Genomic DNA, 72,089 nt, shown 5'->3' on the forward strand with positions numbered 1-72,089 from the left:
ATAAACTCAGTTACTATAACTTATATTTTTATACAATAAAGCTACTGTAATTAACACAGAATTAATACATGTAGAACATAATTATTTCATATAATTGATGACAAGCAAATTAACCAAACAAATAAAAAAATGTTTATATTCTTATGCACTACCTGTTCATAATATAAACAGAAATCCTACAACGCCTTCTTACTTCATCAGAGGCTAGAGATAATTCTGTTGTGGAAATCTGTTTAAATAGAAGCAAGCTGGCTTTAATAATGGCTAGTGGAATGGATCTGTGAATTGAAAAAAAAAATCACAGCGCAAGTGTTTGCTGGATAGCATTAATAGAAAATGGATAGGTTTCACTTGACTGCCTTAAAATGCTCCTTGAGAATTATACTTGTCCCATAGTGGATGACGTCCAGCTATTGCACTATTCCAGCAGATATCATTATTGAGAGGAAGTTTTTTTGGGGAAGATGTTTTTATTGTATTTTACATTTAGAGATTTGTGAGCATAAATACAATTTGGATTATTATTATTTGCTGCTAATGCAACCTGCATTTTTGGGAAACATTTTCTTTAGTTTAATACAATTGCCCTTCATCTACATTTTGGTTAAATTCGTTTTTTTTTTTTTAGAAATATTGCCTACAGATTGAATGCATTGGGGTCAATAATGAAGGTAAAGCTATTTTGTAAATATTGTTCTAAGTGGATTTTTTTTTTCTGAAGAATTCCTATTGATTTCATTTTCAAATTTTCCCATCTATAAAGTATGTAAAGGGAATTATATGTTTCTTAGTTCTAGGTCTATATCAAAGAAACACCTTCACACAACAGTGGGTGCAAAAATATTTCCAGTTCTTTTAGTTTCAAACAAATATTGTTCACTCTTCTTAAATACGGTTCAAATTGTTGTGTTTGCGAAAAGGTATAATCTTGCAATGCACCTTCAGCAGCTGTTTAATGCTTTGGTGACTTGATTTAAATTAAAACTGCAGTTTATAGTATGCAATACAATAACATTTTAGCATTTAAACTGTATAATCTTAAATTTAGCATTTAAACTGTATAATCTCTCTCAGTCTCTCATCTTTCTCTTTCCTTCTCTCTCTCTCTCTCTGGCACCTTTAACCTATATAAACACCCCAGAGTCCCAAGGATTTTTGAATGTGTTGGACATGTAATAGATTGTCTTACTATTGTTGTTTTGCAATCACTTAGTTAATCTTGACAATTTTGTCAATCTCTGAAATACCTGTTTAATTTGTCTGGAATTTAACATTATCAAATGTGCCTTTTTTCTAAGTTATGTGGAATATATATGGTGTAGAAATAATGGTGTATATATTAAGTTGTATGTGTTAGACTTTTTCTGACACTATGGCAAGACAACAAAGGCCCTAGCTTTGAAAATATATTAAAAGACTCCAAAAATTGCACCATTTGGACAGAAAACAGTCTTAAAGCGTGATTCCACCCTAAAGTGGAACCTCCGCTGATCGGATCCCTCCCCCCCTCCGGTGTCACAATTGACACCTTTCAGGGGGGAGGGGGGTGGAGATACCTGTCAAAGACAGGTATTTGTACCCACTTCCGGTCATAGACTCCCGCGGGAGTCTACGCCATTTCCTGCCCTGCCGCGCTGTCTGGTGGGACACACACGGGTCCCAGTGACAGCGCAGAGATTTCCTATTGCGCGGCGCAACTCGCGCATGCGCAGTAGGGAACCGGGAAGTGAAGCCGATTCGCTTCACTTCCTGATTCCCTCACCTAGAATGGTGGCGGCAGCAGCCGAGGGCCGAGCGATCGATCGGCCTCGGCTGCCGGCATCGCTGGAACTCGGGACAGGTGAGTGTCCATTTATTAAAAGTCAGCAGCTGTAGTATTTATAGCTGCTGGCTTTTAATATATTTTTTTTTTTGGTGGAATCCCTCTTTAACCACTACAGATCCGCGCTATTGCCAAATGACGGCATTAGCGCGGACCTACATTTCCGGGACTACGTCTATTGACGTCGTCCCGGATACGAGCGGCCTGCGCGCCCCCTGAGGGGCGCGCGCGGCGCGCTCTGTGATCGGCGAGTCCGTGAGACTCGCCTGATCACCGATCCGTGCAAGGGGTCGATCCCGACCCCTTATCACGTGATCAGCTGTCAGCCAATGACAGCTGATCATGTGATAGAACGGAGCCGGTAATCGGCTATTATTCCTCCTCGCGCTGACAGCGCGAGGAGAGAAAAAAAAAGCCGATCACCGGCGGCCGTGATCGGGACATCAGTCCCGATCACGGCCAGCAATACAGCTGACCACCTGCCCCCTGCCAGTGCCCACCTGCCCACCGCCGTGCCATCCTGAATAAAAGTAAGTGCCCCCCATCAGTGCCCCCCATCAGTGCCCATAGTGCCCACAGTGCCACCTACAGTGCCACCCACAATGCCACCCACAGTGCCATCCAGCAGTGCCACCAACAGTGCCACCCACAGTGCCCACAATCTGCCTCAAAGGTGCTGCGACCCAGTGCCGCCCATCAGTGCCCAGCAGTGCCGCCCATCAGTGCCCATCAGTGCCGCCCATCAGTGCCCAGCAGTGCCACCTATCAGAGCCACCTATCAGTGCCACCTATCAGTGCCCATCAGTCCCATCTATCAGTGGTACCTATCAGTGCCCATCCGTGCCACCCATCCGTGCCACTTATCCGTGTCACCCATCCATGCCATCTTATCTGTGCCCATCTTTGCCCATCAGTGCCGCCTTATCTGTGCCCATCGGTGCCGCCTTATCTGTGCCTATTAGTGCCGCCTTAACTATGCCTATCAGTGCCCACCAGTGCAGCCTATCAGTGCCCACCAATGCAGCCCATCAGTGCCCACCAATGCAGCCCATCAGTGCCCACCAATGCAGCCATCAGTGCCGCCTAATCAGCGCACTTCAATGAAGGAGAAAAATGACCCGTTTGCAAAATTTTATAACAAACTATTAAAACATGATTTATTTATTTTTTATTTTTTTGCATCTTTTTTTGTTCGTTTAGCAAAAAATAAAACTCCGAGCTGTAACTAAATACCACCAAAAGAAAGCTCTATTTGTGGGAAAAAAATGATAAAAATTTCATTTGGGTACAGTGTTGTATGCCCGCGCAATTGTCATTCAAAGTGCATCAGCGCTGAAAGCTGAAAATTGGTCTGGGACTGAGGGGGGTTTAAGTGCCCAGTAAGCAAGTGGTTAAGTATTAAATCATGAATGTTTTGAACAATTGTAATTAACAGTTTTATATTATGATTAGTTTACATTAAAAATAATAATAATTAATTAAAGGGAAAATGTTGTTTATAATTATTTCTTTAGTTTCTTAAGTATACCTGTATAGGTAGTTAATAATAGCATACAATACTTGTTACTACTGTTCCACTACATAAGAACACCACATAAAAATGTCCTAGTTACATAGTAGAGAGACAAGAGAGTGCATTCTGGCTGTCTAAAAAAAAACCTGAAAAATGGCATGTTAGATTTTTGTCACAAAACTGCATTCAAAGTGGCTACTGAGTGACAGGACCCAAGAAACTACCTGAAAATGACTCTATTTAGAAAACTAGACCTTTCAAGGTTTTTGGCAAGAACTATAACTTGCATTATGAATCCCAAGTTTTTGAAATGCGCTTGACAGCAAAATTAGGAAAAAATATAAAATTACAATTAAAATAGAAATACATAATTTTCAACAAGAGTATAAATTCAGTGAAAGGTATCGCAAACACAGTGCTGGCACGGTAAAATCTGCATCCAACAATATGTTTAACTACATCTTCTCTGCAAAAGCATACCATATACATATGTTTTAGTCACTTGGTGGGAACATGTCAGGGACCAGAAAGGGAGCATATTCTGGCTACCAATGGTGAAAAACTGCCATGTCAGATTTTTTGGCATTGTTTTGCATTTAGTGTGGCTCAGAAGTCAGAAGACCCTATTTTTCTGATGTTTTAGTACAGAAAATGATATCTTTTACGTTTTTGTACTCTACCATGAAGTATTATACATTGCTTTTTCAGGTCAAATAGGGCTTTCATTTGGTATTACCACTAGGGGCCTCTGGTGAACACTTGCTGGCTCTTAGCCCTTGTACACACGGTCGGACATTCCGACAACAAAATCCGGAAGTGGTCCGGAAGTGGTGTTGCATACACACGGTCGGACTAATGCCGCGTACACACAATCAAACAATCTGGTGGAAAAGTCCAGCGGACTCAAGCCCGCTGGACAATCCCCCCGTGTGTAGCCTCTGGTGGACTTTTTTTACCCAAAAGTACGGCGGACTTAGAAAGTAGTTTTGCACTCCAATCTTTCCGTCGGACTCGCATTTCGCCGGATATTCCAGCTGTGCGTATGCCAGTCCGCCGTACTTTTGAAATGAACGGACTTTTCCCGCCCTGAGAAAAGTCCGCTCATTTTGAGCGCGTCTCCAGGTAGCCGGGGCCAGCGAAGGAGGCGTCGCTGGCCCCGTCACCTGGTATGGACTTAAAGGGGAACCCCAAAAGCGAAAAAATCGGCGTGGAGGTCCCCCCCAGGTCCACATCAGACCCTTGTCTGAGCACGCTACCCGGCCGGCCAGGAAAGGGGGGGACGGGCGAGCGCCCCCCCCCTCCTGAGCCATACCAGGCTGTGTGCCCTCAACATGGGGGGGTGCCTTGGGGAAGGGGGGGCCGCTGGCCCACCCCAAAGCACCTTGTCCCCATGTTGATGAGGACAAGGGCCTCTTCCCGACAACCCTGGCCGTTGGTTGTCGGGGTCTGCTGGCGGGGGGCTTATCGCAATCCCGGAGCCCCCTTTAAAAAGGGGGCCCCGGATACCGGCCCCCCACCCTATGTGAATGAGTATGGGGTACAATGAGGTCCCAGAGGATGCTGGGACTGTGACATCATAATAGATGGGGACATCATCCGGTGATGTCCCTATATAAGTCGCCGCGCATCGCGTCCGTGCCATTGTGAGCGCAGGATGCGACGAGGCAGCATCTGAATAGAAGAAGAGAAGTTCAGAAGATGGTGAAAGCGGTGACAGCGGCGACAGAAGACCGGGCCACCGCCTGTAAAAGAGCTAGAAGAAGGCGCGGTGGCCCGGCAAGAAGAACCGAAGAGGGGGACAAGACCCCCGAAGAGGGGGACAAGACCCCCAAAGCCGGAAGAAGAGGGCATGGCGGCGAAGAAGAAAGCCGGGCTCCTCCGCTAGCAAAAGAGCTAGCAGAAGATAGCGGAGGAGTCCGGCGAGAAGACCCCCGAAGACGGAAGACCCCAGAGCTGTGCAATAAACTATTTTAACCCTTGTGTGTTGTGTTTTTTTTTTTACTTTTTTCCACAGGTGAATGGGTAGGGGTACATTGTACCCCATACTCATTCACATAGGGTGGGGGGCTGGGATCCAGGAGCCCCCTTATGAAAGGGGGCTCCCAGATTCCGATAAGCCCCCAGCCCGCAGACCCCGACAACCAACGGCCAGGGTTGTCGGGAAGAGGCCCTTGTCCACATCAACATGGGGCCGAGGTGCTTTGGGGTGGGGGGGGGCGCGGCCCCCCTTCCCCAAGACACCCCCCCATGTTTAGGGCATGCAGCCTGGTACGGCTCAGGAGGGGGGGCGCTCGCTCGTCCCCCCTTTCCTGGCCGGCCGGGTAGCATGCTCAGACAAGGGTCTGATGTGGACTTGGGGGGACCCCACGCCGATTTTTCGGCGTAGGGATTCCCCTTTAAGTTCCTACCAGGTGACGGGGCCAGTGACGCCTCCTTCGCTGGCCCCGGCTACCTGGAGACGTGCTCAAAATGAGCGGACTTTTCTCCGCGTGTGTGGGCAAGTCCGTTCATTTCAAAAGTCCGGCGGATAGTCCGGCGGACTTAGTATGCCGTATTAGTCGGCTGAAAAAGTGCCGTGTGTGGGCAAGTAGCCCGTTCGCAAAGTCCGGCAGACAGTCCGGCGGGAACTCCGCAGGACTAAATCCGACGGATAGTCCGCTACGTGTGTACGCGGCATAAGTTGTCGGAATTTCTGACCGCCTAGAACGCGGTGATGTAAGCCGCATACGACGGGACTAGAAAAGGGAAGTTCAGCACCACGTCCGGAACCCTTTGGGCTCCTTCTGCTGATCTCGTGTTTATCATGTGTTAGTTGAAATTTGGTTAGAAACGATTTGCGCTTTTCAGATTTGTGCTTCAGATCGTCACTGCTCTACAGTTTGTGCTTGTCGGTGCATATCTGCTTATCAGTGCGTGTAGTCAGTTAGCATTTGTTGGTCATTGTGGACTATATCTTGGTATATAGTGCGCTTTGATATTCAATGCTTATTGTCCGCTCGTTTCTGGTTTTCAGTTAGTTCTTTCAGGCCTTGCTGTTTATCAGTGCTTTCTGTTGTCCGTTCTGACCAGCTGACCGTTTTAAGCCATGTTTCGTGTACATACTCCTTGTAGAATTTGTGCTGAGAGGAGGAGTTTGTGGACCAAGAATTGGTTGCTCCAGTTTGACCAGTTCTTGCACATGCCTTTGCTTCGTGAGATCCGGGAGAATAATCCTGATGATTTCAGGAATTATATCGGGATGACGGACCCCATTTTTCACCATCTGCTGGCTTTGCTGTCTCCTTATATCAGCAGGCAGGGTACCTGCATGTGGCAAGCCATCACTCTGGAGCAGAGGCTCATCATTACATTGTGCTACTTGGCGACAGGGAGAAGTCTTCAGGACCTAAAGTTCTCGACAGGCATCTCCCCCCCAGGCTCTGGGAATCATTATTCCAGAGACCTGTTCTGCCATGATACAGGTCCTGCAGAAGGACTATATTAAGGTACGTTTTCTCCTTTCACATCACATTCTATGTATTTAATGTTTGCTAATGTATTGTATTTTTTTCCTCAATCCCTAATTACCATGATTGCAATATGCTCTAATTGATATGCTGTACCCCTTTGTCCTCATGCATGCTGGAAGCTTTTCAAGTTCCTTTTCTGTCCTTCATGCATATTTGCCTTTACTAACTTCCCCAGCATGCTCTTCTGGGGCCATAAACCTATAGCCTAGTCACTTAGCAATGTATTTTGTCAGCTCCATAGTATTGCTTCCCCTAAACACCCCCTAAAATGTGTACAAATGTTATGTGTGTGCTTAAATTCATGCAGAGTGGCAGAGTTTATTTATTTTTTGGTGGGCTAAACGCATTAGAAACCCCCCTCCCCCCAACTGCTAGGTCAGCTGATCGCAATCCTCTATCTGCTGACTTTGCCAAACCCAATACACACTATACCTACCTTTTTTGGGTCAGATTTATGGTTGAATTTACCAAAGCATGTAGTGCAAGGGCCTGCCTCAATACTTTCAAATGCTACAGTTTAAAGTTTTTTTTTCCTCCTATTATTATCTTGATAGGTAATAGCAGAATGTCAAAATGTGCTTCCATTTGTTCCTTTTTTTTTGTATTATGACACTTTTTACCTGTCCGGTGGGCTGCCGATAGTGTAAGTAAGGAGAAGCTGGCCAAAATATCACACATTATTTCTGCATTCAGCTCTCAATGAAGTGGAGATGGTTCTGTCCAAAACATGCCCCCTATTTTTTTGCAATGGGCCATCAGATGGGGGGTGAAGAATCTGATAAGGGGACTTTAAATACTCATTTCCAAAAATGTTATACTGATCTTGGCCAAAAATGTTTGTGTCTAATCTACTTGCAATGTTGATGTGCAAAATGACAATTTTTTTCTTCTTGTTTGACTCCACAGTTTTCTTCAATGCCAGGAATGGCAGACTGTGGCTTCCCACTTTGCCAGCCGTTGGGACTTTCCCAATTGTGGAGGTGCAATTGATGGGAAACACGTCTGCATCATCCCACCCCCCAACTCAGGGTCCTACTATTATAATTAAAAGGGGTATAATAGTATTGTGATGTTGGCGGTGGTGTCAGCGACGTATGACTTCCTGTATGTGGACATGGGGAAAAATGGCCATATGTCGGATGGTGTAGTGTTTGCGTGGACGGAGTTCTACTGGTGTCTCCAGAGTGGCAGTCTGGGCTTGCCACCTCCAGAGGAGAATGTGGAAGGACTCCCTTTTGTTTTTGTCACGGATGAGGCGTTTGCTCTGGCAAACCATCTGATGTAGCTTTTCCCGATGAGGTCCCTCACCCCGGATCAGAGGATCTTTAATGTGCTGCTGGCCAGAGCCAGAAGAGTAGTGGAGAACACTTTTGGGATAATGGCCAGCTGGTTCCACCTATTTTTGACGCCAATACACATGGCGGAATATAAACTAAATCATATTGTGCTTGCCTGCTGCGTTCTGCACAATTTTTTTTAAAAACAATCAGCAAACTATGTGGTCTCAGTTGGCCCTGATGCAGACTTCAAAAAGAAAATGTGAACCTCACGGCCCTTGAAGCTGCTCATCCTGGCCCTCCCACCACCCCCAAAGATCCTGTGAGGTCAGATCCAGATATGTGGAGTACTTTTGGGTAGGGGTGCCATTGATATGCCAGACAATGTCTGAGAGGCATTTTTTAAATAAATTTTTCTTTGAAACTCCAATAATCTTTGTTTTCATTTACTGCTTGGCTTTGTTTTAGGTGTCTCCTAGGTTTGATTTGATTTGTGTTTTTTGGGCCTTTTTCTACAACAGTGCAAACCCAATTTCAGAGCGAGATGAGGTCACAGTCTCTTCTTCAGATAATCTTATTATGCTTTGGGTCTGCTACACACACACCTTGTTTTTGTTGATAATGTATGTGGTGCATTACTGAGAAAAATATTGCTAATTTTCAGCACCATGGCAGAAATATGTAGGGTCATGAAAATGGCTTGATTGGGGAAATTTTAACATCACTGTGGGTGTTATTTACTAAAGGCAAATCCACTATGCACTACAAGTGCACTGCAAAAGTGCACCTGAAACTGCACTTGGAGTGCAAAGTGGATTTGCCTTTAGTAAATACCACCCATTGCTACAGAAAACCACAACTTTACTACAAATACTGATTTTGTACATTGAAAAAGGAAGCCACACATTGTTGATAATTTAACTTTTTACTCAAAGCACATTCACATGTGCATTTAGAAAAGGGTTTTACAACAAACCAACATATTTGGTGTATATAAAACATTATTTTGGGTAACATTTTTATAACTTGCCATTTTTGTGGAAACAAGCATGTATCAAAGCATAACATACAGAACACAGGAACTTACAAAGTTCAACTTTGAAAAGTGAAGACAATATCAGACATGAGTATGTACAAACTGTGCTGATATTGCCTTCATCACATGGGGTGTCACCCCTGGAAAAGCCAAATTTGGAAGGTGCACACAAATTGAGAATCATAAAGTGGCCAGTTTCCTCCTGATCCCATGCCTAATGTCAACATGTGCTATCTCCCATCATGGGGTATCAATGTATGTGTTTTGGGGGTGCAACCCCTTCATCTCAGCCACTTTAGTAGCAAGGAAGGGGTTGTACGCACAAAACGCATACATTGATCCCCTATGATGGGAGATAGCACAATTTAAAATGGATACTAGCTAGTTTGGGGTGTTTCAGACTCTCCCTAAAAGATCAATGATGTTCTTCATTTTTAGTTGAACATCATTGATGTTTTTCTGTATATTCTCTAAATCGCGATTGCACCCCATTATCTCCCCAATGAGGATCTAGGCACTTTCACTGGTAAAATGCGATTCTTCTTCCACAACATGAACATCACCTAAAAAGAAACCAAAAAAAAACACCATGTATTATAAATATGCAGGTATACATTGATTAGCTTACCTAAAGCTGTGGTCTCTGACACCTGTTGTGGTGCCAATTTCGCCAATTTCAACAATCTCTCCTTGCTCCTCCTCTTCTGCTTGTGCTTTTGGTATTTTTCCTTCTTTGGGATGTGTGGGGTCCCTGGTGTCCTCAGATGTCCGAGTCTTCTCTTCCCTATGAGAATCTAAAAAAGGAATACTTAGCATACAGATATTTGAGGGCAGAAATAGGAATATGAGACGTTGCTTGGAAGTCTCGTACAATTGTGTTTTTTGGCAGAGTTCAAAGGTGAAAACATTATTTTTGACACTTTCTAAAGCTGGAATACTTACCTGTTGTGTAAACAAATGTAGTCAAGTGCAAGTTGGCAAAACATAGTTTTTGGAGTCAGCCAAAGAACGATGTTTATTACGAACGATTGAACCCATGAACATGAAAGTGGCAATTTTAAACTGTACAACATTAAATCAAAGCATTTGATTTAACATATGAACACACGACGACTACTTTTACATTTGAAGAACTCGCTTGATCCTTCTGTACTGATTGTGTTCCCTCAGTTTCAGGTCTGACCAGCGTTTCCTCAGTTGATCCTTGGATCGTCGTACCCCAAAATTCTTCTGAAGATTCTTCACAAATTTAGTCATGATCTTGGCCTTTCTGATATTTGGGTTTGTGTAAGGTCCATATTTCCCATCATAGTCGTTCCTCTTCAATATGTCCACCATCTCCAACATCTCAACAAAAGACATATTTGAGGCCTTAAATTTTCTCCTCCGGGATCGGGACGTTTCAGGCTTTTCAGGCGTTTCAGGCTTTCCTTGTCCTCCTCCTCATTAGTGGAATTAGCATGCCCCTGCTGTGTCTCCGCCATGTGCTCTCCCCACTGCGCCAAAACAGAAGGGGCGGGGAATAGTCTAGAAAGGACTTCAGGGGCGGGCGAAGTTCCACGCACGCTGTATATAACGCGTGTGTCGTATGTACGATCTGTGAGCAGAGGGAGAAGCTGATGCGCCGATCATGCAAACAAAGGTACAATTTTTAACTTGGTACATCACTAGCCTATACTGCTTCTAGATTGAGGCCTGTATTGGGACAAGATTTAGGAGAGTTTAGCCTGACATTAGGGTTTGTCTTGTGTTGTGTCTTGCAGAGAATATGGATGGGTTTAACGACCATAGTTTCCTCCCTCTGTTCATCAATAAGTACAGGGAGCTGCCCTGTCTGTGGCAAGCTACACATCCACATTACAGTAACAAATTAAAGAGGTAGGCAGCGAGAAACTGGTGGAGTTTGTGAAGTCGGTGGTCCCCAGGGCAGACATCAACTATTTAAGGCCACGTACACACGCGGGGACTGTTCGCCCAACTTTGTTCGTCAAACAGTTTGAGTGGACAGTCCGCTCAAAATTAGCATGGATGGACTTGGCCACACACGACGAACGAACAGTCCGCTGAAACCGTGCGCGATGACGTGAACGGCACGTACGACGGGACTAGAAAACTACGTCCTATACACTGCAATGCAACCTTCGGCGTGTAAATTCTTTCTGAGTATGCGCGGAACTTAGTTTGACGAACAAGCCTACACACGCGCGGACTGTCCGCTCAAACAAAGTTTCAGCGGACAGTTTTACGGGATTTCCGAAAAACTTTGTTCGTCAGACTGTCCGCTGCAACTGTCCGCTGAAGCCCACACACGAGCGGACTGTCCGCTGAAACACTGTTCAGCGGACAAAGTTGAGCGAACAGTCCGCCCGTGTGTACGCAGCCTTAGAAGGAAGATTGGTGGCCTGAGGAGTACATATTTGAGGAAGTGCAAGAAGGTGCTGGAGTCCATGCAAACTGGAGCAGCAACAGATGAAGTTTATGTCCCCAGGCTGTGGTATTATGAGAGGATGCATTTTCTGTCAGACCAGGCTAAGGTCAGGGAATCCCTCTCTACCTTCCTTCCACGTGTCCTTCTACGCTTCATTCCACCCCTGCTGAGTCTTCTGACGCCCAACCTGGGCCTTCCAGACAGGAAGAACTGGAGTAGCCCAGCTTGAGCCAGGTATAGTATTGTTCTACATATTTTTGGAGTAAAAATAAATGATGTTAACTATATTGTTGCTCACTAATTGCTGATTTTAGAAAGTGTTTCACATATCAATAGACAGTAGTGGCCAAAATATTTGGGCCAAGAATGAAAAATGCTGGGCTCAGAATGATAGTCTTTTCTATTTGTTACCAATTTGCAACAGTCAAGAGCTGAAAATTGTGTGTGTTTGATGAACCAAAAACTAAAACTCTGTCCCTTTTTCATACACAGGAAGACATCCGCCAGGAGGAGGGTGTGGAATGCAGCAGCCAGGAGGTGGCTGTGGAATGTGGCAGCCAGAAGGAGGCAGGGGTAAGCAGCAGCCAAGAGGTGGGCAGGCGTAGGAGCCTGACTCAGTCACAGGTCCCTCCCCTCCGCCTTCCACCCAAAAGGGCCAGAAATGGGGGGGAATGGGGAGGAGTCGGCTCTGAAGCTCATCAGGGAGGCTTCAACAGCCCTCAAAGCCACCCCGACATATCAAGAGGCCTTTTCCCACCTTGGCTGCCTGCAAACTCCAGCAAATGGAGGAGGGGCAACACCTCTTGTGTGAGGAGCTCATCATCCACACACGCAATAAGGGGTTGTTGGGCCAAATCACACAAACAACATACTTTTGTGATTTGGACCATGCTCCTCCTCCTCCTCCTGCCACCCTTCCAGCACCACATCCACAGCCTGGAAGGAAGCATGGAAGGAAGACCAGAGAGTGATAAACTGGGTTCAGTCTGGTCTGACAGAAGATGCAGCCTCTTGTAGGACCACAGCCTGGGAACATAGATGTCATCTGCTGCTGTTCTGGGTTACTTGGACTTCAGGACCAGACTGTTCTCCCTCAAATATGTACTCCTCAGGCCACCAATTTTTGCGTTTAAATAGTTGATGTGTGCCCTGGTGGCCAAAGGCTTCGCTAATTCACCCAGTTTCTCCAGCACTGCCTCCCTCTTTATTTGTTACTGACACCTAAATAAAGGTTTTTTTTGGGTTCAAGAAATACTTGCCTATGTGTTTTACTTCAAAAAGGGCAGTTTATTTGTGAGTAGGCAGGTACATTTCAAAAATACAAAGTCAAATTAATAACAAGGGGCACCAACACCAAACAAACTCCTAGAGATTAAAAAAGAAAACAATAAAATAAAAAGATAATAATGGTGTTGTGGTAAGTTGACACACAAAACACACCAACAAAATTCTGAAGATGAGCAAACTGTCAAAAAAGGAGATCTTGATAAAAAAAACAACCACAAAATTTAAAAACAAAAAAATGATTGGGGAGATCTGACGAATTAAAATATTGTATTCATGAAATGAGGAAAAAGAATAAAGAAATACGATTTGGAGAAGTGTGTGTGAATATGAGCAGCAAAACAACTTTATTCTTGTAGCATTGTAAAGAAAAAGAGAATGCGCTGCATTAAAGAATTTTTAACATTGCAGCGTGACGAATGTGCTGTATCGATTACGCGCGATAGTTTTACCTGACCAAGCGCTTCCGTCTCAGAATTTATTCTGAGCATGCGTGGCACCTTGTCCGTCGGATTAGGCTACACACAGTTGGAACTGACGCGCATCGGATCATGTTGTCGAAAAATTTTATAGGCAGCTATCAAACTTTGTCCATCGGATATTCCAATGGAAACAATCTGATGGAGCCCACACACTGTCAGATTATCCGACAACACGGTCCGATTGGACATTTGCCGTCGGAATGTCCGACCGTGTGTACAAGGGCTTAGATTCCTTGCCCTGGTAAATCTCATGCTCTAGCTCCCAGTGTCACCTGTGTAGGTACTACAGAGTACCTGCTTTCCTGTATATCCTAGACCTCCATCCGCAGCAGTCAGCTGTAGGGTCCACTTCCTTGTGCTGCACTCCAGACCCCAATGGGGTGCATCTTTCAGCTGGACTCAGGTGACCTGACAATAACCCTTGAAATTTTCCACATTTTGTCATGTTACAACCAAAAGCATATATGTATTTTATTGGGATTTTATGTGATAGAACAACACAAAGTGGCACATAATTTTGAAGTGTAAGGAAAATGTTAAATGGTTTTCAAATTTTATTACAAATAAATGTGAGAAAAATGTGGCGTCCATTTGTATTCAGCCCCCCTGAGTCAATACTTTGCAGAACCACCTTTTGCTGCAATTACAGCTACAAGTCTTTTTGGGTATGTCTCTACCAGCTTTTCAAATTTAGAGAGTGACATTTTTGCTCATGTGAACAGCAATTTTCAAGTCTTGCCACAGGTTCTCAATTGGATTTAGGTCTGGACATTGACTGGGCCATTCTAACACATGAATATGCTTTGATCTAAACCATTCCATTGTAGCTTTGACTGTATGTATGTTTAGGGTAGTTGTCCTGATGGAAAGTGAACCTCTGCCGAATTCTCAAGTCTTTTGCAAACTCTAATGCCCTGCACACATGGTCAGACTTTCCAAAGGAAAATGTGCGATCAGATCTTGTTGTCAGAAAATCCGATGGTGTGTGGGCCCCATTGGACTTTTCTCATCTGAATTTCCGACACACAAAGTTTGAGAGCAGGATCTAAAATTTTCCAACAACAAAATCCAACCGTTTAAATTCTGATCATGTGTAGACAATTCCAACGGACAAAGTGCCACGCATGCCCAGAATAAATTACGAGACAAAGCTATTGGCTACTGGCCCGTTTATAGTCCCGTCATACGTGTTCTACGTCAGCTCGTGTTGAACGATCAGATTTTCCAACAACTTTGTGCGACCGTGTGTATGCAAGACAAGTTTGGGCCAAAATCAGAAAAAATCTAACGAATTTAGTTGTCGGAATGTCTGACCGTGTGTACAGGGCATTACAAGTTTTCTTCTAAGATTTCCCTGTATTTGGTTCCATCCATATTTTTCGGCAACTCTGACCAGATTTCCTGTCCCTGCTGAAGAAAAGCATCCCCATAACATGGTGCTGCCACCACTATGTTTCATGGTGGGGTACACGCTGGGAGGAGGAACTTTCCCTTTAAGATGCAAATTGGGAACAAATATCCCTAATTATGCATAAAGGTTCAATGAATGTTACCACACAATAAAATGGTTATAAAATAAAATCCAGTTGGTAGCGCTCACCAACCCTCCTAAACAAAATATAACCATCCATTTAGATACGTGTTGGAGATGTCAAAAAGAAAAGGGTACATTATTACACATCTAGTGGACATGCACCCCACTTCAAGCATTTTGGAGGGAAGTGTGCTGTATCACCTCCCAAGTAACTTCATTTGAACTAAACCTTTCTCCGGATCAATTCCTCCTACACAACTCCTCCACATCACACAGCTCCTACCACAGATCCCTCACAATGCATATGATAAACGCGGCAAAACAATGTATCCATCTACTCTGGGGTTCCTCCCAAATACCCACAATCAAAGATTGGTTTTGCAGATTAGGTAAAACTGCTGAAATGGAAAAGCTGATCCATATATCATGGGATACTCCATCAAAATTCTACAAAAAATGGGCATGCTGGATACACTTCTAGTCAACACCAGCATATTCAAACACAGTTAATTCAAGGGTATAAAATGACGACGATCGTCATGATGATTCACAAACATCCACCCTCAAGGGAAAAGGGCTTAGGGACAATACATGAACAACCCAACATACAAATTATCTGAGACTGGTGAGTCAAGCTATTTTTAGTTGCTCCCCTCAAGACACTTGGAATAATAAACAAACACCCCTCCCTCCCCTACACATCGGAGGGAGTGGTCATTGTCGGATTCCCCTGCCCACTCTCCTTTTTCTACACTTATGTCTATTTCTCCTTCTTCTATACTCTCCCCCTTTTTTTGTGTCTCCCCAAACCCTCCCCACTTACCTCCTCACTCCAATCCTCACGCCCTCGAACTATAGCCCTAGAAATCTGATAGTAGTCATACACCATGAACACCCCAGTCATGGTCATTGCATGATCAAATAATGCAAACCATGCCACAGGGAACAAAAGGCCACAACACACCCCCTACAGGTTTTTGTGTTTAAAAATGTGTTCTTGTAATATAATCTTTCTATTCCAATCACCATTTAGGTATAACAGTTATCTGAGAATGTTGTAAATGTTTATTATTCTCAAATAAACTTTAAAAAAAAAAAAGTTTCATGGTGGGGATGGTGTGTTCAGGGTGATGTGTATTGTTAGTTTTCCGCAAATTGCATTTTGCTTTTAGGCCAAAAAGTTACTGTCATGGTCGGTCCCGAGTCCCAGCAGCCCGTGGAAGACTTACCCACAATGTTGGTCCGTTGAGCGCTGATAGGTCTTCCCGGGCGCGCGTTAGCGCGAACGGACGCACGCGGGTGCGAGCAGGTACGATCGGGCGCACGCGGGTGCGCAGGGTTGCAAACGTGCGCACGCGGGTGTGCGGGGTCACGGTCGGTTGCACGGTTTGACGTGGGCGCGAACGGACGTGCCGTGCGACCGCCCTTGGCGCCCAGAAGGCTTCTTAAGTGATTCATTCTAGTGGCCCGTTGCTGTCCTGTCTACAGCGTTCCTGAGAGTTGCCTCTGATTACCTGATTGTTCCTGTCTCTGATCTACTTCGGCTTGTTCCTGATTATCCTGCCTGCTGCCAGCCCTGACCTTCGGACCTCCTGACTATTCTTCTGCCTTCTCCTTCGGTACCTCTGCTGCCAGCCCGTTGACGACCCGGCTTGTGTTTACCCCGCTTCTGCCTGCTGTTCCAGTCCGTGTTCTGTGACCACCGCTGCCTGCCGCCTGCCTGTCAGCCCTTCCGGTGTGCCCACCTGCTTGCTGCCAGCTGCTGACCTCCAGCCGTTCCAGAGTCACCTGTCTTCATCCTCTGCTGTCTGACGCCAGTTCCTGGACCAGGCCCACCTACACGGACTTGGCACTTGTGCCCTCTGCCCTCCAGAACCCCTGTTCTCACTCCCAGGGGGTCTCGAGCCAGAGGCTTACGAGAGGCCGCTCCCTGCACTCCGGGCTCCCACCACCAGGTACGTGACAGTACAGGACAGCCATGTCCGAGCCCACGCAGGGAGCGTCTCCAATGGACGAACTTTGCCACCATCTCGCAGGCCTCACTCAAGCAGTGAAGAGTTTACAGGAGGGCTACAGTCAACTGGAGGAACGGGTCCAGGCCCTGTCCGCCTCCTCTCCTGCTTCTTCCGGATCTTCTGCTACTCCTGCTGTAGTAATGCTGCCACCCGAACCCAGGGTGCCCACACCCGAGAGATTTTCCGGAGATCGAGGGAAATTCCGGTCTTTTCGGAACTCATGTGAACTGTTCTTTGCTCTACAGCCGAGGACCTTCTCCCTCGAGGCCACCAAGGTGGGCTATGTGATCTCTTTGCTAACCGGTGAGCCTCAGTCTTGGGCCCACCATCTACTTGAAAAGAAGGATCATTCCCTTGAAACCTTGGACATCTTCTTCCAGGCCATGTCGCGGTTGTACGAAGACCCACAGCTAACCGCCACCGCTGAAGCAGCCCTGCATTCGCTGCAGCAAGGCCGCCGGCCTGTAGAGGACTACGTGTCGGAGTTCCGACGCTGGAGCTCTGACACGGACTGGAATAATGCGGCATTACGTTATCAGTTCCGGATGGGCCTATCGGAACCGTTGAAGGATGAGCTCGCCCGAGTGGGCATTCCAGAGACTCTAGAAGCCTTAGTGGAACTGGCAATCCAAATAGACAGACGGCTGAGAGAACGCCGCCTGGAGCGGTCTTCAACCACTTCTCGTCCGGTATGGATGCTTCCTCGAGTCCCCAGCTCTCCTCATCTCACCCCTCCTGCTGTCACCACGACCAGTCAAGACCTCCCTGAGCCCATGCAGCTGGGTTTACTCCGGCCTTCCTTAACGCCTGAAGAACGCCAGCGCCGCCGGGAAGGAAATCTCTGCCTCTACTGTGGTGGGTCTGGACACTTCGTGCGCAATTGCCCTGCTAAGCTCCGTAAGTCCCTCTTCGTTTCTCCTGCCCTTACATTAGACTGTCCTAGTGCTGCCTCCCATTTGACTGTGTCCATTTCCTTGCAGCTACCAGGAGGGAACGTCCAGACCAACGCCATTATTGACTCGGGTGCTTGCAGTGGCTTTATGGACCTAACCTTTGCCTCTAAACATAACATCCCACTTCGGCCCAGGGCAAGGGGACTTTCTTTACATCTGGCCGATGGTTCCGCCCTCAAGTCCGGACCTGTTACCCAGCAGACTCAGCCCCTGTTAACCACTATTGCCGGAACCCATCAAGAATTACTCTGTCTGGACATTATCACTTCTCCTCTCTTCCCTATCATTCTCGGCATGCCCTGGCTGAGGGCACATAACCCCCTTGTTGACTGGACCACCGGGGAGCTGAGATTTCCATCACCTTACTGCCTCCAACACTGTCTGTCGGGAACCTCTTCTTCTTCTTTGCTCTGTCTGGAAGTTGACGAAGAAACCCGCCAAGTTGTACCTGCTGCCTACCATGATTACCTAGACGTGTTTAGCAAAAAGGGTGCAGACACCTTACCCCCTCACAGGCCATACGACTGTCCCATTGAATTACTTCCTGGGGCAGAAATTCCCTTTGGGAGGATCTTTCCGCTATCAGAGACTGAGTTGGTGACCTTGAAGTCCTACCTGGACGATAATCTCAGGAAGGGATTTATTCGTCCCTCCACTTCACCGGCGGGAGCAGGGATCTTTTTCGTAGAAAAAAAGGACCAGACCCTGCGCCCCTGCGTTGACTACCGGGCCCTTAATAAAATAACGATTAAGAACCGTTATCCCCTACCACTCGTGCCGGAGCTTTTTCAGAGACTGGGGTCAGCGGCAGTATTTTCAAAACTAGATCTCCGGGGGGCTTACAATCTGGTCCGCATCCGTGATGGCGACGAGTGGAAGACTGCCTTTCGTACTCGCTTCGGGCACTTCGAGTACCTTGTCATGCCCTTCGGTTTATGCAACGCTCCCGCCACGTTCCAGCACTTTATCAATGATATTTTCAGGGACTACCTAGACCTGTTCGTCATTACCTACTTGGACGACATCCTGATCTTCTCTTCTTCTCTGGCAGAACACCGGGAGCATGTCAGGAAGGTACTATCCCGACTTCGTCTGCATGGGTTATACGCCAAGCCGGAGAAATGTACCTTTGAGCAATCAAGTATTCAATTCCTGGGGCTGATAATTTCTGTAGATGGCATTGAGATGGACCCTCAGAAGGTCTCCGCTATCCGGGATTGGCCCGCTCCCACTGACAGAAAAGGGGTCCAGCGTTTCGTGGGATTCGCAAATTTCTATAGGAAATTTATTAAGGGGTTTTCTACTATTATAGCCCCCATCACCAGACTGACCAGGCAGAGTCTGAAGTTTCAATGGTCTCCAGAGGCTCAGGAAGCCTTCTCTACCCTGAAGGACTTATTTGTGTCGGCTTCCATCCTCCAACATCCTGATCCAACCCGGCCCTATATCTTAGAGGTTGATGCCTCTGAGATCACGGTTGGGGCGATTCTCTCCCAGAGACATGGGCCCAGGGCCCGCTTGCACCCAGTAGCATTCTTCTCCCGCAAGCTAACTGAAGCTGAGGCAAATTATGATGTCGGAGATCGAGAGCTATTGGCCATTAAAGCGGCCCTCGAGGAATGGCGTTACCTACTGGAGGGAGCTACGCATCCAATCCTCATCTACACGGATCACAGAAACCTGGAATACTTGAAGTCCGCCAAGAGGTTGAAGCCACGCCAGGCCAGATGGGCTCTTTTCTTTTCCAGGTTTCTGTTCCACATAACTTATCGTCCGGGTTCCAAGAACACCAAACCGGACGCCCTGTCCCGAATGTACAATGAGCCAGAGACCTCTCCACATCCGGATACCATCCTGGCCTCAGGGAACTTTCTTCTTCTTCAGGCATATTTGTTGTCCCTGATTAAGCAAGTCTCCGTTGGTGCCACTCCTCCACCTAATGTCACACTTCTGACCCAAGATGAACTTCTCTGGCATGAAGACAAAATTTTTGTCCCCCAGGAGGCTCGGGTGTCAGTCCTCAGTGCATGTCATGACCACCCGTTGGCCGGCCATTTCGGCGCCCTCAAGACCACCGAGTTGGTCCAGCGCACCTTTTGGTGGCCCCAGCTGAGATCCGACTGCAAGAGGTATGTGGAGGCTTGTGCCATTTGCATCCGTAATAAAAGCAGCAAGTCCAGGGCCTGGGGTTTGATGAAACCATTACCTGTTCCAGAGAGGCCTTGGCGAATGATTTCGATGGATTTCATCGTAGAGCTTCCTCCATCAGAAGGCCACTCCACAATCTTCGTGGTGGTGGATAGGCTAACCAAGATGGCCCACTTCCTGCCGATGAAGGGCACCCCGTCCGCTGCAGAGACCGCTGAGGTTTTTATTAAAGAGATCGTGAGGCTGCACGGTGTCCCCGCAAACATTATCTCGGATCGGGGTGTGCAGTTCACGTCCAAGTTTTGGAGAGCACTCTGCAGGGCTTTGAAGATTGATCTCTGTCTTTCGTCTGCCTACCACCCACAGACCAATGGGCAAACAGAACGGACGAACCAGACGCTGGAGCAATACTTACGCTGCTTCTCGTCCTTTTCCCAGGACAACTGGACTTCCTTGCTCCCGTTAGCGGAGTTCGCCTATAACAACTCCATCCACTCTGCCACTAGTCAGTCTCCATTCTTCGCCAATTACGGCTTCCACCCCTCATTCTTGTCCCAAGACCTGCCTGAAAGCCCGGTACCAGCAGTCCAGGAGAATATTGACTTCTTTAGTGCCAATAACAAGCTTCTGCAGGAGACCATGGCAAAGACCCAAAGACATAATAAAGAAGTTTTTGACAGGAGGAGAAGGGGGGAGCTTGAACTTAAGGTTGGGGACCAGGTGTGGCTCTCCACATTGAACCTAAAGATGGCTTGCCCTACTAAGAAGTTGGGGCCAAGGTTTGTGGGTCCCTTCCCAATTGTAAAGAAGATTAACGATGTAGCTTTTGAGCTGAAATTGCCTGAGTCATTCCGGATTCACCCCGTATTCCATGTGGCGTTACTCAAGCCAGCCGTTCCGGACCCCTTCGTCAGTCGGAGGATTGTCCCACCTGAACCTGTGGTCGTCGACGGTGAAGTCGAGTACGAGGTGGAGTCTATCTTGGACTGCAGGCATAGACGGAATCAAGTCCAATTCCTGGTAAAGTGGAAAGGATACGGACCTGAAGAGAATTCTTGGGAACCTGAATCCAACATTCATGCCAGAAGATTGATTCTCGCCTTCAGAAGGGCCCATCCTGGTAAAATGGCCCAATTGGGCATCCGGAGGCTGCCCCTTGGGGGGGGGCAATGTCATGGTCGGTCCCGAGTCCCAGCAGCCCGTGGAAGACTTACCCACAATGTTGGTCCGTTGAGCGCTGATAGGTCTTCCCGGGCGCGCATCAGCGCGAACGGACACACGCGGGTGCGAGCAGGTACGATCGGGCGCACGCGGGTGCGCAGGGTTGCAAACGTGCGCACGCGGGTGCGCGGGGTCACGGTCGGTTGCACGGTTTGACGTGGGCGCGAACGGACGTGCCGTGCGACCGCCCTTGGCGCCCAGAAGGCTTCTTAAGTGATTCATTCTAGTGGCCCGTTGCTGTCCTGTCTACAGCGTCCCTGAGAGTTGCCTCTGATTACCTGATTGTTCCTGTCTCTGATCTACTTCGGCTTGTTCCTGATTATCCTGCCTGCTGCCAGCCCTGACCTTCGGACCTCCTGACTATTCTTCTGCCTTCTCCTTCGGTACCTCTGCTGCCAGCCCGTTGACGACCCGGCTTGTGTTTACCCCGCTTCTGCCTGCTGTTCCAGTCCGTGTTCTGTGACCACCGCTGCCTGCCGCCTGCCTGTCAGCCCTTCCGGTGTGCCCACCTGCTTGCTGCCAGCTGCTGACCTCCAGCCGTTCCAGAGTCACCTGTCTTCATCCTCTGCTGTCTGACGCCAGTTCCTGGACCAGGCCCACCTACACGGACTTGGCACTTGTGCCCTCTGCCCTCCAGAACCCCTGTTCTCACTCCCAGGGGGTCTCGAGCCAGAGGCTTACGAGAGGCCGCTCCCTGCACTCCGGGCTCCCACCACCAGGTACGTGACAGTTACATTTTGGTCTTATCTGACCAGAGCACCTTCTTACACGTTTGCTGTGTCCCCCACATGGCTTCTCGCAAACTGTAAATGGGACTTCTTATGGCTTTCTTTTAACAATGGTTTTCTTCTTTCCACTCTTCCATAAAGGCCAGATTTGTGGAGTGCATGACTGATAGTTGTCCTGTGGACAGATTCTCCCAACTGAGCTGTTGATCACTGCAACTTCTCCAGAGTTACCATGGGCCTTTTTTTTTTTCACAATCAAATGTTTATTGGGTTCAAAAGTTGTAAACAATGATATAGTAAAGATACAACATGTAAATGAAAAACAGACTTGGTTTGGTTCATTACAGTGTAAGTTGTTGGTAAGAAATTATATTGAACAAGATTAGTCAATCAATGAATGGGTAATAGGAAGTTGGAGGTGGGATGGGGGGGGGAGATGAAAACAATTTTAGTAATAAAAATAATAATAATGATAATAATAATAATAGTAATAATAATAATAATAAGGGGAGGGGAAAGAATGAGAAAGGGGTTATATTGTTTGAAGACTCAGAATAGGAGCATCTTGTTGAGGAACAATACATTCTTGTACAATAAATCAAATGGTTAACAAATTATTTGTCAAATATAGATGTATCGTTCATATTTAGAGAAGGGTATAGTAGTATAAAGGGTGATCAATGTTTATCGGAGCAGGGTATGATAGGGATATTTCATATAACATATAGAGCTATCACACATCATGTAAAGATATCTTGCTACTCATTGGAGAGGGTAAAGAGTAACCAGGGTTGCCAAGTTGCATGAAAGGTGTTACTACTTTCCCGTTTCATTGCTAAGATTTCTTCCATCTTATACATATACTGTATTCTGTCCACCCATTCTTTAATTGTCGGGACCCTGGTGGTTTTCCAGTGTAGGGGGATTAAGCTTTTAGCTGCCGTAATTAAATGTCTACATAAGGACTTCTTGTATTTACTTGTTGTGTATGTATTAATGTGTAGTAGGCATGCCGCTGCGTCTAGAATCATCGTTGTGTCAGTTATTTGTCTGATCCAACTGGTGATTTCATTCCAGTACGTCTGGATTGCTGTACACTCCCACCAGATGTGTATAAAGGAGCCTATCTCATTCCCACAACGCCAAAATGTGTCTGAGGCCGAGGGGAGACATTTTTTGGTGTTTAGGGGTGTTAAGTACCACTGCGTGAGAATTTTATATGAGATTTCTTGATATTTAGTGCTAAGTGAGCATTTATGTGCAAAAATGCAGGCTTTCTCCCAATGTGTGTCTTGTAAATGGATGTTTAGATCCAGTTCCCATTTTTCTTTATATTTGTTTCTTTCGTTGTGCGTTGGGAGGGTCAGCCATCTATATGCTACTGATGTTGTTTTAGAAATCTGGGAGCCCTTAAAACAGATGTCTTCCAGTGGTGTCAATCGTTGAGTAAAAGAGGTTTTATATGTGCTGTTGAGTAGAAAGTCTTTTATTTGAATATAAAACCAGGGGTTTATGAATGAGTCACCATACTCAGATTTAAGGGTGTCTAGTGACTTGAGTTTGTTTTTGTAAAAACAATGTGTGGCTAATAGCTTCGTGTTATGACCTGGGGTTGGCAGAGTTTTATGATATAGTCCGGGGAGGAAGTCTGGATTATTGGTCAGGGGAGTCAACGGGCCTGGGATGGTTGCCAGTTTGTGTTGCTGGGCGATCTTGTGCCAGATATTTAAAGTGTTGGCTACCAAAGGGTTCTTCGTATGTTTGGTAGATTTAGAATGTAACGTCCATGTTATAAAATAGTGTCTGTTTTGTGTTGTTTGCTAGTTCGAGTCGTACCCAGTCCTTAATTTTGATGTGACAGTGCCAGTCAATAACTCTGGTAATATGGGTGGCATAGTAATATTTTTTGAAATCTGGTAAGCCCAATCCTCCTACGTTTTTAGGGAGAGTAAGGGTCCGGAAATTTGTTCTAGGTCTCTTATTAGCCCAAAGGAATTTTCTTTGCATCGACTGTAGTTTGGAGAAAAAAGAATTGGGTATCGCAATAGGCAATGCATTGAAGGCGTATAGTAGTTTAGGGAGAATAGTCATTTTTAGGATGGCAGCTCTACCGAACCAGGAAAATGATTTGGGAGTCCATTGAAGGAGGTCTTTGGCTATAGAATTTAATAGGGGGACATAATTTGCTGTGTAAAGAGACTCTAATGTACGGGTAAGTTTGATTCCCAAATAATTGAGTGTGTTTTGTTCCCATTTGAATTTGTAATTCCCTTTGAGACGGTCAAATTCTGCTGGTGGGAGGTTGAGGTTTAGTGCTTCTGATTTTGTATAGTTTATTTTAAAATTTGAGATAAAACCGAACGTCTCAAAATTTTTTAAGAGGTTCAGGAAGGAGACGTGTGGTTGCGTAATAAAGAATAAGAGATTGTCTGCGTAGGCAGCAAGTTTATATTTGCGTCTGTGAATGTCAAGGCCTTTGATATCTGGAGAGAGGTTGATGGTTCTGATGAGTGGCTCCAGTGTTAAGATGAATAGGATAGGGGAGAGGGGGCATCCCTGGCGTGTGCCGTTGTTTATCTGGATCGGATTAGATAGGATGTTATTAATTTTGATTTTTGCCTGTGGGAGTTGGTAAAGGGCCTTGATCCAATTCAACATGCCTCCACCTAAACCTATATGAGCACAGGTAGAGAACATGTAGTCCCAGGAGACCCTATCGAAGGCCTTCTCGGCGTCCGTTGACACCAAGAGGCCTCCGACTTTAGAGTCCCTTCCGTAATGGATCAAATTCAGGGATTTAACAATATTGTCTCTTGCTTCTTTTCCAGGCATGAAGCCTGCCTGTTCAGGTCCAATAATTTTTGAGAGGAGGGGTTTTAGCCGATTGGCGATAATTTTTGCTAGCAATTTTACATCAATATTCAAGAGTGATATTGGTCTAAAGTTAGCACAATTGGAGGGATCTTTATTTGGCTTTGGTATAACCGCTATGTGCGCCATAAGGAAGGAGTTGGAGTTATTCTCATTACTTGCTAGGTGATTAAATGCCTTTAAAAGGGGTTTAGAGAGTAACTGCGGATATGCTTTGTAATATTGAGACGTGAATCCGTCTGGTCCCGGGCTTTTACCAGATTTCAAGTCTTGGATTGCATTTTGTATTTCAATTATGGTAATTGGGTCGTCTATTTGTTTTGCGTCAGAGGGATGTAGAGAAGGGATTTCACTATTTAAAAAGAACTTTTGGATCATCTCCTCACGTGTGTGTGGTATATGAGCAGGTCTATGCTGTGGGGGAAGCTTGTACAATTTAGAATAAAACTCTTGAAAGAGATCTGCAATTTTTTCAGGTGTATGTTCAGGGATGCCTCTATCGTTTCGTATCGCATGGATATGGTTAGCCATCTTTGCATCCCTTAGGGCTCTAGCGAGTTGTTTTCCGCTCTTATCACTTTGTTCATAAAATGTACTTTTACGAAAGAAAAGAGCTTTCTGAGTTTGAATTTGTAGCATTTGTAGTAAGGAATGCCTGCAGTGGGCAAGATCTTCTGCTGCTGAAGCTGTAAGGGATTGCTTATGCTGTGCCTCAAGTTTTGAGATTTTGTTGGCTAGCTCCATTATACCAGCCATACGTTCTTTTTTTCCTCCTGGCTCCCCATTTTATAAGTTCACCCCTAATTACGCTTTTATGGGCTTCCCAATTAGTAAGCGGGTTGGTGTTCAGAGTCAGCATTGTCGAGAAAATATGTTTTAATGGATTCGTGAATGTCACCAAAGATGGTCTGATCAGTTAGTAAGGCGGCATTCAATTTCCAATTGAAAGATTTTTGTTTGTGAGGAGTTAGTTTAAGTGTGACAGCAGTGGGGGCATGGTCTGAAATAGTGATAATACCAATATCTGCCCTCTCTAAGTTGATGAGGTCTCTCTGAGAAACGAAAATCAAATCTATCCTGGAATATTTTTTATGTGATGCCGAGTAAAAAGTAGTCTTTCCCTGTTGGGTGCACGGATCTCCATGAATCCACCAGGGAAATAGAGTTCAACAGAACCTTAATTCTTTTTAGAATTTTGTAGGAGATGTGGGAGTGTCCCGTGGATGTGTCTTGAAGTGGGGATAAAGGTATATTGAAGTCCCCTCCCAAAATAATGCAACCCTCCGCAAACCACTTCAACTCATTTATAATTACGTTGCAAAAGGTGATATGAGCCTTATTCGGGAAATATACATTCGCTAATGTGATTGGTGAACCTTCCCATGTGCCTTTGAGAAAAATATAGCATCCCTCCGGGTCAATTAGTTGGTTGGTCAAATCGAATGGTGCGTGTTTGTGCAGGAGGATGGAGACACCTTTTGTCTTAGCTTGTGGGTTTGTGGCATGAAAAGCTTTGGTGTAGAGATTGTCGGTAAGTTTGGGGATATTTTGACCCTTAAAGTGCGTTTCCTGTATAAAGACTATGGACGGGTTCGTTTTCCTGAGCTCTTTAAGTAATTTGGTTCTCTTCTCGGGGACATTGAGTCCATTAATGTTATGCGAAATTAGAGTTGGGGACTTGCCTAGAAAAGAGTAGGCCATGATAGTGGAAGTGAAAATGAAGATAAAAAAAAAAAGGAGGGGGGGGGGGGGAAGGGAGAGGAATAAATTAGATTAGGGGTGTTGTGGAATGTAGGTTAAAGGAATAGGATAGACAAAAGGGAGGTTGTAGTGAAATGGATTGAGAGTGTCTCTCTAGAGTCGGGGTGCTGATCCACGTCAAAATTGACGTGATGCGGGGGCGTGGCGAACGAGCTCCAAGATGGACGCTTGATTCCGGAGCTCCGTTCGTCCTCCAGAGAGACCTCGCCGCATCAGAGCGCACCGGCCGACAAAACACCTCCGAACCTACGGAACGATCGGCGGAACGGCGGAGACATGTCTAGGCGACGGAAGAACGTGATCCAACCGCAGAAGATGGCTCAGTTCTTCGTGGCGAAAGCCCGCGGATCTCCACAAAATCGCGGCGGACGAAGCCCTCACGACGCGGAGCCACAGGCCGCACACAGCAGCAACACGATTGGAGGAGGCTCCCTCCTGTCTAAAGGACACGCCGATATCCGAAGCGATCCATCTTCAGAAACGCTGAGTCCCACGACAAGGAGCCCGGCCAAATCTAAGCCTAGACTGCTCTCCCCTGACAGACAACAAGACATGGAGGTAAGCGCTACCTCAGGCATGCAGGCTGCACAGGCCTCACACACGCAGGCCCCAGATCCCATAGCTAACTTTCCCACAACTGACCAGCCAATTTCTGACACAGTACTGAAAGAAATGTTGATTTCCCTTCGGTCAGCTCTTCACAGTGATTTGGTACAAGGCATTAATCAATGTCACAGGGAAGTGCAAGCTATGGGAGTCAGGGTGGACAGAGTTGAGAGCAGGATGGAGGATTTCTCCACAACCTATAACGTAATGGTGGACGCACATTCAGCACAGGGAGAGGACATAGCTTGGTTAAAGGATAAGGTCGCTGACCTTGAAGACCGCAGTAGACGCAACAATATTAAATTGCGTGGTATACCTGAATCGGTCCCTGCACAGCAACTTTTACAATACGCTCAAACGCTATTTTCCTCTCTACTGCCTAACCTGACTGCACAAGACTTAATAGTGGACCGCATACACAGGATCCCTAAACCCTCCTTTTTACCAGAAGGTACGCCTAGAGACACTCTCCTGCGGATTCACTTTTACCACGTTAAGGAACAGATCTTTCAAGCAGCTCGCAACCCTGACAATATACCTCCTCAGTATGCTGACTTGATAATCCTTCCGGATCTCTCAAGACACACTCTGCAGAGAAGGCGTAATCTAGCTACCATCACCAAAGCTTTAAGGAACCACAAAATGCCACATAAGTGGAAATATCCTGCTACACTGGTAATCACGTACAATGGGGTTACAAGATCCGTCAACATCTTGGAGGATGGCATAGCAACCCTGACACAATGGGGAATCCTGCATGACCCACACCCAGTCTCAATCCACCCACCACAACCTTCCCACCTCAGGGAGGAATGGCAGTTAGTCACACGCAGACGTCACAGCAAACATCATGCCGGGAGCGGCTCCTGAACAATTTCTGACTTTCACGTTATGTCTCTCTGGCTGACGGAGTCTTTTATCAGTCTCCGATCACCCTAATGTTCAGTTCAGCAGACATGTCTGCACGCGGATCAGTTGTAAGATCCTTTTTTACTATGCTACAGTTACTTGTTTTTACCTCATGTGTTTGTTTTTTCTTTTCGTTTTCCCTATCTGGACACGGTGGACCACATGCCTGGAACTTGACTACACATAAGAATGAACTGCTGGCACCCTTTCTTGCTTTGACAAACGGAAGACGCCGTGAGTACCCTGCATCTGTTACATTACAAACTTTTCCCGCACCGCCCCAATGAACATTAAGTGTCTATCCCTTAACGTGCGCGGTCTGAACCACCCTGCCAAAACGCTTTTCATTATGGCGGGAGGCTCAAACTCAGAAGGCAGACATTCTCCTCATTCAAGAGACTCATTTCCAACTAATGAAAACACCTACTTGTACGCATAAGGATTTCCCGCACATCTTTCTAGCATGTACTCCTAACAAAAAAACTGGCGGGGTCATGATAGCCATCAAAAACACTGTGTCTTTCCTTCCTAAGGAATCATTCATCGATGCCAAAGGCAGATTTATCATTCTTACAGGTGACTTTGATTCCCAGCCCCTCACCTTAGTGACGTTATAGTGATCTCATTACAGCTGATCACATGTGGCGGAAGTGATCTCATTTCCGCCCACATTATAGGGAATCTTGCCCTTAACTGACATGGTCAATGGAAGCTCAGAGCGGGGCGGAGTTAATTGTACACAGTGCTATTTAATGCGGTGAGTCAGTACGCCGCCTGTGCCCCTGGAAGACGTTACCTATAACGAAACGGCGTAGGGAGGAGCGACGTACTGACGTCACCGCGATCTACGCTGGACCCGGAAGCGACGGGCAGCGTTACTAAGCCGGCCGGCAAATTTGTTTGTTTTACAAAGCAAAGTTTTTTCTACTTGATGTAAGTGCAATCTTTTTTATTATATTAAATTTCGTGACTATATCACACTATGGCGATTTCTTTCGTTATTATATGTGCTGGGCAATGAGCGGTGTGGCCATAGGATTTTTCTAACCATTGGAATAAGCGGTGTGGCCGTAGGATTCTTCTAACCATTTGAACCAAGCGCTTAAAGAGGATACACCCTCCATGCAGTCCTGACTCAGAGGAAGCGTTTTTGATTTGGCGATATCTGGTCTCTGAGATGGGATCAGTGTAGCTGGTAAGCGGCAGTAGTGTTGGTGGTGGAAGTCCTCTTTTTTCCTGCAAACTCTGATGACACTTTTCCTATATCGGTGTGGTGTGTTTAAAACACGTTGGAGATTACAAGCAAAACATTTTTTGTTGATGGGATGATGGACTAATATTTGAACATTAGTATATGCATTTCCCTGTCTGCACTTTGTTAATATTTTTTTGATTTCATGCTTTATTTATTCACTCATTTGCTTCACATAGCATTTATCGGATCAGTATAGCGCAGCTTATTTGGGAATAATAAGAATGAACTGCTGGCACCCTTTCTTGCTTTGACAAACGGAAGACGCCGTGAGTACCCTGCATCTGTTACATTACAAACTTTTCCCGCACCGCCCCAATGAACATTAAGTGTCTATCCCTTAACGTGCGCGGTCTGAACCACCCTGCCAAACGCTTTTCATTATGGCGGGAGGCTCAAACTCAGAAGGCAGACATTCTCCTCATTCAAGAGACTCATTTCCAACAAATGAAAACACCTACTTGTACGCATAAGGATTTCCCGCATATCTTTCTAGCATGTACTCCTAACAAAAAAACTGGCGGGGTCATGATAGCCATCAAAAACACTGTGTCTTTCCTTCCTAAGGAATCATTAATCGATGCCAAAGGCAGATTTATCATTCTTACAGGTGACTTTGATTCCCAGCCCCTCACCTTAGTGACGTTATACGCTCCTAACCTCCACCAACTGAGATTTATTAAGAGGGTTCTCAAAAAGGCTGATTCCATGTTATATGGAAACCTCCTCATTGGAGGGGACTTTAACCTCATTGCGGATCACAATCTGGACACCACAGCAACTCACCAACGCGGGGCTTTACCTCTACCTAATCTTTTTCACACCAAAGACCTTTTCGATGTCTGGAGATGTCATCACGCTATGGAACGGGACTACACTTTTTTTTCTACAAGACATTGCTCATATTCACGTATTGATATGTTCCTGACTGACAAATGGCTTTTGCAGAGGGTTAGATCCACTCAGATACATGATATTTCATGGTCAGACCATGCTGCAATTTCCTTGTCCCTTGCCACCCATGGTGCCGCCTCCTCACCACCTATCTGGCGTTGCAATACTCGGCTCCTTCAGGAACCTAAGCTTGCACCACTTATTTCTCAGCATCTCAGGGATTTCTTCCAAACCAATTCTACCCCTGATATTGATCCATTTCTTCTTTGGAACACTCACAAAGCTTTCATGCGAGGCATTCTTATACAATTAGGGGCCAGGGAAAAGAAAAAATACAATGCATTACTTCAGGGAGTCCTGAAAGAGATACACGAGTTAGAATTACGTAATAAAGCCTCCCCTTCACCCGCTACAACGACTATGCTCGCTGATCTTCGGAATACATTAAAAAATATACTAACTCAAAAATTTGACAGACACCTCCGTAAGTTACAACTTAATTCCTATGCAAATGCTAATCGTGCGGGAAAATACCTAGCCCATAGAATCAAAGCGGCGCGCACCCGTTCTAAAATCGCTCACCTACTACATCCTCTCACCAGCCACAAAATAGTAAACCCCCAAGAGATAGCAGACCAATTTGCAGAATATTATGGGGCCCTCTACAACCTCCGCGATGACATGAACACTCCCCAACCGTCCATGCAGAGCATTCAATCTTTCTTACAGCATATTAATCTCCCTTCTCTATCCGCAGATCATATCACTTACTTAAATGCTCCATTTACGTGTCGGGAGATACAGAAAATAATCAGTTCAATGCCTTCTGGCAAATCCCCAGGTCCAGATGGCTTTGGGAATGAATATTATAAAATCTTCCAAAATTTGCTATCTCCATACCTTTTAGAAGTTTTCACAAAAGCTGAACAGACTTCCTCTTTCCCCCCTGAGATGCTGAGAGCCCACATAGTGACTCTACCAAAACCGGGCAAAGATCCTACCACTCCCTCCAATTTTCGGCCGATTTCTCTCCTAAACTCTGACACGAAAATTTACGCAAAAGTATTAGCCAATAGGCTGATGACTATCATACCACATCTCATTTCTAAAGACCAGATGGGCTTTGTGAGGGGGCGGCAAACTTCGGATGCCACCAGACGAATTGTTAATGTTATTCACCATGCGAGGTCTTCGCGAACGCCTTCTCTGCTCCTCTCTGTGGATGCGGAGAAGGCGTTCGATAGGGTGCATTGGACATATATGAAGGCTGTGTTAGACAAGTTTGGTTTCCAGGGTCCAATCCTTAATGCCATCCTGGCACTTTATTCCTGCCCATCTGCACAGGTGTACACAGCAGGTCTATTGTCCAAATCATTTACCATTACCAACGGCACTCGCCAAGGTTTCCCTCTTTCCCCCACCATATTCAACCTTATTATAGAACCATTGGCAGAATCTATACGGGCAAACGACCTCATCAAGGGATTTACGTTTAACAAATCCAAACATGTTATAAACCTGTTTGCTGACGACATTATACTATTACTAACAGACCCCTTACACTCCCTCCCTCAAGCCCACAGAGTTTTATCAGATTTCGGGGACATATCCTATTATAAAGTCAACCACTCCAAATCATTGATCTTAGACCTGGGAGTTCACCCATCCACTAAACTAGTCCTGCAATCTACTCTTCCTTACTCCTGGTCTGCCAACGGCATCACCTACTTAGGCCTGACGTTGACGGACACAACATCTACTCTTGTAGAGAAGAATTTTACACCGCTATTGACTAGCATAGACAGACAACTCGCGGACATTGGGAAAAAAAAAATCTCATGGCTGGGTAGAATAGCAGCTTATAAAATGTCAATACTACCACAAATACTCTACATCTTCCGCTCCTTACCACTCCCGATACCCGCTCAATACCTTAGAGCATTGTCCAAAAGTATGTGGAAATTCACATGGGGGGGCAGGAGAGCCAGATGTCCTCGTCGGGTTCTTCTGCCCCACAAAGCGTTCGGGGGGGCTGGATATGTAGATCTTACAGATTATATGTGGGCCACTAGACTTGATCAACTCAAATACTGGTTCCGTTCTGCAGAAAGTCCGCAATGGGTGGACATCGAATCTTCTTTGCTTCCTGTAGACAGGCCTGCGGACTTTCTGCTCAGCGATGCCTGGGACCCCTGGGTGACCAGTCATATGTCCCCGACTATACAAGTGTCATTACAAGCATGGCGATATCTCTTCAAATGTAAGAATGTGGTAGCGACTGAGTTACAATACGACCTACCTATAGAACTGCTATCCGCCAAACTCCCCTCGATACAGACGTCGCGCCTTAAAGCGAAAAATATATGCTATGTCCAGGACTTGTTACAGGGCACAGAGCCTATGTCGGTAGACCACATTATCTCAAAATTCGAACTATCGAAATCCCTGTGGTTCTCATGCGCTTGTGCGCATCACTTCTTGACTTCACGCCCAATACCCCTCATTCCAATACCCACAAAAGCCTGGGATTTCTACTCAAACTTGAAACCTAATGACAAGGGTATCTCCCTGTTTTACAACATTTTCCAGGACAAAAGACAGTTTCACAAACACTCTACCTTTAGCAAATGGGAAAAGGACTTAGCAACTACCTTTACTGAAGACCAATGGCTTTTAGCTCTCAGAACCATCCAAAAATACTCCCATTGCATAAGTCATTGGGAAATGACCCTGAAAATACTACATAGGTGGCATTACACTCCCTACAGACTGTCAGTCATGTTCCCGACCTCCTCACCTCAATGCTGGCGGCAATGCGGTCATGTAGGGAACTTAATACATGTTTTGTGGGAATGCAAATGTCTGAGAGGCCTATGGAACAAGACATTCCGAATGATATCTGATCTTACAGGTATCTTAACGCCTCCAAACCCCAACTTGGCTATCTTTCACATCGGTATAGATAAGTTTCCATATGGTGATAGGGCCATGGTAACACATATTCTCCTGGCTACACGCAACCTAATTTTACGTAATTGGAAGAGCTCTCTAGCCCTTAACTTTTCTGAGGTGATTGCTATTGTGAATAGGAATCACTCCTTTGAAAGACTGCTGGCACTTAACTCCTTTTCTTGCAAAACCTTTGATAGTAATTGGAAATTGTGGACCACCAGGTTTAAGCCTTGTGAATGAAGTTATTTCATATTTCAGTAATCGCATGGTATATGTTGCAGATACTTTGTGATTGTATGTACCTTGATATTTTCTTGTTTTACTGTGTCCGATAGCATAACCTACCTTACCTTTCTGTATTCCTTTATCCTCTGTTTTGTTATATCTGTATGTGATAAAATCCAATAAAAATCTATTGAAATAAAAAAAATAAAAAATAAAAAAAAAATTGACGTGATGCCAGTGGAAGGTGTGGCCAGCCAAACTCTTGGGGGAGAGTGGGAGGTGTACCGGTGGACGGAAGATGAGGTATCACTAACGAAAAGTTCTAAACAGGGAGTGGATGACCCATGGGGATTCGGGTTATAAATGTACAAATAATGAAAAATAAAAAATGCTAGATTTCTTGGACCTTTTAGAAACCAACGCTATATTCACCAAGAAAATACCTTTGCATGCTATGTAGGTGAAATAAGATCTAAATAACAAGTTTCATAGGTAATGACAGGCGATATGAAAGTTTGCGATGCGTCTGTAGATAAAGCAACAGGACTAGAAAGCTGATTGTTATGCACCTCAGCCAGGTAGTTCACCCTGGCTATACCTTGTGTGCAGGTATTAGCTGTCGCATCGCCTGTCATCACTGTAGGTGCCTAAGATCGTCCAAAAGCCCATTGGTAACGTACTGAGCTAGTGGAGGAGTGAGGCCAATAAAACCGAAAAAACATATATGAAGAAAAAAAAAAAAAAAGAAAAAGATAAGAAGGATATAAACATAACCTTTAAAATAACATAACCCTTGAGCAATCAAAATAAATTTGGCTGTGTAGCCGGTAGTATAACATCGTTATAAAGGTGCGAGACCTTGACACATGGAAAGTGCGGGATACACTTTGTGCAGCCGGTGCTGACCTCTAAAAGCGAGGAGTCTTATGAGTTCTGCATGGTGTGCTGTGTTAATCATGTTCTTCGTTGTCTCGTAAGGTGACAATATGCTGAGTTAGCTGATCGTAACTTACACTTGAGTAATGTGGTCAGTGGCCTGGTAACTGACCATTCAATACTCACAGTTTGTGTAGTCCTGTATAAGAATCTTTAGACATCACGATGTGTTCAGCGATCAGGAAGCAAAAGATTGTTGCGGGCTTTACCGGAGGGTTAGCATAGTTCCACCTGTTTGGACCAGGGCCGGATATAAACGACGAAGATTTAGGTGAATTACTGGGAACTTCCGCTCATCCAATGTCACCTATCATGTAGCTAATTCAAATTTGCGTTCCTTGCAATGCGGTGTTCGCCCTCTTGTGGTATGTGGGGTCGGTTGCTATGGATTTAGACCCAGAGATCTACCGGCATTTATCATCATTTAAAGCCCTGCACAACGTAGGTATGCTGGTCTTCAACTTTGTAATAACTGTTCCCTGAGAACGTAGGGAGTAGAAAAAGGAAGAAAAAAAAATGTGACCAAAGGTTCAAAAGAGAACTAAGAACTTGTTAGTCAGGATGTAAGAAATGAAGCCTGACTGTTTAAAGTGAGCGTCATCCAGTAAGGAGCGTCAATTACAGTCTAGGGTTGCTGGCATACGGAGAGTTGTGATTGATTCTATTCGCATTACCTCTGTTTCTCCCGAGATGGTAAGGGGATTTCGCAGGTGAAGGGCCTGCCATAGATGGCATGTTGTTGACTGGGGGAGGTAGTCTATATTCAGCATACCAATCAGGGAGATCAACAGGAGCTATCTGTAGATTTTCACAAAAAGCGAGCAAATGCTCAGGTACCCTAAGCATGTGTTGCTTGCCATTGTATGCAGCTTGCAGAGCAAATGGAAACTTCCACCTATATGTGATCCCCTTCTCCTTGAGTACTTCCAGCAACGGTCTCAAAGCTCTTCTATTCTGCAGGGTTATAGGTGAGAGGTCCTGAAATAGCTGTACATTGACGCCATTAAAGGTTATTTGCTCGTTCGCTCTGGCATTCAGTAATATTTCCTCTTTCAGAGGGAAATAAGGCAGGCAGCATATGATGTCTCTTGGCGGGTTGTTGTCAGGAGCCTTGGGTCTAAGAGCTCTGTGCGCTCTGTCGAATTCTATGGGGGAGTCGTCAGGTCTTTCTATGAGTCTGTTGAAGATGGAGGACAGAGCTGGTTTTGTTCTGGAGCAATGGATTCAGGTATTCCCCTCACTCTAATATTATGTCTCCTTCCTCTGTTGTCAAGATCTTCGATCTGTCTATTCATTTCAACCATCTATTGGGAGTGAGTAGCTGTAATGTCATCTAATCTCACTAGTGCTCTATCTCTCCTCTTCCCAGCCCTGTCATTAACCGCCATTTGTTCAGACAATCTGAGTAGTTCAGACTTGATGTCTGTGATAGCTGCTGAAAAAGAGTTCTTAATATCAGCAGCGATTTCTGTCATCGTTGCATAAGTCAGAGGGGGGTCACTGGTGCTGATACCTCTAGAGGAATCCTCCGAAGCTGGTATGGACAGCTCGTCGTCCTCCCTGTCGTCTCTGTCGTCTCTCCCCGCAGATCTGTGTGCCAGCGCCATCTTCGGACTGCAGCTCCCGTCGTTGTACCGGTATTTGTTGAGGTTCGCCAGTGATTGCTTGCTTTTTGGAGTGCCCGATGAGCGTAGGGGACGTATGTGTGCCCCTTTCTTCATGTGGTTTGGCATAATCGCCCCTTTTAGCGGTCCGTTTTCCGTCCGAATCCCCTGTGTCCTCGGAGCTCCTTTACTCAACGTCCATCCACGCTGCTCACCAAGCCACGCCCCCACCATGGGCCTTTTGGCTGCTTCTCTGATTAATGCTATCTTTGCCCAGCCTGTCAGTTTGGGTGGACGGCCATGTCTTGGTAGGTTTGCAGTTGTGCCATACTATTTCCTTTTTCGCATGATGTATTGAACAGTGCTCTGTGAGATGTTCAAAGCTTGGGATATTTTTTTGGCCTTTATGGAAGAGTGGCAATAAGAAAGCTATTGCTGAAAGAAAGTCATAAAAAGTCCTGTTTGCAGTTTGTGAGATGTCATGTGAGGGACACAGAAAACATGTGGAAGAAGGTGCTCTGGTCAGATGAGACCAAAATTTTATGTTTTGGCCTAAAAGCAAAGCACTATTTGTATCAGAAAACTAACACTACACATCACCCTGAACACACCATTCTCACCGTGAAACATGGTGGTGGCAGCATCGTGTTGTGGGGATGGTTTTCTTCAGCAGGGACAGGAAAGCTTATCAGAGTTGATGGGAAGATGAATGGAGCAAAATACGGGGCAATCTTAGAAGAAAACCTGTTAGAGTCTGCAAAAGACTTGAGACAGGGGCAGAGGTTAACCTTCCATCAGGACAATGACCCTAAACATACAGCCAGAGCTACAATGAAATATTTTAGATCAAAGCAAATTCATGTGTTAGAATGGTCCAGTCAAAGTCCAGACCTAAATCCAATTGAAAATCTGTGACAAGACTTCAAAATTGCTGTTCACAGGCACTGTCCATCCAATCTGACAGAGCTTGAGTTATTTTGCAAAAAACAATGGGCAAAAATGTCACTCTCTAGATATTCAAAGTAGGTAGAGACATACCCAAAAAGAAATGTAGCTGTAATTGCTTCAGGGGGGCGGAATACAAATACACGCCACACTTTTCAAATATTTATTTGTAAAAAAAAAATGAAAAGCATTTCTCATTTTCCTTCCACTTCACAATTATGTGCCACTTTGTGTCGGTCTGTCACATAAAATCCCAATAAAATACATTAACATTTTGATTGTAACATAACAAAATGTGGAAAATTTCAATGGGGTATGAATACTTTTTCAAGGCACTGTATACAGTAAACTTGTATTTCCTTACCATTCTTGAGAATAAATAATAAAGTACAGTATGTGGAAAAAATGGCATTCATTTTTCAAAATGCAATATTTAGAAAATTTGTGGGCCCTCATAAGTTTACCCTAAAAATATAACCAATAAAAGAAAAATGCTTTGGGTTTAAGAGCATTTTTCCATTCTGACGATGTGTATCCTAACATATTATACATATTTTTTTCAGGACAGATAGGGCTTTAATTTAGTAGTACATTTGGATACACTTATATTATGTTTTAATAAGAATAAATAGCAAAGAAATTTGAAAACAAAAATTAAATTTTTATGTAATTTTTCCAATGCCACACATAACCACACCCCCCACAGTTAAAAACACCCCCCAAGACACACTTAATCCCTACACTGCCCCCTAGTGGTTAACCCCTTCACTGCCAGTGTAATTTACACAGGAATTGGGGGAATTTGTATAGCACTGATTGCTGTATAAATGACAATGGTCCCAAAAATGTGTCAAAAATATCCAATGTGTCCGCCATAATGTTACAGTCACAATAAAAATCGCTGATTGCCGCCATTACTAGTGAAAAAAAAATAATAAAAATGCCATAAAACTATCCCCTATTTTGTAAACGATATAACTTTTGAGTAAACCAATGAATAATCGCTTATTGCAATTTTTTTTAATCAAAAACATATAGAAGAATACATTTCAGCCTAAACTGAGGAAAAAAACTTGTTTTTTTATATATATTTTCGGGAGATATTTATTATAGCAAAATGTAAAAAAAATTTTTTTTTCAAAATTGTCGCTCTTTTTTGTTTAAAGCGCAAAAAACAAAAACCGCAAGTGTGATCGAATATCACCAAAAGAAAGCTCTATTTGTGGGAAAAAAAGGAAGTCACTTTTGTTTGGGAACAACGTTGCATAACCGCGCAATTGTCAGTTAAATAGACGCAGTCATCTTTATTCATTAATTTTGGTCAAAATGTATTCTGCTGCATTTTCTTGGTGAAAATAACCCACATCATTGTTTATTTTTCAGTCTGTAGGAAAGTTAAGCAGTCCACAAACCATGGTATATATATATATATATATATATATATATATATATATATATATATATATATATGTGTATATATATATATATATATATATACCATAGGCTAATTTATTAAATACTTTCTTCAGCTCTGTGTATACAAAGGAGCATTTGGGAGCTCATGTCCATAAGAGGATGGTAGTGGCACAGCCCCAAATCCACAATGGCTCAAAAGTGATATGGTCCAGAAATATTTGAACAGAATAAAGGTGGATAAAGCACCTGGACCTGATGGCATCCACCCACAGATCCTAAAAGAATTGAACTCTGTAATTTCAAAGCCATTATATCTCATTTTTAGGGACTCACTAATGACAGGCGCAGGGCCAATGTGATGCCTATATTTAAAAAGGGAACAAAGTCTTTACCAAGTAACTATAGACCTGTTAGTTTAACTTCTATACTGTAAATACTGGAGAGATTAATAAAAGACCACATAGACAAGTTCTTTCAGGAAAAAAATAATTTAGGCAATGGACAGCATGGATTCATGAAAGACAGAAGTTGTCAGACAAACCTGATTTCTTTTTTGAGGAGGTATGTAAAACCTTGGACAGAGGGGTGGCGGTGGATGTGGTATACTTGGATTTTGTAAAAGCGTTCGATACAGTTTCGCACACACGGTTCATGTGTAAGGTAAAGTCCACAGGTTTGGAAATATCAGTTTGTAAATGGATAGAAAACTGGCTAAAAGACAGAATTCAGAGAGTAGTGGTTAATGATTCTTACTCTGAATGGTCTAATGTTATCAGTGGTGTACCCCAAGGTTCAGTGCTGGGACCCTTACTTTTTAATATCTTTATAAATGATATTGGGTCTGGGATCAAAAGTAACATTTCTGTTTTTGCAGATGACACCAAGCTATGCAGTGGAATAACGTCCTTACAGGATGTCTCCAATTTACAAGCCAACCTCAATGCTCTGTCTAATTAGGCGACTATGTGGCAGATGAGGTTTAATATTGAGAAATGTAAAGTTATGCACTTGAGGGCTAAGAATATGCATGTATCATACATTTTAGCGGGAGTACAACTGGGGGGATCCATAGTGGAGAAGGATCTGGGGGTTTTGGTAGATCATAAGCTCAATAATAGCATGCAATGCCAAGCTGCGGTTTCCAAAGCAAGCCAAGTCCTTTTCTGTATTAAGAGAGGTATGGACTCCAGAGAGAGAGACATCATTTTGCCCTGTTTAAATCATTAGTAAGACCTCATATGGAATATGCAGTTCAGTTTTGGGCACCAGTTCTCAAAAAGGATATTGGGGAACTGGAGAAAGTGCAGAGAAGGGCTACCAAACTGATAAGAGTCATGAAGGAGCTCAGCTATGGGGAAAGATTAGAGGAACTGAATTTATTCACTCTTGATAAGAGGAGATTAAGGGGGGATATGATCAACATGTACAAATATATAAGGGGTCCATATAGTGAACTTGGTGTTGAGTTATTCACTTTACAGTCAACAAAGAGGACAAGGGGGCACTCTTTACGTCTAGAGAAAAAGAGATTTCATCTCCAAATACGGAAAGGTTTCTTCACAGTAAGAGCAGTGAAAATGTGGAATAGACTCCCTGCAGAGGTGGTTCTGGCCAGCTCAGTAGATTGCTTTAAGAAAGGCCTGGATTATTTCCTAAGTGTACATAATATATCTGGGTACTAACATTTATAGGTAAAGTTGATCTGGGGAAAATCCGATTGCCTTTGGGGGGATCAGGAAGGAATTTTTTCCCCTTGGATCATGCTCTGCTGGGGTTTTTTGCCTTACTCTGGATCAACTGTGGGTATATATATATGTATATATATATATGAAGATTGATAATCCCGATGTACTGATGCTCTATCTCATTTCTTGAGGATAGTACAAATGATCCCTTTTTTGGAAAGTAGAAAGTCAAAGGTATTTAGCAAGAGGCAATTTTTTTTTTTTTTTACATTTTTTTAACACACTGTGACCAGAGAAATACTGTATTACAATAGTAACACTGTACAACTCTGAGGAAGTGATCAGGATTTTTTATTTACACATTATGATTGCTTATACCAGTGAATTTCATTGGTATAAGCAAGCATTGTTACTGAATGAATGATGAGATTGTCCCTGTTTTTACCATGTGATTACTGTGACCAATCACAGCTAGAAACACAGTTGTATACAATGTCATGTCATTGGCTGTGTCCGATGTGTGATGTCTACTTTTTGGAAAGTAGACAGTCCAAGGTATTTAGTAAGAGGCATGGTGAGTTTTTGAAGCTGTAATTTTTTCCAACAATTCGTGGTAAATAAAGAATTTATTTATTTTTTTACACAAAATTGTCATAATAACAAATTATTTCTCACACACAGCATATGCATACTTGCAATTACACCCCAAAATACATTCTGCTACTTCTCATGAGTATGGCAATACCACATGGGTGAGAATTTTTCACAGCCTAGCCACATAGAGAGGTCAAACATGCAAGGAGCACTGTCAGGCGTTCTAGGAGCATAAATTACACATCTAATTTCCTGACTATGTATCACACTTCTGAAGGCTCTGGAGCACCAGGACACTATAAATGCCTACAAAATGACCCAATTTTTAAAAGTAAACATCCTAACCTATTGTCTAGGGCTGCAGATAGTTACTACGGTACTCTGATGGGCTTCATATAGGTACTCAGGTACTCTTTTGGGCTTCAGATAGGTACTCTGGGTACCCTGATGGGCTGCAGACAGGAACTCGGGTACTTTGATGGGCTGGAGATATGTACTTGGGTACTCTGGGCTGGAGACAGGTACTCTGGGTACTCTGAAGGGCTGAAGATAGGTACTTGGGTACTCTGGTGCTGGAGACAGGTACTCGGGTACTCTGATGGGTTGCAGATAGGTACTCTGGGCTGGCGAAAGGTACTCTGGTGCGCTGGTGACAGGTACTCTTTATTGCTGGGAAATCTGTGTGTTTTACTTTACACTGTAAGTGGTTTTGTGATTAAAATGGTATTTCTATATACCTGACAAAGACCAGCTAGAGGTATAACTAACGCAATTACAATACTCACGAAACCCTTTACTTAACACTGCAGTATTAAGGAGACAACATCAAGAGTAATGTTCAGGGTTGTCTGGTTTATTCTGGGAGGGGCTGCATTTTATATGCACCCTTATCAGCCAATCATTGCATAGAACATGGGTGTGGTTAATACAGAGGCGTACATTACATATCATTACATATCATTAATTATGTAATCTGCTTTCATGAGTCACAGTCATGAGATATGTGGCCCAGACATATTGTGACACAATTTCTTTATTTAGACAGTACAGAATAAAACTGCTTATGCAAGCTATATTTTCCTATATGCATGTTTATAGGGAAACTGCCACAGTCTGCAAATACAGAGTCTAAACCAACTAGTAGGTTAACCCAAGTTAATCTTATATGAACTTATAAAGATGGAGTCACTCTGGTTCAGCCATATCACAACAAGTGGTAACTAACTGTTACTGCAATCTCCTCCTCACACAGGATCGGTATGACATTTGTGACCACCTGTGATTAAACACAGCCGATCACGTGGTAAAGAGCCAATTTCATTGTCTCTTTACCCTGATTGGGGATGGGCTGTGTCAGAGTGACATGCCTCATCCCTGATTGCCAAGCTGCAAGAGTGGCGACAAATGGCGGACATCATATGATGCCTGCCCTGATGAAGGAAAGGTTCTTGCCAGCATCATCGTAGGGACGTGGTTAAAATGGTGATGCAAGTGGTTAAGATAAACATGCTTCCAGCTTGCTCAGGAAAATCACACACATATCCCAGCTTGAAACTATGCAATGCAAATCTCATATCCACATGATCATAGAATTTTTTTTTTTTCATTAAAGAGTTTATTGAGGCAAATAATAATACAATAGGAGCAAGAAACACAATGTGATCCACGGTTATACAATCAGATAAACTAAAGATTATCTTCAGAACCATAATACAACGTACCAGGAGCTGGCACCAAAGTAGCAAAATATGATAGCTATCAACTTAGCCAAATAGTTCCACTTCAAGCGAGAATCCAAAATACTATAACAATGCTACTGAATAGAGTTAGCAAACAGAATTTGAATACCTTGGGCAGATTTAACCAGAAAACATGTTTCCATTGTGTTTGACAGAGATTAGGAGAGTCAGAGAGCCTCAGAAGAGAATTACAGAAAGAATAGTTGGCAGAGAATAGCAGAGAAAAGCTTGGGAGGGGGGGAGGGTAGGGGCCTTGGGAGGGAAGAAAAAAAGAAAAATAAGACAAGGCGAATGGGTAAAGGAGGGGTGAAAAGAATAGAAGGGGAAAGGGGAAATCAGAAATTAAAGGTCAACCCCTAGAACCAGAGGGTTCGCCACTGTGTAACTTTGAGAGATGTGGATCGGTCCTTTAGGGCAGTGTACTGCCCCGACTCAGCCTGAGACAATCTCTGCGAATGTCGCAGAGTGCCTGAAGACAATTCAGGGGATCCAGAGTGTGAAAGTCAGCGGTATTGAGATGATTGACATTTCCAGCGCAACCCAATCCTTAGTGTCGCCATGGCATTGCCAATCTATGATTCTCGCTACATGTGCGGCCACATAGTAGTTGTGAAAGTCAGGTATTCCCAGTCCTCCATGTTCCTTTGACCTAATTAAAGATTCGTACTTAATTCTTGGTTTTTTATGCACCCAGATGAACTTCATGATCATTGAGCGGAGAGCATGAAACCATCGCCTTGGGATCTTGATGGGGAGTGTGCGGAACAAATAAAGAAGCCTGGGAAGAATTGTCATTTTAACGATCGCCGCACGACCAAACCATGAGAAGTTTCCCGTGTGCCATCTCGTAAGGTCTTGTTCAATGGACTTAAGTATGGGTGTAAAGTTTTGATCATAGGCCTGGGAGACCCGTGAAGGCAATCTAATTCCTAAGTAATTCAGGGAATGGGATTCCCATCTAAAGGGTGAATTGGCTTTCGTCAAGATAAACGTCTGGGTCGGTAATGTCACGTTCATGGCCTCAAATTTCCTGTAATTTATTTTTAGGTTGGATATGTATCCGTATTGTTTAAAAGCTTTCGTCAAGTTAGGGAGAGACGTGTGTGGGGAGGTCAGAAAAAAAAGCAAGTCGTCTGCATAGGCTGCCACCTTGAACTCCCCGCCCGCCACCCAAAAACCGCCTATGGAGGGATCCAAATTGATCAGCCTGATAAACGGCTCCAGGGTTAAGATAAATAATAGTGGGGACAGCGGACACCCCTGTCTCATGCCATTTGTGATATGGACCCTCTCGGAGAGTGTGCCATTTATTTTCAGTTGCGCCGTGGGATCCCGGTATAGAGTCAAGATCCAAGCTAGCATGTTTGTGCCCAAGTCCACATGCCTGCACATGGCCATCATGTAGTCCCACGCCACCCTGTCGAAGGCCTTCTCCGCGTCCGTAGACAGGAGAAGGCCCTCGACATCGCCCTGTTCCGCCGCGTGGATCAGCAGTAAGGACTTGATAACATTGTCCTTGGCTTCCCTCCCCGGCATAAAGCCCACCTGTTCCGGGCCTATCAATTTAGCCAGAAATGGTTTTAATCTTTCCGCCAGAATTTTAGCGAAGACTTTCAAATCTAGATTTAAAAGCGAGATTGGCCGGTAGCTCGCACGCTCCAAGGGGTCCTTCCCTTGCTTCGGTAGGACCGTTATAAAGGCCGCGAGCCAGTCTGGTGACGCCTTCGTAGACTGGGGCAAGGAGTTCAAGGCCCTCCCCAGAGGTCCTTCTAAAAGGTCAAGAAAAGTCTTGTAGTAGATCGCAGTGTACCCGTCAGGGCCCAGACTTTTGCCCAGTTGGAATAGAATGTGTAGTCGCGCCCGTCCGGATTCCGGAATCTCCAAGCATCAACCAGTTGCAGGGATTGCAAGAGCTTTTTGATACACTGGAGAGTTTTATATCTCACACTGGTTTTGCCTGTGAATGTGTCCAATAGAGGACTCAGCGGTATATTAAAGTCTCCGCCCAGAACCAGGCAGCCAGTTGCAAAACCCATTAGCTGATGGATCAAATGCCTGCAGAACGTCAGATGGGCTTTATTGGGAAAGTACACATTCGCTATAGTAGTGGCTATAGTAATGGGTGTTCCGCCATACTTCCCTTAATACGTATCGTCCTTCTGTGTCAGCCAATTGCTCCGCCAACTCAAAAGGTGCATTTTTATGGATTAGAGTTGAGACCCCTTTGGATTTGGCTAGGTTATTTGTGGAGTGGAAAGCCCTAGTGTAGGTCGCGTCAGTGAGTCTAGGCACATTATTTGTCTTAAAGTGTGTCTCTTGTAGTAACACAAAATGTGGCTTACCCTTCTTGGCTTCTCGTAGCAGCGTGGTGCATTTTTCAGGGATATTCATTCCCTGTACGTTGTGTGATATCACAGTGGGTGCCACACCCAGGGAGGCCTAGGCCATGGCGCGTGACCAGGAGACTCGAGGCTCAGAGGACTCTGTGCACTAGAAGAGAAAGCAAAAAGAGAAGTAGAGGTACCAGAGGGTGGCATTAAAGTGTGGACACAATGGCAGACAATCTTATAATATCAATCCAAGAGGTTGACCCAAAGCCCCAAGAAAAGAGAGGTCTAAGGCTAAAGTAAAAAGAGAACAAGTATTATCACTAGATAGTTCCCTATCTAGCTGCTATGTGGTGACCCTGCTAGAGCCAGAGCACCTTGTGGGGGAGGGAGGGAGACGGCAACTCGGAACTTATATGGAAACCAACACAGATTCCTATATACTAGAATGAAGTTTGTTGCTATAGAAAGATATCTCCACTCGACACACGGCCCTAATACATAAACTTATTAAACAAGCGCATTAATCAACCCTGAGAGAGCGGGATCCCGCGTCCCACCAAAGTGAGGCGCCCGATCCCGAACTCCACCTGTTTTAAAGAACATATATAGCACTGCAAACATAGTAACTGAACCAACATCTTAAACATCGGAAACCCTGCAGCAACCACCGCCTTCCAAGCGTCATGGCGGCGTCCCATCCTCGTCAACCTCCTGCGTACCTTGAAATGCATGCCCAACCACCTCCCAGACAGACCATGTAGCTTTGAAAGGCAAAGCAATAGACCGCATCAATATAATAAACATGTGCTGTTTTTCCTGAGGTATGAGCGGTAACCCTCCATGAGGCCCCCCTCCCCAGTCCCGTGGGGAACCATCCAGCTTGCCGGATCAGGGTGCCAGTCGGTGTTCCTCGTGCAGATGGGTAGATGGTAGTTTCTTCTTAGTGTAAAGGTGAAGCCCGCTGAACCATTTGAGGGAGAGTGATGTTAGGTTTGGTGGCCCCCAGTGGGGGCTGGGATGGTGTAATGTCCGCCAGTAGTCACTGCAGGGCAACCAAGTCAACAAAAAGAGGGTTTACACACTGTCAGATAGCGTTGGACCATCAACTGTCTCGGTTTGCTAAAAGTAACAGAAGCAAAAGCTGGTGACGTGCTGCAGAGTGAACCTCACACTTTATTCTCCAGACCTGTCCCACTCCAAGGCACCTCTCAGGTTTGGCATGCAAACTTTCGAACCTCCAGCTTTGCCATATTTCAGTTTCTTGTTGCTGTGCTTCTCCGGGGTGGAGAACAGTGAACGTGCTTGGCTTTTGCATTTAGGTGGGAGGGCAAATTCTGCATACCAATCCGGCAGCTCCACAAGCTCTAAGCCCAAATTTGGGCAAAAGTCCGGCAGGTCCAGAGGCGATTGCAGCACGTGTTGGTGACCGTTAGCTGCTACAATAAGTGCAAAGGGGAAACGCCACGTGTATTTCAAATCCTTTTCTCTTAGCTGCTCAAGCAGTGGGCGTAAGGCTCTGCGATTCCTGAGAGTGATCTGTGATAAGTCCTGGAACAGCATGATAGTCTCACCATTAAAAACAATCCTGTCATTCCTGCGGGCCCTGCGCATTATGGACTCCTTTAGCTGGAAACTTTGGAGACAGCAAATCACATCCCTGGGAGGTGCATTATCCAAACCCCTTGGTCTGAGGGCCCTGTGTGCCCGGACAAATTCAATCACTGTGTCCTCTTGTCTGTCCAGGAGGCTATTGAACACTCTTTGTAGTGTGGGGACTATTTGGTCAGCATCCACAGATTCGGGTATTCCCCTCACCCTTATTTTGTTCCTTCTACCTCTATTGTCGAGGTCTTCCAAGTGTCTGTTCATTTCAATAAAATGCTGTGCATGTGCCGCTGCCACTTCATCCAGTCTATGGAGAGCCTTGTCCCTCTGCTTGCCTGCATGCTCTGTGGCTGCTAGTTTTTCAGTGAGAACCACCAGGTTCATTTTCAGATCAGTGATTGCGGCTGAGAATGTAGATTTAATGTCCGCTGTAAAGCAGGACATGTCCGCATATGTCAGGGGCTGATTTGACTTAGTTTTCCCCCTACCTGGGGCCTCCGTGGCTGAGTCTGAGTCTCCGCTCTGGTCCACCTCATGGCGGGGTGTCGGTGCCATCTTGGATTCGGCCACGTTGCTCCTGATGGTGGAGCTGTGTTTAAACAGCTCCAAGATGTTTCTTGCTGCCGCGGGGGTCTGGCCGCGTCTGGGGCGAGAGGGTGCCGTGCTGCAGTGCTTTTTACCCGGCATTGAGGGCTGTGCGGTGGGTTTTCAGGCCGTAGGGCCGCGTGTCCAACGGAGCTCACCTAGTGTGCTGCCATCCTCGTTGCGCGCCAAGCCATGCCCCCGATCATAGAATTTATATTTCCAACATTATTGTAAATGAGGATTTGAATTGTGTTATGAGCACATACATTATTGGCATATGTACTTTTAAATAATCTGTGTAATCTTTACAAAAGTAACAAAATGAGAAAAGGTAAATACTGTCTGAAACATTTATCATCTGTATGCCAACAGTATATGAAGATGAATGTTCTGAATGCATTAGGAGGAACAAAGTAGGACAAGTTCTCTAAAATCTCAGACCAATATATTGTTAGAACCAACATCCTACAATCTTAAGCATGTGTTCTGCAGAAGACATAACAAGCTATTTTTATAGTCACATTCTAAATTCAAAGTTCTCTGCTGTTGTGCAAGTATCAAGAAAACTCAACATTGTTACTAGTTTTCATGCCATAGAAACTCAGAATTTGAAAACAATACACTTATTGCTTGCACGTGTTCAGTTTCTGAAGCTACTGTGTATTCTTGTTTATTAGTTTGGTCTTTACTAAAGGCACAGTCTATCAGCAGAATATGTTTTGGTACAATGTTCTAAATGTTTCTATTTTTCTAAATGTTTAGCTCATACAAGGATCTGCTTTCTACAGCTCCACATCCTACTGTATATTGTCCTCTTCAATTCCTTCTTCCCAGTGTAGTTTAAATCATACTTTCAGATACACTGTACCTACATGCTCCACAGAACTCCACAGGACTTTAGTAGAAAATAACATTTTCATCTAGTTTAATGTAATTTTCTGCTCACCTAATCCATTGGAAATAAATTAAGTTACTGAGCAACTGATTAATATCCTGTTTCATTGTACAATGCCACAGTCATCCTTTGAATTCCATACTATATTTTTAAGCAGGATTTCTGCTTAATTTATGATATTCTACAAATTATGACAACTAATTGTACAGTTACCAGTTATTATATGAGAGTTATTCCGAATAACTATTATGTTTGCCTATTTTATCAATCAACATAAAAAAGAAGATATAGGCCAACTTAAGTAACATATAGGTCTGTTGTCAGTGATTAATAAAATAAGATTTTAGGAGCAACAGTTTGGGGGATTTTTTTGCAGCTTTTGGTCATTGTACACTAAAATACATTGTGGCCCTATACTCTACACCAGTGGTTCTCAACCCTGTCCTCAAGTGCCCCCAGCAGGCCATGTTGGAAGGTTTTCCTTTATCTTGCTTTAAATCATAGTCAATGGCCTGGTATTTTAGACTATTTTATCTAAACATAAAAAAACATAAAAATGATTTAATAAATTAAAAAACAGAGTAGAATAGATGATAGCAATATGTTAAAATATGTATATTGAAAAGTCTGTGATAATGATAATGTTTCAACTTGTAATTTACACACATACATAAATTCATAGAAAATAATAGACACAATTAAACTTTAATTGTCCAATTATTATGATGCTCAATTAAACAATGCCATTTTTACTGTAAATTATCTAATTATAATATTTTATAGATAAAACAATAGAATGAGGGTTCTGAAAAAATAAGTAGCATCACATTGTAATTTCAAGTGTATGCTGTCTTCACAATCAAAGTGAAACTTTCTTTGAGTTATTAAGTAATTCAGCCAATTCAGTGAATTTATTCAAAGAAATACTATGTTGTAGAGTCTTTACTGCTGGTTGGAAAAATTAAACTAATAGCTGCATATTGTGGGTTTTTAAGATTTATTTTAAAGGAGCAAATTTGGGTCTTGGTGTTGACTGTTCAACCTGTTAGCTGGTGTTCTGCTCTGATCGGTTAGCATATTAGACCTTTTTCTTGGGCATAGTGTTTCTTTTTTATGCTCAAAGTAATACAAACACACACACAAATTGTCAGGTAGGAAAAATATATTCTTTATATAATTATAAAAAGCTCACTTAACATAAAACCACCGCATTGCTAGCAACAGTATTTAAAGGAATTATTTACACTTATGTTATGTCTTGAAGCATGTATAAATGTCTAAATAATTGAACCCTAACATTCTAAACAAATAATTCTTAATTAAATTTGCTGTCAGCTTGCTTCCAGCTTTTCAACATGGACAGTCTAAGCTATTGAATAATAGAAACATTATATTTTTTATGTTGATATAATTTTATTAAGAAATCAAAGGAAATGTGCCTTAAGTTGGAAATTCATGTTTCAAGCTGTTATGCTTATGAGGATAATTTTCCTGCATGGTATTTATGATTGAGTAATTTTTAAACTATAATATTTTTAAGATACAGGGTCAATCAAATTTGAACACAGATGAACAATAGGAGATTTATTCACCAGACATGTATTCATACAAAATAGTTATATAAATATTGGTTGACAAAAATAAACATTACATAAAATAAAAAATACTGAGTGCTATATAAAATTAAGAATTTCAATGGAAACACACACTAATGGGAATGTTGTACCTTTGAAATAACACAGCAATGATACATTTCCCAGACATATAACCATACAAAATAGTTATATATAGATCAGTTGACAAAACATGTTACATAAAATGAAAATAACAATTTTGCTACATAAAAGCTTGAGTATGAATTGAAACACCCGCTAAATGGGAGTGTTGTATCTTTGAAATGCCACAATGGTAAACTTCCCTGTAGAATTAATATCCTTGTAAAATTGACAATAAGACAGAATGTCTGTTTTTCACAATTTCAGCCGTTACTATACTGTAGGTAAGTAAGTGGTTAATAATGTGAAATAAAATTAGACGTTTGTTATGTCAATAAAATGGAAACTATGCAAATGAAAAATATTGAAAATGTAATCTTTATAGAATAATCTACATGGCATTTACTGATTCAAGGGAAATAATTATCCAACTGTATAATAATCAATAAGTAAATATTTAAGATAACACAAATGTATATAAGGTAAAAATCAGCACAATATATTTACCCGTTCCAAAATACATACAGGTCTAAATTGCTGGTTACTAGACATGTGCATTCGTTTTCGTCCGAATGCATTTTCGTCCGAATTTCAGCTATTTTTGTTTTCGTTTTGACAAACGATAACGAAAGCACAAAATCCGAAAAACGAAAGATCCGACATAAATGAATGCTTTATTTTCGTTTTCATTGTTACAACAGTTCGATATAGAATAGGAGATTCGACATGACTCTGACAACAATCTGTGTCTATAGAACCTGTGTTCGAATGTGCCTAACCTTACCTCTATTAGTCCAAGATTATATAGAGAAAATATTCGACAGAGAAAAAAGATTTGACAGAGAGAAAAGATTCTGCAAGATACTGTCCTAAAAAGTGTTTGGGGACCCGGGTCCTGCCCCAGGGGACATGGATCAATGCAAAAAAAAGTTTTAAAAACGGCCGTTTTTTCGGGAGCAGTGATTTTAATAATGATTAAAGTGAAACAATAAAAGTGTAATATTCCTTTAAATTTCGTAGGGGGGGTTGTCTATAGTATGCCTGTGAAGGGGCGCATGTTTCCCGTGCTTAGAATTGTCCCTGCACAAAGTGTCATTTATGCAGGAAAAAAAGTCCTTTAAAATCACTCGCAGCTATAATGAATTGTCGGCTCCGTAATACAGAGAACACTCATTGAAAGTCATTGATAAAAAAATAAATAAATAAATAAAAAAAAAAAGCGTGGGGGTCCCCCAAATTCAATTACCAGGCCCTTCAGGTCTGGTATGGATATTAAGGGGAACCCTACCTCAAATTTAAGAAAAAATTTGACGTGGGGTTCCCCCTAAATATCCATAACCAGACCCTTCAGGTCTGGTATGGATATTAAGGGGAACCCCGCGTCAAATTCAAAAAAAAATTGACGTGGGGTTCCCCCTAAAAATCCATACCAGACCCTTTATCCGAGCACGCAACCTGGCAGGCCGCAGGAAAAGAGGGGGGGACGAGAGAGCGGCCCCCCCTCCCTCCTGAACCGTACCAGGCCACATGCCCTCAACATTGGGAGGATGCTTTGGGGGTCTGTGACCTCTGATGTAACACAGGCAGGTTTCCGTTACATCAGAGGGGGGCGGGGTCACCCCTACGTCACGGGGAACCCCGGGTTTCCCCTTGCGTCAGAGGGGGGCGGGGTCAGGTGACGGGTGGCCCCGCCCTCCGTATATAACAAACGTCAGCCGCCGGAATGCCTGTAGTGTCTCCTCCACGGAGACAGAAGAAGGATGCTGCGCTGCGCTGGATGACATGAGACATCGCTGGAGATATGACCGTCCGTCGATGGATAGCAAGAGTGGATTACCGCCGCTGGAATCTTTTTTTTATTTTTTTATTTTTAATAAAGGAATTTTTCAAAAGTGTGTTTGTTTTATTTAAACATTTTTTACACTTTCTTTGTGAAATGGTAGGGGTACTTTTGTACCCCCTTACCATTTCAAACAGGGGGGGGGGCGGGATCTGGGGGTCCCCTTATTAAAGGGGGCTTCCAGATTCTGATAAGCCCCCCGCCCGCAGACCTCCACAACCACCGGCCAGGGTTGTGGGGATGAGGCCCTTGTCCTCATCAACATGGGGACAAGGTGCTTTGAGGGGTCACAGACCCCCAAAGCATCCTCCCAATGTTGAGGGCATGTGGCCTGGTACGGTTCAGGAGGGAGGGGGGGCCGCTCTCTCGTCCCCCCCTCTTTTCCTGCGGCCTGCCAGGTTGCGTGCTCGGATAAAGGGTCTGGTATGGATTTTTAGGGGGAACCCCACGTCAATTTTTTTTTTAATTTGACGCGGGGTTCCCCTTAATATCCATACCAGACCTGAAGGGTCTGGTTATGGATATTTAGGGGGAACCCCACGTCAAATTTTTTCTTAAATTTGAGGCAGGGTTCCCCTTAATATCCATACCAGACCTGAAGGGCCTGGTAATTGAATTTGGGGGACCCCCACGCTTTTTTATTTATTTATTTATTTATTTTTTTATCAATGACTTTCAATGAGTGTTCTCTGTATTACGGGAGCCGACAATTCATAATAGCTGCGAGTGATTTTAAAGGACTTTTTTTCCTGCATAAATGACACTTTGTGCAGGGACAATTCTAAGCACGGGAAACATGCGCCCCTTCACAGGCACACTATAGACAACCCCCCCCTACGAAATTTAAAGGAATATTACACTTTTATTGTTTCACTTTAATCATTATTAAAATCACTGCTCCCGAAAAAACGGCCGTTTTTAAAACTTTTTTTTGCATTGATCCATGTCCCCTGGGGCAGGACCCGGGTCCCCAAACACTTTTTAGGACAGTAACTTGCAAATTAGCCTTTAAAATGAGCACTTTAGATTTTGAACGTTGGAGTCCCATAGACTTTAATAGGGTTCTAAAGTATGCTATATACTAGCTCCGTCGAATCTTCTTTATACATTCGACAGACACCATAAGCCTTCAAAGACAGATTCGACCGTGATTCATGTGGATTTTCGGACGAATGCAATTTTTGAACGAAAAATGAAATAAATAAAAACGAATTTCGGGAGTAACTAAATAAATTAAGTTTTCAGACGAAAACGAAATTCCGAAACGAAATATTTTACTCTGCACATGTCTACTGGTTACCAGAGTTTAGAATGGCTGCCGTGGCTTTCAAGATGGCTACTCTTAAAGAGGAATTACTTCTTGCGACCTCCGAGTTTCAAAGCATAAGGTGTCTAGGAATCTTCAAGAATGTAGAGGTATGAGTTGAGGAGTGGAGTGTGTGTGTCTGCGAGTCAGTGTGTGATTGAGTGTCTGATTGAGTGTCTAGAGTCCTTTTATGGCATCTATCCTGCTCCTAAATACCATGTTAGACAATAGGATCATAAAAATTATAATAAGCTCAGCGCAAAAGGTATGACTTATTTTCCATTGGTTGAAAAAAATCTAATAATTAACTTTTGTGAATTCTGGCAATATCACTGTTAATCACTAGGCATGTCTGAGGGTAGAAAAATATGTTCTGAACTATCTGTTAAAAATGATGTTCTATTTTCATAATGTTATCCATTTGTATTTGTATATTGGTGCTGATGAATATATATATATATATATATATATATATATATATATATATATATATATATATATATATATATATATATATATATATATTATTCAGGGATTCTGGTAACCGCTCCAATATAAAATATACAATACACTCAGTATAATTTTGACTCATCAATCTCACATAAAATGATTATCTATATGGATAAATGTATAATTCTTGTATAGCCTTTGAATATTTAGGAAAAACACATGCTATATGTATATTTTTATGCAGATATAGTCACGATTTATGTCTTTCATAACAATGTTTGGTATCTTAAACAATGCTTACTTCTAATTTGTTCTAAATCATTATAAAATTATATTTTATTATATTATAAATCAATATTATATTTTTACCATATGACAGAACTAGCATTGGGTCAGTAGACACCAAAATCATAATTGTATCTATGTCCTGGAATATAATATATAATTTGAATGACTTATAATCATATGTATTTTAAAATATCACTGAGTAGACAAAATGTCTTCCTAAAGTGTTTGAAATGAACTTTGGACAGACTCAATTAATATTTTGAGTTTAGCTGTATAAACAATTCCTAGAGTATAAAAAATAGGTTCCGTTAGATATGGGTGATTTCGCTTTGAGGTCAATCCAGTTAAGTATCTTTGTCAACTTATATTGCAACAATAGGCCTTTTGATCTACCCACTAAAGACAAGTAAATATATTATGGTTTCTGCTTCACAATTAGTTTGTTTGTATTATTTAGTTTAAGCTAGGATGGTTGATCCATTCAAAATTGGGAAATGTATGAAGTCATGGTGACCTTTAGTTCACTGCTGTGTTAAGGCCTAACTGACTTTACACCTCCACCTGAAGTTTATGAAATGTATTATTTCTTCATCATTGTTACAAAAGAATCCCCCCCTGGTGAATTGTTCAAATGCCATAGTCATTTGAGACAATTACCAAGGCAGAATCTTGAAGAAATATGGTTTAATTCAGGTCTTGTAAATCTTGTTTGATAAGGTTTAGAACTGTGGTTTTGAAAATGTTTAAAGGGTATTAATGCCTGTAAATAGGTGTAATTCCTTTGGAGAAAGATGGGTTTCTGACCAATGTGTGCATGTCAGGGCCATTGGCGGGAAATGGATCACTCCGGTCACCTTTGGTCTTGGCCACCCTGGTGGGTTTGTCTGTGTAGACTGGCCATCAGTGGTACCCCTGGATCCCCCACACAGTCCCTTCTCTGCATGTCTCGCACATGTTGTACTCTCGGTTCTGCTGACCGGCTCATGGACATCTTAGACCTGTAAAGGAAAATGGATTCCATAAGAAAAGACATATATGTTTTTTACTAACATTATCTGTGTTTTAGATCCCAGTGTCAAGCTGGAATTCTAGGCTTCCTCAGAGCCCCATTTAGTCATTTGTGTGATCAGTCCTTTACCTAACATTCTGGATGGCAAAACAATGTATGATACTGTTGCTATGGGAGATATTTATTTATAGCTATGGACACCAGGCACTAACAACTGAATTACACTCTTCATAATCATTTTAGAGTTTAAATGCCACAATTCTGGAACAATAAAATCATCAGACCATCTCATATTGTCGGTATGTCAGTAATAAAATATTTTACATTATAGTCAACCTTCTACTTGGGAGGAATAAAACAAATACGACCTCTCCTCTTTGGGGTGTCAATACAACTCATTTGAGGCAATCAAACTATCTTATGCGGGTGACTCCTCCTCTTTTACCAGAATATCAGACCATTTAGGCCTCCTGAGATCATTAGCGCCTTTAGGATTTGGTCTTCTTCTGGAATTACCGCCTTCAGCGACTTCTTGGAATTGGGCTGTTTTGAGCGACCTGATTGTGTCAGAGAAATTAAGTGACAGCTGAAAAATAGGAGAATAATTAATATCTAAGGACCAAGATCCCCCTGTAGGGATTTCAGGATCCTCACTACTGTGACCTGGGAAAAATATTATGTTAGAACCTCTGTCTTCTATACCTTTATTGAGTGTATTCCTCTTATTAATTTTAACATGGGCACATCAAAGCCTCTGTGGCCCTTGGCTGGCCACAGGATTTGCCCCTAAAAAAGTGTTATTTAGGTTCCATGCAGCAATGAAACCATGTAACATATCCATAATTCGATCTGTTTTGGTTTCAGTGTTGCTTACAGGCTGATCAGAATTGGGTTGTGAGACCCAGTTTATGTAATTTCTTGGGACTTATGGCTCAGTCTGACCAGACATACCCTGTCAGAATCATTGTCTTGAGTGATGGTCTGGGCCTTAGTTGTTCCCTATCTTCCCAGGGATTTTGGGGTGTCCTAACATGTGGTGGACACCTATTTACCTGTGTAGGTCCCCGGGGCAAATTATACCGGTTATAGTGGGGGTTTCCACACTCAAGGTTAAATCTGGCCTTTTTGGGATACTATGGAAACAACAGTTATTAATACAGCGCACTCTGGGTATGAAAGTAACCTGGTTCACTACTGGAGGTGGGGGAAATACATGGCAAAAAGGGCAGTAAATAAAACAATATGCTGGTTCAATAACCAATGGTCCATATAGAACAGTGTTTAAAAACCATTAGCGCTAAAACCTAAATGGTGTACTAAAAATGCTAATACTCTACAAATTACATAAAATGAAGCCCAATGTGGGAATTTCACCAATACACTGTATACGTGATATTAAAGCTATATGTAAATGGAAATGTGTATCCGTTATCCTACATAGTAACTATGCACAAGTGTGATAAAAAATAATGACTATGCACAAGTGTGGTAAATGATATGATAAAAATTACAACTAATCTATCACAACTAAAAATGTAGGTGCTTTGACAAAAAGTGCTTTAGCTCACGTAAATGAGCCAATACTTATATTCTAAAAAGTGACAATCAAAAGGACATTGTGAAGATACCAAGTGAAAACATCAAAAAAATCAAAAAAATCATATAATGTCCAATCCAAAATATGTTATAATGTCCAAAAAAATAACAATATTTGTTCAGAGTCGCATCATCTGGTTGCTGAAAAAACGCATAAGACTTTTATCAGATAGGAAGGTGAAGCAAGGTGACTGGTGAAAACAAGGGTTAAATTCCTCTCCGGTGCGCCACTCTGTGTTAGAGAAAAAATGTATATATGCGCTCACCAGACATTAAACCCTCAATGGGTTAACCAAGCAGTCACAGTATGAGCCACTGTGCAGCTCTCTCGAGGCTCTGCCACCGCTGAGCTGTGGGGATATTTTACACTCTTCCTTCCGTGAATGGTCCGTTTAGCGTTTGTACATGAAGGAAAACAGAAGTACAACCATGGTGCAATATTGTTGTAAAAACGTACTATGTTTATTAAAAACAGTTTTACTCACAAATTCCAAAAAAGATAGATCGCTGTGAAATATACTCCGCCGGCGTTACTGCTTGAATAGCAGTGTAAGGTGCACGTCCTAGGCCACGCCCTACGCGTTTCGTCAGAGCGACGTCATCTGGAGCGGCCATATTGGTGCACCTTCACGTTTATGTAGGGTGCAGTGCTCTTCTGCGCTTGCGCGATGTATTAGCGCCATTTTAATTGTGGGAATGCCCTATCCGAGCCGCTGTGTGTCTGTATTGTATGGTCTCTTGTGACAGTATAAACATGGACATATTCCCCAGAGAAGGGGACAAGAGGAAAGAAAAATAACTAAAAGTGAAAAAATGTGTATGTGTGCTACTAAGCTCACACAAATTAGAAAAAACTTTTTTCTTTTTACCAATAAGGTGAAATAAATATATTGTGGGGAGATGTTGATATCTTGCTCATTTTTTAAAAAGCCTTATTTTTAAAAAGCCTTATTTTTAAAAACATTTGTTAATAGGGCAGACTAGATAGAAAAAGTGCGGTGAAAGGAAACTAATAGTGAAGTTGAATGGGGAACTCAGTGTGTAAATATGTACCTCATTTCAAGGCTTTGTATATGGCCTCACATGTTGCTAGGCATATTTTCTCTTTTCTTTTCATATATATTTTTTACATACATGGTATTAATTTTATTAATTGTTTTTATATATAGTTGTTAACCTCTTTTTTATAAATACCAATTGTATTCATGTATAATTACTGATATTCCCTTTATAAGTATACTGGAATAGTTATGTAGGTTGCGGTGCTATATTACTATATCTCACCATGCCCGGAGTCCGCAATTACAAATATATAGGCAAAAGTTTAATTGTGACAGTTACACAATATAAGACGGCACACCCTGGATTGACAATAAGCAAAGAATCTTCCCACGTTTATACTGTCACAAGAGACCATACAATACAGACACACAGCGGCTCGGATAGGGCATTCCCACAATTAAAATGGCGCTAATACATCGCACAAGCGCAGAAGAGCACTGCACCCTACATAAACGTGAAGGTGCACCAATATGGCCGCTCCAGATGACGTCGCTCTGACGAAACGCGTAGGGCGTGGCCTAGGACGTGCACCTTACACTGCTATTCAAGCAGTAACGCCGGCGGAGTATATTTCACAGCGATCTATCTTTTTTGGAATTTGTGAGTAAAACTGTTTTTAATAAACATAGTACGTTTTTACAACAATATTGCACCATGGTTGTACTTCTGTTTTCCTTCATGTACAAACGCTAAACGGACCATTCACGGAAGGAAGAGTGTAAAATATCCCCACAGCTCAGCGGTGGCAGAGCCTCGAGAGAGCTGCACAGTGGCTCATACTGTGACTGCTTGGTTAACCCATTGAGGGTTTAATGTCTGGTGAGCGCATATATACATTTTTTCTCTAACACAGAGTGGCGCACCGGAGAGGAATTTAACCCTTGTTTTCACCAGTCACCTTGCTTCACCTTCCTATCTGATAAAAGTCTTATGCGTTTTTTCAGCAACCAGATGATGCGACTCTGAACAAATATTGTTATTTTTTTGGAAATTATAACATATTTTGGATTGGACATTATATGATTTTTTTGATTTTTTTGATGTTTTCACTTGGTATCTTCACAATGTCCTTTTGATTGTCACTTTTTAGAATATAAGTATTGGCTCATTTACGTGAGCTAAAGCACTTTTTGTCAAAGCACCTACATTTTTAGTTGTGATAGATTAGTTGTAATTTTTATCATATCATTTACCACACTTGTGCATAGTCATTATTTTTTATCACACTTGTGCATAGTTACTATGTAGGATAACGGATACACATTTCCATTTACATATAGCTTTAATATCACGTATACAGTGTATTGGTGAAATTCCCACATTGGGCTTCATTTTATGTAATTTGTAGAGTATTAGCATTTTTAGTACACCATTTAGGTTTTAGCGCCAAAGCTTATTTTACTTTTCACATTTCTAATCTATTCCCATCTAGAGGGATAGGTTTCAAGCACAGGCAGCTGTAACCCTTCACAGTTCACTTTATTATAATCATTTTAACATTCACTTATTTAAACTTGTCTAGCAAACGGGTAAATTTGTCCATAGCGCAATCTTATCTTTTCTTTTTGCCTTTAAAAACCATTAGTCTAGTTAAAAAGAACTGTCCATGGTGGGCTGCCAGTTCTGAGTAGAAATGCACAAAAAAAACTCTGATAGACAAATTTCAAAACAATCCAAAAACACTGCGCTATTCAAAAGTGTAACTAATATACAAACAGCAGCTAGCACAACATCTAGGTGTACAAATGTGACGTAATAAATTTTGTGAAAAACAGTGTAGCGCTTATTTGTTTTTACCACATTACAATGTGACCAATGTAGTTAATACATATATTAAACTGTGCAAAGAAAATAAAAAAACATTTAAACATTCATTGCTGTGTATGCAAAGCTGGAATGTCCAGATAAATGTATAAAAAGATGTGTCCAAAAAAAAAAAAAAAAAAAAAAAAAATGGAAATGGAAAAACAGCATGAAAACCAGTGAAGAATTCTCCGAATTTTCCAAAATATCTGTATGTGATACGATGAAGTGAAGACAGTCCTACACCTCCTCCAAGGAATAGTCACACAATCACCGCGTAAACCCTCCACCACATAAAATGGGGGCTTACCAGATTTAATAGATCCTGCTCAAAATTATATTTGGAGGATCATATATGCTTGTAGATATGCAAAGGCTGTTTTTGAGGTGTTGTCCTTTTCTGGAAAACTTTCAAGTGTGGCTATTTCCTCTGCGGTATGTCTCCATCCACATAAATCATCATAGGTAATGGGATAGATATAAAGGAAGAAAGCAGGGACCACAATAGTGTAACTCCGTTTTTCGTTTCAAACAATTTAATAAAAAATTATCAAACTCACGTGTACAAAGAACATAAGCGCTTTTTCAATAAAATCTCAGGCTGCAGTGAAGTCCCGACGCGTTTCGTCTTAAACAGACATCATCTGGGGTACCCCAGATGATGTCTGTTTAAGACGAAACGCGTCGGGACTTCACTGCAGCCTGAGATTTTATTGAAAAACCGCTTATGTTCTTTGTACACGTGAGTTTGATAATTTTTTATTAAATTGTTTGAAACGAAAAACGGAGTTACACTATTGTGGTCCCTGCTTTCTTCCTTTATATCTATCCCATTACCTATGATGATTTATGTGGATGGAGACATACCGCAGAGGAAATAGCCACACTTGAAAGTTTTCCAGAAAAGGACAACACCTCAAAAACAGCCTTTGCATATCTACAAGCATATATGATCCTCCAAATATAATTTTGAGCAGGATCTATTAAATCTGGTAAGCCCCCATTTTATGTGGTGGAGGGTTTACGCGGTGATTGTGTGACTATTCCTTGGAGGAGGTGTAGGACTGTCTTCACTTCATCGTATCACATACAGATATTTTGGAAAATTCGGAGAATTCTTCACTGGTTTTCATGCTGTTTTTCCATTTCCATTTTTTTTTTTTTTTGGACACATCTTTTTATACATTTATCTGGACATTCCAGCTTTGCATACACAGCAATGAATGTTTAAATGTTTTTTTATTTTCTTTGCACAGTTTAATATATGTATTAACTACATTGGTCACATTGTAATGTGGTAAAAACAAATAAGCGCTACACTGTTTTTCACAAAACAAAAAAAACTCTGGAATAGACAGAAGACAAAAGGAACAGTGCTTTCTAAGTGAAGTATAAAAGTTTTGTTTAGTAAAAGAATAAAATCAAATGCACTCACAAACATTGTGAAATAATGGGCATGTAAATGAAAAATACTGAAAATTGAATCTTTAGAGAAAAATCTACAAGGGGGTTATTGATTCCAGGGAAATAGTTATCCAACTGTATAATAATCAATAAGTAAATATTTAGGATAACAACAATGTATATAAGGTAAACATCAACACAACATAATTACCTGGTCCAAAATACTGGTCTGAATTGCTGGTTACCAGAGTTTTTAGAATGCCTGCCATGGCTTTCAAGATGGCTATTCTTAAAGAGGAATTACTTCTTGCGACCTCCGAGTTTCAAAGCATAAGGTGTCCAAGAATCTTCATGAATGTAGAGGTATGAGTTGATAAGTGGAGTGTGTGTCTATGTGTCAGGGTGTGATTTAGTGCCTGATTGAGTGTCTAGAGTCCTTTCATGGCATCTATCCTGCTCCTAAATACCATGTTAGACAATAGGTTAATAAAAATTATAGTAAGCTCAGCCCAAATATATTTTAGTCTCTGTTTCACAGTTAGTTTGTTAAGGCCTAACCAACTTTACATCTCCACTTGAAGTTTATGAAATGTATTTCTTCATCATAATTAAACAAAGCAGATATTCAGAAAATCACCTTTCTATTCTTGATCCATTCCAATTCATATCCTATTCTATATCTCCTGTTGCAAGGTGAATGTCCACCCTCTACAGATAAAGCTGTTGGGGGTCTTCTCAAGAAAATGCACTGGCCCCTCATCCTTTTCACCATGCAATTCGAAGGACAGACTGCATTTTATGATAATTCCCTACTGGCCGCTCAGGGCTGTTCAAACTTTGTGCACATGCATATGCATCCTCTCAATACTCCAGCTTAGCTTTGTATTCTGCTGGACTACAAAAACCTCCTTTTGTTATGAAGATAATAAGAGGAGTGAGTACTTTGTAGTCCAGCAGGGAAGAACACTGTCAGGGCTCAATGGCAGGGGACATTAATGGAGCAGAGGCATTGTTAGGCATTCACTGAATTTCTGTGCATGTATTACAATCATTATGGATGAGCTTAAAGTGGAAGTAAACCCATCAATTTAAACAGTTTAAAAAAAAGGCATGCCGGGAATCCTAACTGCACATTGGCTGTGCTCTCAGCCAAACTATCAAACCATCCAATGGCTGGTGTCATAACGAATCACATGTGCAGCACCATAGCAGTTGAAGATTAAACAGAGGCAAAGATGGCAGCTTCCTTGGCTGAAAACAATAGGGGAGTTTACTTCCACTTTAAGGCTTGGTCCAAACACAAGTTTTAATTCAACTTCAGCTGTTTGGGTGTTCAGAGCAATGCCTAAATCATTTACCTGTACTGCAGTAGCCAAAAATTATGTATAATAGCAATATTACTTCCACTATTACATTTCACGGCTATATAAGCAAACGAGCCAGGGATAGTTAAAAGAAAAAAGCATGGGAGTTCCCCCATAATTCATACCAGGTCTGGTATGAATTTGAAGTAAGACTTCATGCAAAAAAAAACAGCTCCCCCCCCCCCCAGATTCCATACTAGAAACTTAGGGTTTAAAGTGGTTGTAAACCCTTACAAACAATAGGGGAGTTTACTTCCACTTTAAGGCTTGGTCCAAACACAAGTTTTAATTCAACTTCAGCTGTTTGGGTGTTCAGAGCAATGCCTAAATCATTTACCTGTACTGCAGTAGCCAAAAATTATGTATAATAGCAATATTACTTCCACTATTACATTTCACGGCTATATAAGCAAACAAGCCAGGGATAGTTAAAAGAAAAAAGCATGGGAGTTCCCCCATAATTCATACCAGGTCTGGTATGAATTTGAAGTAAGACTTCATGCAAAAAAAAACAGCTCCCCCCCCCCCCCCAGATTCCATACTAGAAACTTAGGGTTTAAAGTGGTTGTAAACCCTTACAAACCACTTTGACCTACAGGTAAGCCTAGATTAAGGCTTACCTGTAGGTCCAAGAAATATCTCCTCAACCTATATGGTTGAGGAGATATTTGCCCGAAGACAGGCACCGCTGTCTACGGCGCATGCGCCGTAGACAGCGGCGCACAGGCGCACTGAGCGCTGTACTTCCAACAACAGAGCTGCCGCGCGTGTCGGCTCCCATGCGCATGCGCGGGAGTGACGTCATCGCAGCTCCGCCGAATGACAGCGGCGGAGCTGCGAGACCCCACCGAAAAGATGGATGCGCCGAACTACAGGGGACAGCGGTGACATCGCTGGCTCCTGTGTCAGGTAAGTGACACATAATGGGCTACTATGCGATGCATAGTAGTCCATTATGCTTTGCCTTTGCAGGGAATGAAAGAGGAAGTAAACCCATCAGGGTTTACTTCCTCTTTAAGAGAGTTGTTGTTCAGTTGTTTATGTCTGACTCTTTGTGACTTCATGGACCATAGTACACCAGGCTTTTCAGTTCTCCATTGCCTCCCAGATCTTTCTTAGCTTAATATCTATTGTTTTGTAGATGCTATCTATCCATCTTGTTTTCTGTAGTCTTCTTCTTTTTCCTTTTTTTTTCTTCAGGATTCATGAGGTTTTAATTACTTTTTTTTTTTATCGAAGTAAAGTGAATCTGTATATTAACCAACACAGTGTCCCCAATAAGAAGCTATGTTTTAAAGGGAATGTCACTGAGAGGAAAAGGGACAAACTTCTGCAGGTATGAACTGCACACACTTTCTGTAGGACTTCTAAACCTTTCCATCATGGCTGAACCTCCGAGGGTTCTTAGAGGCAAAGTTACAGAACTTTGCAATAGTGCGGAAGCTAGCGGACTCCTTTCTGCATCCTGCACATATCCACTATCTAGTGTGGCTGCAGATCATAGTGATTAGCCAATAGGAACATCAAACAGAAACTTAACGATAATCTCCAACACCACCCAGAAATGTCAGGGCTTCACCTATTAACATACTTAATGCACCAAGGACATTGGAAAGGCTTTTACCCAGTGTGAGTCTTTTGATGCCTCAACATGGCATCGTTTAATGAAAAAGCTTCTTCACAGTACTTGCAGACAAATGATTTCTCCCCTGAGTGTTGCCGCAAGTGGACAATCAAGCTGGCGTATGCCGCATTCGCTGCACACACGCTGCTTCTGTTCTGCATGCATACCGGAGTGCTTGACCATGCTGGATTGCCGAGTGAAGCCTTTCCCACACACGGGGCAAGAGTATTGCTTTTCACCAGTGTGGACTACCTGATGGAGGACGAGATGCTGGTGATTGAAGAACCTCCGACTACATTGGTTACATTTATAGGGTCGCTCGTTCTCATGTGACTGGTCAAGTAACTTTTGCATTTGAAGGTCTTATCACACTCATCACACGGAAATGGATGCTCTCCATTATGTATCTTCATGTGCTTCACAAGAGTCCACTTATTGCCAAATACTTTCCCACACACTTCGCAAGGAGAAGACGGCTCTCGTGAACTTGACTTCTGTGTCCTGGCTCTTTATTTTTAGGTTCTGATGGTAAGTAGTCTTGGTCTGTGCAGTCTTGGCTGACTGTATCCTCATATACTGACATATCTGAATCTTTTCTTTTCTCTGCCTCCTCCTTGATGCGACTGATAATATTGTAAACATGTTTCCGATCATGAGAACAAGGGACCTGTGGAGATTCTTCATCCGCACTGTTGTCAGTGTCACCAGAGGACTCTCTACCAGGTTCAGATTTAATACCAAATGAGGAAATATAGGTGAATCCAATTGCACTTTGGGCTTCTTCAAAAGGTAGGTGAACATTTACAGTAGATAGGAGAGCCGATGTCCCATCAGTGAAAAGATGAGGTTCTTCACCCGGCTCCTCTTTAATGCAGAGATTGATGGGGTAATTTTTTTCTGTACTTTCCTGCATTGTTGGTTGTTCAGTAGAATGATGAAATTCTTCATATGACTCCTTCTTAATGCAGAGATTGATGGGGTAATTGTTATTGTTTTCTGTACTTTGCTGCATTGGAGCCATTGGTTGTTCAATGGTATAGGTGTCCTGGGTCCTCTTATGCCGCGTACACACGGGCGGACTGTATGGCCTACTTAGTCCGTCGAAACACATTTCAGCGGACAGTCCGCTCGTGTGTGGGCTTCAGCGGACTTTTTCAGCGTGCAGTCTGGCGTACTAAGTATTTCGGATTTTTCGAAATTCTGTCCGTCGTACTTTGGTTTCAGCGGACAATCCGCTCGTCAGTAGGCTAGTTCGACGGACTAAGAATGGCGCATGCTCAGAAAGGATTTACACGGCGGAAGGGTGCATTGCTGTGTATTGGACTTCCTATTTCTAGTCCCGTCGTACGTGCTGTACACGTCATCGCGCAAGCTTTCGACGGACTGTTTGTGCATCCGTGTGTGGTCAAGTCCGTTCATTCGAAAGTATGACGGACTGTCCGTCGGATTGTATGACGGACTAAGTAGGCCATACAGTCCGCCCGTGTGTACGTGGCTTTAGGTTGCTCCCAATGTCCTTCAAGATATCCCCCTTCATCCTCAGAGATAGAGACAGCAACATCCTCACACTTTAAAGGCACCTGCTTCTACCATGTGAGTGGGTGGGGCTGCTGACCTCACCTCTCATTGGCTCACCTCTACAGCTCCCCAAAGGCATTGTGGGACTTGTAGTGCTTACAAAGCAGAAATCTCTTACTGGCTACAAGTCCAGACAGCTCAATGCCGAGTCCCAGCTCTCCAGGGTCTTTTCCAATGAGTCCTCTCTTCACGGTATGTGGCCAAAGCATCCGAGTTTCAGCTACAAGATCTGTCCTTCCAGTGAAAATTCAGGGTTGATTTTCTTCAAGATTGACTGATTTGATATTCTTGCTGTCCAAAGGACTTTTAAGAGTCTTCTCCAACACCATAGTTCAAGAGCATCAATTCTTTGGCGTTCAGCTTTCCTTATGGTCCAACTTTCACAGCCATAGGTTATTACTGGGAATACCATAGCTTTGACTATACAGCACTTTGTCAGTAGGGTCATGTCTCTGTTTTTTTAAAATGTTGTCTCAGTTTGCAATTGCTCCCAAGAAGCAAACGTTAATTTCACGGCTACAGTCACTGTCTGCCGTGATCTTGGAGCCTAGAAAGATAAAATCTGTCTTTGTTTGCATTTCTTTTTTTTTTTTTTTTTTCTACTTTCAAAAGATTTTATTTTTTTACGATAGAGGCACTTACAAACATACACCAGAATATAAACAATCTGCAGCAGGGAGGGCCCGCTGACACAATGTAAGTATTGAAAACAGGAGACATTAGTGAAAGACAGACAATATCAAAAGGGTACAGTCATCATGCCCCTCCTCAGCGAGGGGCTAAACAAATAGAGAGATAAACAAAGGGTAACCCCCCAAGGAGAGCCCACCCAATAGAACCGTAAGGGGTAGCAACCAGGAGCCCCCACCCCGACACCCCTAATAGGGAACTTGCTGTGCCAGGATGGGGGAGTATCCTCCCGGGACCCCCCCTCTCAGAGGGATAAAGAAGTTGATGGGCCGTCCACAGTGGGCACCGCAACATTAAATTGGACTGTACGGTGAACCTGTCAATTATAGCTCTGTTGAGCAAACCATAAACTTAGAACGTCTAGAAGGACAGAGGAGAGAAGAGAGGAGGAGAAGAGGAGGACAGAGGGGTAAGGGGATGTAAGCTATGTCCTAAAAGGGTGGAAGGGTATAGTGGGAGAATGTTTAGCATTCAATGTAAGAGGGGGCGCTTTAGGGGTGAGGTCTGGTCACTAAAGTAGAGCCTGGGGGTACCCCAGGCAGCAGAGAAATTCCCATGTAACGGGCCCAAGGGTCCCACACCTTTCGGAATTTAGGCGTGGTATCTGACAGAATACCTGACAGTTTTTCTTGGGACATTATCCAAGATATCTTCCTCTTAACTGCGAGGAAGGAGGGTCTGGGTTGCTTCCAGGCGGAGGCAATCGCAATTTTGGCTCCTAATAGGATAAAATAAGTTAGTTTCTGAGTGTTACCAGACAGCAAAGGAACAGGGGCATTGAGTAACGCAACCTCTGGAGTTCTTGGAACCCGGCAGCCTGTGACTATGTAAATCAAGTTAAAGATTTTAGTCCAGAACGATCGAAGCCTAGGGCATTCCCACCAGATGTGGATCATGGAGCCACGAAGTTGGCACCCCCTAAAACATAAGGGGTTAGCCGTGGGGTATATTTTGGCTAGCCTGGCTGGAGTGAGGTACCACCTGGTTATCAATTTGATGCTAGCCTCCATTAGTGAGGTGTTTTGGATCCCACGAAAGGATCTGGCTAGGGCCAGCTGCCAGGTTACAAGACTGCCAGAGGTCTGGAGATCAGATTCCCATGCCGTCATATAAGGGGATTTGCCTGTTGGGGAAGTGAGAGCCGCATAGATTACTGAAATACCACCCCTCTGCTCCCCGATCCTACCACACCAGGCTTCATATTCAGTAAAGGGAGGAGGAGGGGGTTTGTTTTTTCAAAGCGAGTTCAAGAAGTGAGATATTTGTTGGAAGCGGAACCTCTCTGAGTCTGGTAGCTCTAAGTGTTCAATACAATAAGCCAGGGAAATCGGACCCCTTGAATTGAAAAAGTGACCTATCCGGTCTTGTTTGAGTGAGAGGACTTGGTGGGTGGGGAGAGAAATATTCAAAGCCACAGACTTGGAGTAATTAACCCGCAAGCCTGAGACCTTGGCAAAGTCGTCTAGTACCCGGGATAAGTTGGGCAGGGTTGTGAGGGGGGAAGTAAGGAATAACAGTATGTCGTCCGCGAAGAGTCCGCATTTGTGCGTTTGACTACCGCACTGGACACCTCCAATGTCTATGTTGTGGCGGACTGCGATCGCCAGTGTTTCAATGGCTATTGCAAATATGAGGGGAGATAGGGGGCACCCTTGTCTGGTCCCCCTGGTGATGGGAATTGGAGTGGAAAGGTATCCCTGAATTCGAATTTGGTCCCTCGGCTGGGAGTATAAGGCCCGTAATAAGCCAAGGAAACGAGCCCCAAATCCCCACCTGTCAAAGAGCTGGAAGATGTACTGCCAGGAGACCGAGTCGAAAGCCTTCTGAATATCTAAGGAAAGGAGGAAGCCAGATTGTTTGGGTCCCCCTTCCCAATTAGACTGCAGAATGGAGATAATATCGATCGCCCTCCGAATTTGATCAGGTCCCTGTCTGCCAGGGATAAAACCAACTTGGTCCTTGTGGACGTAGCGTCCGATAAAGGAGGCCAGCCTATTGGCCATAACTTTCGTGAGAATTTTGAGATCATTATTAATGAGGGAAATCGGTCTGTAGTTGCTGACATCCTCTAAGTTCTTGCCAGGTTTGGGGATGACCGTGATATACGCCGTGTTAAGGTGGGGATCCAGGGGGCTTCCATTAGCTTTATGATTACCGAGATTGGCCAGGTGGGGGGCAAGCGTGTTGGCAAAGGCTTTATAGTAAGGGATCGAAAGACCGTCGGGGCCAGGGGCGGAGCTTTTTTTAAGTTCCTTTATGACTCCCAATATCTCCTCTACCTGGAAGGGGCATTCCATGACTTGTTTGTGAACGTCCGATAAGACAGGGATGGGGAGTCCCTCCAAAAACTTTGGAAGGAGGTTAGCTTTGGGAGATGGGGGGCTGCTGTAAAGAGAGGTGTAAAAGTTCTGAAAGGCATTCAGAACTGTGACCGGATTAGACGTGGGCGGGTGTCCTGCACTTCTGATCCGAGGGAGGGTGCTTAGCTTGGTTCTAGGGGAGAGTCTATTAGCCAGGAGTGTGCCTATTTTGTCCGCCTGTGAGTAAAACTTGTGGCCAGACCACCTAACCGATTTTTGTGCTTTCGTGGTGAGGGCGAGATTAAGTTCTAAGCGAATCTTGTCTAGCAGGGAGGTGGGGGTGCGGAGGGGGTCCTTTTTGTGAAGAGCTCTGAGTTTAGAGTATTCCTCTTCTAGCTTCAGGATGGTTGATTGCCTTTCCCGTTTTATTTGAGTACCTAATTGAATGAGTTTTCCCCTAATAAACGCTTTGTGCGCCGCCCACAGGGTTTCGGGGGAGACATCAGGAGTCGCATTAATAGAGAAATATTCCTGCAGTGCTTTGTCGAGATCCATAACTCGTGATGGCTCTGATAGGAGAGATTCATTTAACCTCCAATGCCTGGGGTGTCTCCCACTCGAACCCCCGAGGGCCGTCACAATTACCAGCGAGTGATCCGAGATCACTGTGTCAGTGATGGAGGCTTTGAGCACCCTGGGTAGGAGCGAGGAGGGGACAAGTATGTGGTCTATCCGTGCATATGATTGGTGTGGTGCTGAATAGTGAGTGTAGTCTCTCTTTGTGGGGTTTAATTCCCGCCAAACATCGGATAACCCATGAGCGTGAAGCAATTTGGCGATCCGCAGGCTTGCCTTCGTGGGCCTGGTTAACCGGGAATGTGAGGGGGAGGATTTATCAAGGCCTTGATCAAAGGCAACGTTAGAGTCCCCTCCGACAATAACCGTTCCCTCCAAAAGAGGCGCTAGGGTGCGCAGCAGGGATTCGAAGAATTTGGCCTGACCCGTGTTCGGGGCGTAGTAGGAGACCAAGGAATAAAGGTGGTCCCCCACAGTGCCCTTTACAAGTAAAAACCTGCCCTCCGGATCCGCCTTTTCAAAACTTTTATTGAATTTGCATGTTTTGGCAATCAAAATGGCCACCCCCTTGGTCTTGGATTCCGCGTTGGCTAAGTAGAACATGAGGGAAGTGGGCATGTAGGAACTTGGGACTATACCGGATAGGAAGGTGCGTTTCCTGAAGTAGAATTATATCTAGTTTCAGAGATTTGTAGTAATCAAGGGCTTTTCTCCGTTTGATGGGGGAATTAAGGCCCTGAATGTTGTGGGTGGCTATCTTAAGCCTAGCAGCCTGTGGATCAGCCATGGAGCAGAGGGGGAGCCCAGCATCTGAAAGCGACCTCACTTACCCAATCCATAGCGGGGTTCTCGGCAAGAGCATTGGGATCGGCGGCCCGTGGTTTTCTCCCAGAATACATTGCCGACTGGGTTAGCTCAGCCAGACCTGAGGAGAAAAAAAATAGTGTCATGTAAACATTCAACAGGAGTAGCTTACCACCTAGAGGGGAAAGAGAAGGAGAAAGGGCAAGGAAAGAAAGCGTTCCTGAGAAGAGAAAGAGGAGATCAGGGCAGGAGACACCCCCCGAAATCCCAAGAAAGAACAATGTAAACAACCGACCCATAAGGTCAGAAGTCCCGACCCTCAGGCGCCCGGGAGAGGCCGAGGGAGGGGGAGTTACACATGTGGTCCCTCGCGGAACTGGGGACCCCTAGTCGGGTAACAACCCGATCTGTTGATTCAACATTAAATAACAATAGAAGATAAGCAGCAATAAAAAACTTAAGGCACGGCTAAACATAATGATTAGAAGACACTGGGGCTAAACAATGAATGCTGGTCATTAGGCAAAAGGTAAGATGGTATATCCAGGGAGGGTGCTGGGGACTGCAGCCCCCTGAAGAGTCCTTAAAGCAGCCCTTAGGGCCCATTTCGAGGGGGCGCAAATAATATGAGGGGTTACGGGCAGTCCAGTAGATGGACGAAGTACTGCATAGCGTCCCGGGATATTGAAGGCGATGGGGAAGAGGGTAGCACAAGTCCTAGGCAAGGGGAGGGCAAAAAAGGGTGGAGGGCCAAACTTTCAATGTTTGGGGAGAAGTCCTCCGGCCCTCTCCAGGACCTCGGACGGTCAGACACAGAATGGAGAGTCTGAAAAGGGGTCTGAATGTTGCTCAGGTGGGTGCATTATCCTTGACCTTCTTGGCTCTTCCGGAGGTCCACAACGGGGATTGTGGGCTGTTAGGAGTGGGCCGTTTGTTGGAGCTCTGGCCAGGGTTAGAAGTGTCCATATCAGCTTCTTGAAAAATGATTTTCAGCCTGGTGAGGAGCTTTTCCCCCTCGGGGAAAGTGGAGAAAGCAAAAGACTTCCCTTTGTCCGTGAACCTGACCGCAAATGGGAATGCCCATTTGTATTTTATGTCTTTTTGTGACATTGCAAGCAAGAGGGGTTTCAGAGCTCTCCGTCTCTGTATGGTGGAGGGGGAGAGGTCTGCAAAGATCTGAACCTGGTGGCCCTAGTATGTGACGTGTTGCAGGGATCTGGCTCTCTTCATAACTTCTTCTTTCACCGAAAAGTGATGTGGCTTGGCCAGAACATCACGCGGAGTGCCATCCTTCCTAGGGGGGCCGAGGGTTCTATGGACCCGGTCAAGTTCAAGCTTAGGAGCTGGGATGTCAGGGATTAGCTGTGTAATGAGGTCTTGCACCGCCCTGGACACATCAGTTATTGATTCTGGAAGCCCGCGAATTCTGATGTTATATCTGCGTGACCTATTTTCGAGGTCATCGATACGGGCCATGGCTAGGTCTAATTGCTCCTGTACTGAATAAATGTGCCTGGAGTTTTGGATGGATCTGGCAATGGTATCCTCCATTTTATGTTCGATCGTTTCGATCCGGGAGCCTAGGTCAATAAAGTCAGCTTTCAATTCCCCCGTGATTTGCAAGGCAGTTTGGGAGAGGCCCCTTTCTAATAGTTCAGAGAATTTGCCAAACAGGGCATCCATGTGGGAGACTGGGTCTGCATGAGCAGCCTCATGGGAGGCCATGGCGGCCTGGGTAGCCCTGTATGTCCCCGCTGGGGAGGGGGAGAACTCCTGGAGGGTGCGTTCCAGCAGAGAGACCGTGGAGGCCGGGGACGGTGTGGCTTCCTTGGGAGGACCCCTGAGGTTGCCTGGGGTGGCGTGGAGAGGAGGAAAGTCTGTATCTGACCTGAAATCCACTGTGCCTGCGGATCTGTGATCCTGAGATAGGAGCTGTGCTGCGGTGGCCATCTTGGATTTCTCCCACACGTCCAATGAAGCGAACAGCGGGCCCAGATTGCGTTTAGCCAGTCCACCGGTCATTCGGTAATGTGCCCCAACTCTTCGGGAGTCCGTCCCTATAGCTCGGGAAGCGGAAGGGTAGCCGTGTCGTGCGGTAGGGGTTCCGTCGTTCCGCGAGGCAGCGGAGCTTTAGATGATCGCGGCCATCTTGGAAGCCTCGCGCATGCGCCTGTTTGCATTTCTTCTACTTTTATTTATCAAAGAGTGATGGGACCAGTTGCCATGATCTTAGTTTTCTTAATATTCAATTTCAGGCCAGCTTTTGCGCTCTCCTCTTTCACCTTCATTAAGAGACTCTTATATCCTTATCACTTTTCAACTTTTTAAGCTTTTTTATTCAACCTTTCTTGGTGATGTGTTTATATCCTTATCACTTTTCACTTCTTACACCTTTCTATTCAACCTCTTCTGGTGATGCAGGACCACTTGCTCGTGTCATACTATAACTAAATAAATGATATATACATATATATGTTTTCAGAAGTCCTTCATTGATGGTCTAAGCACTTTTGGTCACTCTTACTACTTCAATTTCTTTAAATCTGTCTCCCCAGGATGATTTTCTTGCTGGACAGCAGGCCACTCACACCGCCTCAGCTCCCGTTGGAGTTGCCTCCCTTTGGGGGTCCCCGATTTATAGTGCCACACTTTTATTATATAGTCAACCTTGTAAGTATGGTAGAGAGTGGGTTTTTATACTTGGTTTTATTTTATTTTATTTTTTTATCTTATTTATTTTTTATGATTTTTCTTTTTTCCTTGGGTAGGATCAGACCATACAGCAACTCCTTCTATTATATTTTATTAAATTCACACACATGCTCCTGAAGAGTGGATCCATCCACAAAATGCATAGAGCTATTATATGCTGTGTCCCTATGATTCAATTGATATCTGTCAGTGTGTATGATTTTTGATATACATT

The sequence above is a fragment of the Lithobates pipiens genome, unplaced genomic scaffold (genome assembly GCF_037356315.1).
Source record: "Lithobates pipiens isolate NorthernLeopardFrog02 unplaced genomic scaffold, aLitPip1_a1.2 Scaffold_13, whole genome shotgun sequence".
Lineage (NCBI taxonomy): Eukaryota > Metazoa > Chordata > Amphibia > Anura > Ranidae > Lithobates > Lithobates pipiens.